This window comes from Macrosteles quadrilineatus, unplaced genomic scaffold, assembly GCF_028750875.1.
Source record: "Macrosteles quadrilineatus isolate MER2022 unplaced genomic scaffold, UCM_ALF_1.0 Scaffold_2__2_contigs__length_208266976, whole genome shotgun sequence".
NCBI classification, from domain to species: domain Eukaryota; kingdom Metazoa; phylum Arthropoda; class Insecta; order Hemiptera; family Cicadellidae; genus Macrosteles; species Macrosteles quadrilineatus.
This window is the reverse complement of record NW_026542595.1, coordinates 48,583,973-48,656,061: the sequence shown is the minus strand read 5'-3', so window position 1 is coordinate 48,656,061 and position 72,089 is coordinate 48,583,973. Positions and strand designations below refer to the sequence as shown.

The following is a 72,089-nucleotide window of genomic DNA, read 5'->3' as shown; positions in this document are numbered from 1 at the left end:
ACGATATTTTTTACTTTAATTCGGCTAGGAACCGATGTATGTAATGAAATATTTTTTCATGTAACCTTGGTTTTGTAGCAAATTTAATGCCCTTTCGAATTATTTTTTATATAAATCGATAGAGTAATTGGTTTTATTTTTATAAAGTAAATAGTGACAGAAAGTCCAATATTTTTAGAAAACACAAAATTCTCAATTACGACCAAACGGTTCGGAATCGGACTAGGGTTTATATCAACTTTTTTGATCATTTTGGTCAGTAGAATCCACTGGTGAAGTTATGGGTGTCAGTAGAAACTCACCCTGTATATAGATTTCTTAGAATTTAGACATGAATAAGTCATTAAGGACTCACATAAATCTATAATAAACAGAAACTTATAGGTTATAACTTACTTAAAAGTCGAAAGACTGCCCACAATCTGAGTAAAAACTAAATATGTTTTTCAATATTTATCCTAGATAAATGTACGTACAACTGTTTTTAAAATAATTAGTTTAGTATAAGGATTTTCTAAATAAATTATAAACTCTAAACCTTTTGTTGAGGTCATCAGAACTTTTTTGAACAAGAAAGAAAACAGAAAATGTATTATGATTAAGATAAGCATATTAGGTAAAGGACTTATTTGGTTCTACGATAATAACATGTTTACTCGTAACAATCGTTAGACAAACTACGTGTTGCAATTGGGGCAAAGCTTTGTAGACTAGTAAAAATAGCTTAAAAATTACCTGTACCTAGAAGTAATTGTAATATAATTTCTGCCAATGGATTGTTATGTAAAAATGACTGAAAAAAACGATGGTGAAAAGTCTACCACTCTACGGAGGTGCGTTGGCCTTGTATGAAAGGTTTTTCAAAATGGCTACCGGAAATATTTATGTTTTTAGCCAATAAGTCCTAAATTATTACAGGTAGCTTAAATAAGTAAATGAGTAAATTAAACAAAATTAAATTGCGCAACTTTTTGTATATAATAAGTTAAGTTAAGGTAAGTACTTACATTCTTACAAGAAAATAATGTTGTCAAACAATTTTGATAACTTATTGTAATTCAGGGAAATTTTGAGTTAGAAATGATCAAACTCGCATTGTAACATTTATAATTCGGCTTATATTTCTCCAACATAAAATTCATCTGCAGAAGAATTTTATTGTGCTCTTACCGTTTCTAATAACATCCAAACACAGAAACCTTGCCTAAAATAGTACCAATCTTGACAAATTATTTGCTGTGGCCTATATTACGGATCGTGGCCCACTGGGTTGGTAACATTATTGGAAATAACACGACATTTTGGCTGTAAAAATGGCCATATGAGTAAATACTGTTTAAGCAGCTACTGTCATGACGGAAAGGTCATATTCCTTTTAATCTGCATTATACTGATGAAATCATGGTAAGTTTTTTAGGTAGTGTTTAACCACAAAAGATCCAACAATACCATTTTAATACTATTTAAAGTTATTCCAAAGGAAGAGATACCACATAGCATACTAACAATTCCGATGACGTACAGTATGGGAAATATGTTATTCATTGAATGATCAACCATATTTGGTAACTAACGCAATTAATATCATTATTGTTTTTATACTTATTAATCTTTAAACAATGCTAATTGTTCAAAATATGTATAATTTAACTCAATTTATCGCAGTTAGATGAATTAGCGTAAGCCTTGAAAGCAACCGTCGATTTCGACGGGTTTCACCTAGTAGTCATTATTGTTTTTACACTTATTACTCAATAAACAATGTTAAATACTCAACATTTGTATAAGTTCACTCATTTATCACGGTTAGACGAACTAGTGTAAGCCAAAGTAACCGTCAATTTCGACTGGTTTCACCTAGTTTAGTTTATTTGACTAAATATTAAGATTTCCGTACAGTTTAATATTTGTAATAAATAATAGTTGCTTACTATAGGGTAGTGAGCTGGTGTAGTGGTTAGAGAGTGGAACTTCGAAAACTGAGGTCCCGGGTTCAAATCCCGCCAAATCACCAATGGATACTGTCTAAGTGATATGGATATATCTAAATACCTAGGCCTAGCCTAAAGTAATGTGAAAAACAATCCCGTGCTCATGCCTAGCGTCCTAGGAAAAGAAAACTATAGCTGGGTAGATGGATGCTTATAGTGCTCGCCTAGTTGTCAAAAGGTCTCGGTTTCAATCCTTAAAAGTGTGAAACATTTTAAACCAGCTATCCTTGATCATTGGGCTTCCAATAAATGTTCCTGGCTAGTGAAAAAGCAGGTCTACAAAGTCTAACAAAGCCACACAATGCATCTCGTTCTATTCTACATTCATTCTTCACTTATATTTGGGTTAAAATGTGCACATAAGTGGCGCTCCCATCTCATACAATAATGGTAATTGATAAATAGTTAAGTATTGTTGTCAGCTTTCCAATATTTTATTCCATTGGTGATTTTGAATGGGGAACTAATACAGGATAAACAAGTACATACATTTAATAATGTGGGTCTGACTTAGGGGAGGTACGAATGAGGCATTAGTTCAAAATTCCAAAACAGCGCTGTAGTAGAGAGTACTTTGGCAAAGAAGGTTTACTAATCGCAAAAATAGTTATGTTCATAAAATGAAATAATAAATGCCTCAAATTCAATTTTATTATTTTTTAATTATAAAATTAAACTATCATAACCTAACCGAACTAACCAAACTTGCTGATAATGGAATAATATAACAAAAGTTTATTAATAGAAAAAATAATTCAGTTTATTAAATAAAACTAGAAATTGCTCTACTAAAATTTTATAATGACTTAATAATAAAATTAAACTGTCATAACCGAACCAAACCAACCAAACTTGCTGATAATAAAAAAATCTTGGACAAAAAGTTAATGGCACGAGCGGGATTTGAACCCGGGACCTTCAGCATATCAGCCCGGCACGCTAACTATTAGACCACCGAGGCCGATGCCTACTGATCGTTTTGTTACGGTAATGGCGTTCCCTCAGCTAATAAGAAGCCCACAGCTGTCATCGTAGCCTCTTCTATACCTCCCCTGAGTAAATACCTAATAATGTTAGTTTCTCATAATAACTATCAACCTCTCGTACTATTGCGGATTTTAACGGAAAAGTATTTTTATCAAATCCATAGCAACGAATTCAGAGTAATTTCTGCAATTGGAAGATAAACTTGCATTTTTACTTGTCCTGACATTTTCATATTTACTTCAATCAATATGATCTTCAGGATTGTTTTCAAGTTTGTCCGGTGAGTAAAAGTTTTAAGAATAAATATATTTTATCTACATTCCAAGATTTTTTTAGTTTTGTAATCTATACTACCTATACAACAAACTGTTCTCGTAAAGATTTTTTGATCATCTTGTTTGTGCTGTTTAAATGAGCTGTATTCAGTAAAAAAATTATTTTGAAGTAGTTACGGTTTTAATGAAATATGATGCAGTTAATAACCTCCCAAAATAAACCACTCATTCCATAAGCATTTATGTATGCATACGTGCATTTCCTTGATCTTCATATTAAAAGGTTTCATGTATGGTGAACTTTGGACCAGCATCTTCATACTCTAAATAAATGTTATTACTGGTCATAGAATGTATGGTAATTTGAGAATCTTACGTAACAACCTTGCTATTGGTTGGCTCAGCTATAGAGACTTGCAAGTACCCTAAGTTAAATGTAGTTACTGAATGTAGACAAAATTGTTACTTGAAACAGGAAATAAAATACACTTTCAGAGACCACCCACTACTGGCCCTTCTGGCCGTTGGCTGTTCTGGCGCAGTGACCTACCTGATTATAAGGCTGCGGTCCTCACCCACGGATGCCCCTGCACCCACCCCAGAGCCGTCACCAGTCTCCTCGTCTAACAGCTTTGACCTTAGCCGGGTCACCTTCAGTGATCACAACGCTCCAGCGCAACCAAATCCTATATTCAACCCTACAGACGAGGAGCTGGAAGTAAGTATTTATATTGATTGAGATCATAAGCATCAAAGGTTTAGTTTAATGTCCAAGGAAACTTTTACAAAGGACGCAGTATCTGGAATGGTATGATGCAAAGAGTATCATAAAAACCAAAACTATTTGTACATTAAACAGAAGGTATAGAGTGGATATTTTAAATTTGTATATTTAGGCTAAGGAATGGGAGACTTCCCAAGTTAATATCTTATATCCCATATTTAAATATTTGTAATCCATGTTGAGAGAAAAATTGAAAGACTAATATTTTTTGCCTTTCCCAGGATGGATTTCTTACAATTTATAGAATTTTTTTAAGTAAGCATAGTTAACAATGTAATATAATCTAAAACAGATATTCCTTCTAAATACTAACCTACCAGGTTCTTGGTTGGTTGAAACTGAGAAGTCATCACTATTATAAGTTGAAACACGTAATGTTATTTATGTATTTACAATTTTTTCAGAACATGTGGCGAGAGGAGGTGCAGAGGCCCGGGGGAGACGTCGTCTGAAGATTGATTACAGACCATATAAATTATGCAATTGTTTATCTTAAATGATGTATTGGATTTATAAATTTTGAAAAAAATAAATTACAGATTTATTGCAGCTTTTGTGATTAGACCCATATAATATCATAGTACTACAACCTAACCGAAATAAAAAAGTGAGAAATACTCAGACATAGAGGAAGCAAAAATGTCACTTCCAAATATAGTCAACTATTATTTAACTGAGATTATGAAAATTATAACCATAATTACAAGCTAAGTTACAATTTATGTGCAAAAATATATTGCAATTCTTGTATACAGGGTGATCAACTCAAGGATGCCACAATTTGGATATTGGAAACGGTCAGGATTAGTCCTGTGTGGTTATGCATTTTCGTTCTTATTTCTTTAAATTATAAGAATGGGATTTTTCTTTCGGTTCCGAATATATTTATTGTTTGTTTGCAATTAATATGCCCGTACACGGTTAAGATTTTTAGATCCTTAAAATGTGCTTTAGCTGACTCATAACGCTGCAATTTAAGCATGATTCTAACCGGTTTTTTTTTCTCCTTTAAACTGCTATCTAGATTACATTTTTTTGTTTTTGATTGTTCTGTATTTTGTTACATCCTTTTATTCGTATCCCGCTCAGAACATTGATATATTTTTTTATGCACAAATAAAATGAATAATTGACGAACGTTTACTTGGACGCTTGGAGGAGGAAAAAACTAAAATTTGAGGACTAAATGGGACTAGAGAATAAACACGCAAAGCTAACACATCGCGTAAGAAATCAGTTAATTGGTTCACCCGGAAAGTACAGAAACAAAAATAATGCTTTAACCTTCAAGATAATCCTGCAACGATCGTATTCTCAAAGGATACAATTAACAAAAATGGTGAAACAGATCATCCTTACTAATAGTCAAGAGACGAGTCTTCTAGACACTGTTACAAATTTAGAAAATTATTTGGAACTAGCTGGACCTCGTCCCTAATGTGGTTTCATTTCAAATGCTCGTTAATTTTCAAAATGAGCTTCTTCGCATCGCTCAATCACGTCCTTGTTGAAGTCAATTCGCTACGTTCACTCACATTTTCGTTGGAGTTCGTTCGCGCTCACTCGCCCTCAGGTTTAGCTTGATCGCTGAGCTCAATCGCCTTAAGGTTTAGCTAGTTTGCTACGATCACTTGCCTCCAGGTTGTGGTTGATAATTAACACAAGGTTTTTTTTAAACATGTTATTTCATCCCACAGTTAAATGCAAACATTTTCCTCCAATGCTGTTGGTCCAATGTTGGGGTTTTTTAAAATCAAATTACTAAATAGCGGTTGGATGGATTATAAAGAATCGTCCAATTCGGTACACTCGTTCTCGAGTTATGGAGTACCATCAAAAAAGGGATTAATTTTCTGGAAGGATTTTCCCATTGTACTCATATTTTTTATTGAAATTTACAGTTTATTCGAGGAGCGTCTAGCATAGTGTATATTGTTTGAGCAACAAATAAACGATTTTATATACTTAAAATGTCTAAAATGTGTTTTTGGTCACATGTTAACTAAAATGAGTAAGGGAGCTGCATTTTTTTGTTTTAGTTGGTTGTTAACATTACTTGATATTTATGGAGCGATAACGTGTCACTGACACTTAAATGGAGAAACTAATTTTCACCCTGCATTACTCCACACTACAAGATTCGAATCCTCTATCTGCCTAAACTTCAACCACAAACTCTAGGGGTCCTTCTTACCCCTGGTATAGTTATGTTAGGTTTTAAAACACAGGCTAATATAATATACTGTAATACAGGCCTTAAAATGGTATATCAGTTATTGTTTCGAGCTGAACTGTTGTGTCACGTGTTACGCACGATACGACATACAAATCACGTAGTTCCAGAAAAATATGGCCTCTCGTGACTGACAACTGCTTAACTTTGTTATATACCTTAAGTTAGACCGACGAAAACAAAGAAGAATCATAAAATTACGGGTCTCTAATGTCTGAATAAATTGCCTTAATTACACTACAAAATTGTTAAAGCTAAAATTTAAATGTGGCTAGTAAGCAACCCATTCTACAACTTTAATGATTTTCTAGAACTTCCTAGACATTTAAATATAGACTAATGTATATATTTCTTTTCTTGTGGTTATCCTTTTCTCATATATATTTTTTTCTCATTGTATTTGTTGTTTTTGGCCTGTATTCTGCTTGACAAATGTGAACCAACATAATACCATAGACCTGAGGGAGTATGCTTTATCCCATTTGACCTTTCTATATACAATGTATTGTCTAACAGGAAATAAACATTCGATTTGTTGAACAAACTACTGTATATAATAACTAATTACCGCTATTATACAGCATTTCCTTGTGTTGGCATGCTCATTAAATCGACTTTTACTGTTAAAATGTTCATTTTGAGACTGGATATTAGTTTTAAACATGTAATAGACTTGAGCAAAAACTAACTGTCCGTGAGCCATAGTCTGTCAATTGAATGTACTCGGACTGTATATTGTATCGAATGTACTACAGGGGTGACCATGTAGCTGTCAAATGGCACATGTATACTAATGGAATGGACAGCTACAAGTGTTTGTGAGATTGCACTTGCATGTTCAGGGGATAGAAACAGAGTGGAATTGACGTGACGGATTTAAAAGAAATAATAAGCTATTCCACCAACTTATAGAAAGAAAACTTAATAGGTATGGTTTTAAATAGAGGTAAAATTAATAAATGAGTTAATCAGGTCTGAAGTAGTAAATTTAGAGGGCACTAGCTGTGTGCCCGTTCTACGCACGGGGATCTTATAGTAGTCAGTTGAAACCTTCTTATATTAAGATTAAGAACAGCAATTAGTTTGCATATTTGCAGATATGCTGGCAAAACTATTATATATAAACCTTCGCAAATACAGTATCTGACAGTTCAAGCCAAAATAAATGCTTCGCAATTAAATGTCACCCGGATCGTGTTGGTCCATATGTCCAATGATTAAACTTAAAAATGTTTTATAGATCCATGAAGCGTAGCCCTAAAGTAGGCCTATAATTGAAAGTTACTTTCCACATCGGTTAACTTAAACGTATTTAAAGTACTACCTCAACCTCACCATTTAACACTTTATTCCGGTTGACATTTTCAGTATCAAAGGTGCTCTTGTCCATTCCGTGAAACACTGAGAAATAAGGACATTAATGCGTTACCAACATACAACAAAACAACACAATACAACAATCCAACAAAGGCCACGAACTATTGATACATAAACAATATAAAGGCGTAAACAATTCATGATGGTTTGCCCAACAAATGTTTTACTCAAATAGGTTATCATTTTCTTAGCATACCGGGTAAGCTAAGATTTGGAATCCAGGCAGAAAAAGCAAAACTTATACAGAGTTAAGACATCACTTAAATTGAATACGGACGGCTCTAATAAATAAGGTGCAACACCAAACGATATCTAATTTGTAAACTACCGGTTCTAAGGAAAAGAACCAGTACCTACGTAAGAACCTACCTAAGAATTACAGTAAATCGGACCAATTAAATACATTAATATCTAGTCCCGAGGTTATTGATCTCTTGCTTTTGGATTTTCTCGTAAAAAGTTATGGCGTAAACTTATCGGTGTCATTTTGAAAAAGAAGCAACCTTACCCAAACAACTTTTTGTTATTTAATAGATTACGCATTCTCTAAACAATGATTAGTATATCTATTAACATTAGAAGGAAATGTGACGAAAATCACACAATGTTGGGGGTTTGGTCATTTGTAATTTTATTTTTTAAGTAGGTAGGCCATGTATTCTATGGAAAAGTACCGGTATCAAGGATCGTCGTCAAAAAGGTTGTTATGAATAAATATGTAGGCTTACGTACCCAAGATATGAGCTATGGGCCTATTGGCTGTATGGTCCAGCGATTGCATCACACGGTGAGTAGAAACAGAAAGTGACACATTGGAAAAGCGAGTTTAGCACTTCCTCTGTTAAACCTCTGTTACAATCACCCACTGCAGTTGTGATTTTTTACTTTACACTTTACACAATCGCCATTGAAGCGCCGTCAATGAGTGGAAACCTTTTTTGTAAGCTATTGGCGACGATCATTTCAGTGTCACAGCCCTATACAACACTGATTCAAGGTATTCTTCTTTCTGGTTGTCAAAACTCAAGAAACATTTTATACTCAAAGAATTTCTGGTTCCGATTTGGACGATGTCTAGTTATTTAATTTCATTTACGGTTACACTATTAGACTATATTATTGCACTTGCGATTAATTAAATCCGTTATGTAAGAACAACGTTTTTAATCTCACTTGGTTGGGATTTGCTTTCAAAACGTGATTCGAAATAGTTGCGGTATTTGTAAACAACATTTGTAAACATGTCATTGACAGCTAGAAAAAATTATCTTGATCCGAACAGCTGTTCGTTATTTCATAGACGATTATGTGATAAAAATTGAACGAAAATTTGACAAAAATCGCACAAAACTGCATTTTTGAACGTCCGTAATTTTATTTACAAAGTAGTGAGGCTATATTTAAATCACTAAAGACACTCTCGCCAATCCAGTGAATACATTAAAATGAGTTGGATCTTGATATGTACTCTGGTTTTCACGGAGAAGATTGCGTAAAATGCCATCTTGAGTGTTACAGACAAAGGGACAGACAGACAGACAGAAATTGAGATAAGACTCGTTTCTGCTTCTTTAATGTATAAAACGTAAAAATAACCTAAAAGTATATAATTCTGAGCAATGTACAGACAAAACTCTAATTTTATTTATATAGATATATAAGTCGATTGGTTGTCTGTAATTATATTTAAATCTTATGCAACAAATTTTGCTTTTATTTTAATAATATAGAAATATCGTGTACAAAAGAACACAGAGTTCACCAGTCATATCTAATAAATTTGGTTTACTTGACTTTTAAAAACTAATTAAATTCATTTTTAATTCGTATGTAAAAAATATTACAACCATTTTAATAATTAATATATTTTGTAGACTTGCGCTATCGATGTTGCCATGAACATAAGTGTAAAAACTCTTTAGAAGGATATGTATTTAGAAAAAAACACCAAGAGAATCGCAAACTTTTACCATCACCTTGAGAGTCATTTTTGGCGAGAATCGGTTTTGAAGCCGTTTCCCGATACACTTTATGTGATCTTGGGGTTTCGATGTGCCGTATATTGTCACATATCAGACTCCAAGAACAGTTTTATTTGTCCCGTCTGGTCCAAAATAATAAGTAGATTGAGTCTGTAGGAAAGTTAAGAATTGTCTACTAATAATTGACCATGGCCTACGATGCATAATTCTTATAATACTGATAATACATAATAATACTGATTATTTCAAGAAATAATTACGGTCAGAGTTGCACATTGATAGTAGTGTCACTGGGTTTGTGATGATGGCTAAGGCAATTTTTCTAGACAATATATATTTTATTTTATTATTTGATATTATTTTACTATCGTACTAACAAAATCAAGAATAGAATAGAAGAGATCAAACTCATCTATGAAATTAAAGTTTTTGGTAATCTGTATTAAATTAAAGCATAAAATCATTTTAATAATTTTCGTAATAAATAATAGCGATTCGACATAAAATGCACCATGCAGTACAGCAGGAGGTGCGAGATAATTTTAGTACTAATCACTAATCATAAATAAATTAAGTATTAAAAAAATCAATTTTTCAAACCATCCTTGGACAAAAATCTGCCATAGTTATTTTTAAACTGTTCTAAAAGATTAAGAACAAATACTTTGTTTGCTTTACATTTACACAGCAATAAATTTCCTTAGTCAGTAACAAAGCTACACAGATCATCTCACAACATTCTACACTCATATTGGGTTAAAACACACACCTAGGTTGCGTCCATATCTCAGTAATAATTGATAATACTGTAATTGGTAATAGATATATAAAGGTCTGATTTATACTTAATAATAAAAAAACCTATCATATACTTTTTCTAATTAGGCCAGTTTCATTGCGAGAATATCCAATTAGCCTCATACACGTCCAACGTCTCTAGTTTCGTGTTCAGATAGCGTTCTCTACAGTTAATTGATAATTTCTTCAGCTCTTTCCAATACTTTTTAAATTCACCATGACATTACATAGCTTCGCCTCGCCGAGCTTAAAATAAACTTAACAAATAAATACGAACAATGCTAATTCTTCAATTATTTTTTACATACAAACTCCAAGTGATCACATAATTTCGTCCAGCTGATTCATGTTTATGCGGAGCGTATATGTTTTTTGGGAGGTTTTCATGGCTTTATCCTCAACCTGAAACATAATTTTATTGATAGGATGGTTCTAATTTTAAATGGCTGTGTTGTACATGAGTTATAAAAACAGGTTTAACAGTACTTTATTTTCATTTAATATTTCTCTGCTCTATTAATTGTATCGCTGATAAAATTTATTTGAGGTGTTCTGTTAATATGTAGTTCATAATAGTATAACATTTTTTATTACATTTCTTCCAAGGACATTAAATGTCCTTGGGATTTAGGACCTAAATTTACAGTAAGTTGTTTGTGTAGCGCATAGGTTTCCTTTCATTGGAATGGGTATGATAACTACCTTTTTATTTTGAGCGTGATCATCCTTTACTTAATACAGTAGAACCTCTTTAATCCGAACCCCCCCCCCCCCCCCAAAAAAAAAGAAAAACCGAACGTCCACTAATCTAAACCCCTCATTGCTGTACACTAATCTGAACCCCTCATTGCTGTACACTATACACAGTACAGCAGTTCTTTATTGTATAGTGTATTTAATTTACAGTACTGTTTATTCACCATGTTTACTACTGTATTAAATAAACACTGTATTTTACTTTATAAAACATTTTTTCACTTTTCCCATAGTAATTTTGATCAATTTTAGCCATGTTTTAGCTTTTGTTATGTGAAAACAACAATTTGTACTGTAATCCGAACTATTCGATAGTAGTCCGAACTACCCTTGGTCCCAATTAGTTTGGATTAAAGAGTCTCTACTGTATTAACAGCTTCCTTAATATTCAAATTATTGAATTTAATTATTGAATTCAATCTTAACTTGTAGTTTTTTAGTAAGGAATCTATGTATCTTATGGTCGTTTCGGTGGTAGACTATTTCCCCATAGCAATTTCATACTGCACAAATTCGTAACGAGTTGCCAACTAAAGGCTTTGACGCTTTTGCCGAAGTTAACGAGTTCAAACCACACAAAGCTGTGTGAGACGGACTGATGCATGTTGTATTGCCCCGGGGACCAGCTTACCGGCCAAACCCAATAACACTACATACATGATTTAGTCACCACTCACCTGGAAAATCTCCTGTCAAACGACTTGTAGTCTAAATTTATTGGTAAACTTAACCGTTGTCCATTCAATCTTAATATCGTTGAATTTTCAAAATTGTGAACGGACAAGTAGAAAGTAATTTTTAGTATGTGTTGGTTGATCTTTAATCCACCCCGTGTAAGCTCTTTGGCTGTAAAGATCTTTGAGTATTTTTCTGGGTAAATCCACGCTACACTGTTTGTTAACATTTCTAACGACCAATAAAGATTTATGATTAACTTTTATAATAACTTACTCGTATAGTCAATTATTGCAGTCGGGACCACGAAAGTTTGCAGTTGGTGGCAGCCAATCACAAGACAAGGCTAGTGCTACGTTGTCATATCGCCCGTTTACGACACTAATTAAAATACTAATTAATATTTACAAATCAGCTGGAATTATTAGATTTGGCAAAACCGCACTGTCCTCATTGGCCTCTTCGAAGTCACGTGGTAAATAGGCTCCTCCCTCAACTGCAAACTTTCGTGGTCCCGATTTTAGTTATTTTATTCCTATCTACCTTATAACATTTTTTATTGGGAAAATAACTTTTAAGACATTAGTTGGCACCTTAACCAAGTTAAGACGTCACGTTTGTCATAAGGTGTAAAAGTCGCATTAAAAGTAACCACGTCCCTGCAAACACAGCTTGTAATTTAATGTTAGATTTTATGAAGTACCTTGGATATAACCTGAACAAGTCTAATTGACGTTTACGCATATCAATTATTCATAGATATTTTTGTAGTTTTGTAGAGATAAGGTGTATACTGCATATTATAACTGAAACTGTAATTTACTATCATCAATGGAAAGTTAGAAATGTTAATAAACAGTGTAGAGTGGATTTAAGTGGAGCAATTTTTTTGGAGCAGTGTGGGGCAATTTAAAGAAATAAATGCCATTTGATCATCTTACAGCTTCGAAGAACTCCATTAACAGGTAACTTTTGCAACATTAATGCCAGATACGTAATATTGACTACTCATTTAAAATTAAACTAGGCCTATGTTTAGATTTATATAGTGTATGCACAGCAGATATTTTAAAAACTACCGTATTTCTTAATGCACTTCAAAATGTTTAATTTATTAAGGTTTTACATTGTAAAGATGGATAAAAGACTTAAACGCTGTTAAATACTATCACGAGACTTCAATGTTGTTGGGATTTTTTAAATCAACATCAAACGAACGAGTCATGGATTACGAAAGTTAAATTAAAGAACAAGTTAAATGAAAAATTATTATTACAAAAAAGATAATAATTATATATATATATATGTATATAAAATTATAATTACAATTACCATTATGATAGGGTAAGATGAGAGTACAGTATTAAAAAAACAAATGGTACATATCAGGTATATTTTGCATGTGAGAACATAATAAAACCATACAGTAGCAATGCATTACTATTGATCCAAAAAATAAACATTTTGAAGAAACTATTAGTTTTCAGTAGGGGATATAGGATGCCCTTAAAAGAGTCAGGATAGAATTTCAAAAGGGAACATAGGTCAAAGTGTACATTTGAAAAGGCTTCGACGGAGTTTAATGCCCCAAATCTCATCGAATAATGGTTGGTCTAGTGCATAGTCGATGATGTTCAAAAGACCATTACCCTACGTGTGTTGTAGTTTAGGTCTACGAATGCCCCGCCTCTAGCCCGTGCTATATTTATTAGTGGCTTGCAGGGACATAAGTCCCCAAAAAGGTTTATAGAGGAATACACCTGTCTGTGGTAGTGGTGGGCGTTATATAACGTGATATCTTTATTTTAATTCGGGCAAATGGCAATAACTCATTTGGTTACTTACTTTAATGCGTAGTTTTAACAGACGCATGCAAGCATCGGTATATTATAATTTAAATCTTGAAGATATACTGAATTAATAGTGTAAATAAAATATAAAACCCTACCTATTTTTGAGGTGAGTATTGATAAAAAATAATGCCATGACAGAGTAAAGCTAAATAATAAAAAATCTTTCTGTACCTTAAACTGACATCACTTAAACACATCTTTGTTAACTTTCGACCCCTATACCAAGGGCTGAAAGGGTATAATTGTCCCATATTCATGTTTCCTCTGCACCTTACTTGTGATTGCACATGGTATTTTAAACCATAATAATCTATATAAATAAAATTAGAGGTTTGTCTGTACACTGTTCAGAATTCTATATTTTGTGGATAATTATACGTTTTATACATTAAGAAGCCGAAACAAGGCTTAACTCAATTTCTGTCAGTCTGTCACGGCCCAGAAGGCATTTACGCTACCTTCTCCGGAAAAACGAGAGCACCGATCAAGTCTTAAATTATTTACCAGTATTAAAAACATTTATCGATGATCACCAAACATCTGTAGAGGCTCCGTCATTGGCCCAGAGTGACGTTTTTACTGTTGGTTTGAAATCATGCTGCACAGGTGTATGGTTAACGGGTGCGTGGTTCACAGAATGGTTGGTTCTGTGTACACCTCAAATCAGGCATTCCACTACTTTTGCATATTCTTACTCATTGTGTCCGTTGACACCTTGTTTCGAAATATTTCTAGTTTGTATGCTCAAAGGGCTAAAAGGGATATATATATAGTAAGGAAAGGTATACCGAAGTTAAATCAATCAGTAATCCATGAAATTAAAAGGATCAATTCACTCAGTTTTTTAGTTGGAAGGCCTAACCACGCACCTGTGCAGCATGGTTTCAAACCAACAACCCTAGTGGAAACATCACCCTGGGCCCTTGACGGAGCCTCTACAGATTTTTGGTGATCATCGATAAATGTTTTTAATACTGGTAAATAACTTAAGTCTTGATCGATGCTCTCGTTTTTCCAGGGAAGTTATCGTAAAATGCCTTCTGGGCCGTGACAGACAGACAGAAATTGAGATAAGACTTGTTTCGGCTGCTTAATGTATAAAACGTAAAATTAACCTAAAAATATAGAATTCTGAGCTAGTGTACACACAAAACTCTAATTTTATTTATACAGATTATTATGGTTTAAAAGACTGTGTGCAATCACAAGTGAGGTGCAGAGGAAACCAAGTGAGTTATCACCATTTGTCTGAATTAAAATAAAGATATGTATTTTTCTTATATTAGCTATAAAATTGAATTTTGTAATTTATTTTGTTGTCCAATGTGTTATTTATATATATATAATTCTGCAAGACAAACTTTTTACCAGAAAATTGTGGATGTCTGGTAAGTCGCAGAAAAGTGGTAGAGGTCTTATATTTAAGGTCATAACCCCAGGGACTTGGGAAAAATAGCAGAATTCCCATAAAGTTAGCAGAAAACGAGATATAACGTAAAATGTTCTCCATGAGAATAACATTAGAAGCCATTTACTGTTGATTTTTATTTACTTCAATACTGCTAATCGTGATTTATCATCAAGCCAGTACGCAATGTAAACATTTGGATTACTATTTTGCCAGTCAATTCTGCAATGTACTGTATACTATATAAAACCAGGGATAACGTTACCTGTAATAATTAAGACTTTTTAGTTAGTTATAGAACGTGCCTTGACTTGAGTGTTTCAAGGTCCACTATTATTCTACAATCCGAGATTTCACCAAACGTAGCAAACGCTTCTCTCAACTTAACAGCATCGATTGTTGAGCACAGATCTTCGACAAAGATAACATAATCTTTTCGACGGGCATTGTCACTGGCCCACTCCACCTTCGTTTTTCTCCCTAGCAGTATTGTTCCATTCAACGCAGCCAGAGTTGAAGCTGCCCCTTCATAGTCATAATAGTCTATAAATGCAAATAGACTTGATCTTTTATAAATAACCATTGATTTTATATCACTGCAGAAAGAAAAACAAAAATGTAACTGTTCCTCTGTAACTGAAGCACTGAGGTTTCCAACATACAGTGTTGTTTTCAGGTTGTCTTCGGCCATGTCTGATCAGATGAAATTTTTTCGGCTAAAAGTCCCCATAAATAAAAGGTGAGCTCTAGTGGCAATTAGCGAAACAGGGTACATTAAGTTATGAGTCGTTCTTCTGATCCTTTCTTCAGTGATGTGTCGCACCGTCACCTCCAGCTCTCTCTCCTCCTCCTCTCCCCACTTGTCAGCAGTCGTTATTTTGAAATATTTCTCCCTCCACAAATACTCACAAATACTGTTCTCCCCACTGACGTTTTCGTACACCCGCCTTGCGACTGCCGCGTAGTCCCGCAGGTGCTCTGCCTCGAGCGTCTCTAGCTATTAAATGAGCTCGTCGTACGACGCTATAGTATCTCTGAGATTTCTGCATCTGAGCTTGCCTGGTTTTATTATGCTTTTCAGTTTGGCCATACGCTCGCTCTCGCGGGCTTTCCGTTTCTTGAACACCAGACCCTTCTCTTTCTTGGCTCTCTGGACTAGTTGTTCCATCTTCACCGTGTCAGCTCTGTACAATGTAAGATTTAAGGACTTTCATGGTTTCATCCTCATTTGTCAACTTTTTTAACTTAGTTAACTGATCACTGGAAACATTTATACTATTTACAACTGTACATGCATGGGCTTCAATACTCTGTGTTTGATTATCTACATCAACTGGCTGAGACACATCATTATTAGCTCTTGACAACAAATCTGCAATGACAAGATCTTTTCCTTTCTTATAGACTAGATCAAAACTATAACCTTGCAATTTTATCAACATTCGCTGCAAGCGAGGAGAACAAGAATCTATATTTTTCTTAAAAATAGAAATTAAGGGTTTGTGATCACTCTCAACTGTGAAATGAGTACCATATACATATTGCCTAAATCGCTCACAACCAAACAATATAGATAATGTTTCTTTCTCTAGCTGAGAATACTGCTGTTGTACATCATTCAAAGCTTTGGATGCATAAGCAACCGGAAGATTATTTTGAAGGAGAGAAGCTCCTAAAGCATAGCTAGAACTGTCAACCGTAATGGTCACATGCTTTTTCATGTCAAAAAACTGTAAGACTGGTTTAGACACAAGCAACTTTTTAAGCAAATCAAATTTTACCTGATGTTCATTTGACCACACAAATGCAACGTTTTTCTTCAAAAGAGCACGCAAAGGTGCTGTATGCTCTGACAACTTAGGAATGAATTTACTGACATATGTGATTAAGCCTAAAAACTGTTGGAGACTCTTTTTGTCCTTAGGCTCAGCCATATTTGTTATGGCCTCAATTTTTGATTCATCCATGTGAATCCCTTCGCTGTTTATTCTATGACCTAGATAATTAAGTTCGGTAATAGCAATCTTACATTTACCATAATTTAACTTAATGTTTTCAGACCTTAACTTATCTAAGACTAGTTTTAATCTTTCATCATGTTGTTTCTTATTTGCTCCCCATATGATAATGTCATCTACATACACTTCTACGCCATCCATATCATCAAAAATTTGCATAATCTTTTGTTGAAAAATCTCACTAGCGCAACATAACCCGTAGGGTAACCTCAAAAACCTATACCTCCCAAATGGAGTATTAAACATACACAATTGAGAACTTTCTTTTGTGAGTTTTATATACCAAAACCCGTTTTTTGTATCTAGTGTACTAAAAAACCTAGCACCTGACAATTTACAGGAAATATCATCAAAGGTCGGCATCTGAAAATGTGGTCTCAAAATGACATTATTGAGATCTTTAGGATCAATACATAATCGCAACTCACCATTAGGTTTTACTACAATAACCAGAGAATTTACCCATTCTGTCGGTTCACTTACTTTACCTACTATTTTAACCCTAACAAGTTCATCAAGTTTTGACTTAAGTCTAGATTGCAGTCAGGTTTTAGTTTTATGCTGCATTCTCCTTTAAAACAACCTACACCTTCAAAAAGGTCACTGTACTGATTTAGTATCGACTCACTATTAGTGTTACCAATTTTACTCTTGTGACTGTGGGCTAAGCCTATTTCACTAGGCTTAGTTGTCATATAGTCTAGTCTTGATATTAACTTTAACTTTACACAAGCTGAAAGACCTAGTATACGTGGTGCATTGTGGTTAACGACATAGAAAGGTAATTTATGAGTTTCACCTTTATGCACTACATCAAGGTAACATAAGCCTAATACAGACAATTTCTGGCCCGTGTATGATGACAGTTTGATTTTGGTAGGCAACAAATTGTGCTTATCTATTTCAAGTAAATCAAGATAGTCTTGAGTCAAAATACTGACCTGAGGACTGCTATCTAGCTTGTAAGGAATGTAAATAAGATCATTTGTTAATAGCTTTACAGACCATTAATTATTAGAACCGATTTCATTTATGCAACCTAGATGAAGTTTATCTTCACTAGGCTCATCCTCTGATTTAACTTCTAGTGAACTTACATTTTTATTTTTTACACTGGCTAGAAAAATGGTCCAATCTAGAGCAGTTAATGCATCGTTTACCATAGGCTGGACACTTAAACATCGGATGATTATAACCACATTTGCCACATACCTTTCCCATAAGCCTTGTAGATTTTCTCGTTGCGCCTGTGTTACTGGTAGGTTTATATTGGTTTCCCTTACCTTTGTCCGACCACTGCTTCGCAGGTTTGGTAGCCTTGATTTTATGTAGGCTTAAACCTGCATCGGTTGATGTACCGGTACAGATTTCACTCAACTGATGCTTTGAAATTTCTGACGCCCTACATATGTCTAGAGCTTTATTAAGATCTAAGTCTTTAGTCCTTAAAAGTCTGTCTTTCACTGCCCTATCTTTAATGCCTAACACAATCCTGTCTTTAATAAGGCTATCTGTTAATGAACCAAAATCACAGGTTGAACTTAAATCCCTGAGGTCAGTCACATACTCATCTATAGGCTCATTGTCCTTTTGTTCTCTTAAAAAGAAATTGTGTCTTTCAAAAGTTACGTTAACTTCAGGCAAAAAGTAGTTATCAAACTTGTTAAGAACATGTTTTAAGTCTTTAGCCGATTCTGAACCAGTGTAAGTGAAGTTATTGAATACTTTCAAAGCCCTATCACCTATTATGCTTAAAAGCAAATACACTTGATATTCTGAGTCTTCATTTTGAGATTTTGATGCAACGAGATATATTTCAAATTTCTGTCGGAAAGATTTCCAATTTTCTCCTAAGTTACCTGACCATTGAAATTCTGATGGCGGTCGAATGTGAGGTGCACTACTTGAACCTTTTACACTGTGCCCTTTAACATCTATCTCCTCTTGCTCATTATTACTTTTGGGCATTTTTATTCCTTTTTATGTATAGTGGCTGTACCATTACTTTAAATTTGACTGCGCCATATAATGATGGGATGTTTTAATAAAAGTCCCATCTCAGTTACAGCCATTTTATTAAGTTCTAAAAGTAAAAAAAAGAGATCGAGAGTTCCTACTAGTTTTACTTATATAGACTCGACATAGAGTATCAAACTCTACTTAAATAATAATACCATTGATGGTTTAGAATAAGAACATACATATATGACAGACATACTCTTCATGATGAAAATGAGCCTCATCATTAAAAGAATCATTGTAAGAAAGAGTAAGTATTGTAAGTAAAGAATCATGTAACTCCAGTGGCTTTGTGTTTGACCAATTGTGAACATTTTGTTTTTTGACATACTCTTCATGATGAAAATGAGCCTCATCATTAAAAGAATCATTTCGCAATCCATCAAATCAATCATTTGTTCTGAAAATCTCTGGTGATAATGAAATGAAATGAAATGAAAAATGAAATGAAATGAAAAATGTCTTTATTTAAGAGGCGAAGTTAGGACTAGCAAGTCCTCTCTACCACTTAACCTCTAAAAACATAAATAAACTATCCACTTTATAAGTAAAATTAAATAATCTAAGGTACCATATTATAAAAATGTTGAAATTAAATTAAATTAAATTTAAACCCAAAAGTCCATTCACACAAGCCGCCAACAACCCGCCACACCAGCGCCAGAGACTCATTCATGCCTGCCACTCAAAATCATAGATTTTATCTCTGCCCCAAACCTTGCACGGTAAGATGCTCACCAGACCACTGCTCCTGCGGTATGGCACTGAAAGAAACTCCCTCAAGTGGCCTTGGGGAAGCCGCCTCCTCCACGCGACTTCCGTATTGTGTATAAACAAATTCCATCAGGTATTTCTGCCGATTAGTACAAGTAATATAATTATATTTCAGTATTATAGTAAAACTAGGTGAAACCCGTCGAAATCGACGGTTACTTTCAAGTCTTAAAATAGTATTAAAATCGTATTGGTGGATCTTTTCTAGTTAAACACTTCCGTGATTTCATCAGTGTAATATGATTTTATTACAAATGAAAATATTTTTTGGGAAGACATAATTCTAACTTTAAAGGGAGGTAGCCTATATCCGTTACAGTGTAAGATTGATTTTTCCTTCGTCACGTCACGTCAGTCCATATCGTACTTCTGTGCCAATGAATGAACCCTCTAATATAGTTTTGAGAAATTTATTGAGGGTTTACTCGTAAAGCTGGAATTCCTTGACATGGGGGATGTCAGTTAGTTGTCTCAGCCTTATCAATAACATAAAGTTGTCAATATAATCTCTCTACGGAATGTTAGGTGTATTGGAATACTTGAAGTGAAGTTGGCTTTTATTCTTGAACTGTTAAGGGGCCTCCTAGTTCATATGGTCTTGCGGCTTCATTGGCAACAAATAACGCAAATGACATAGCAATGGGACATTTCCAAAAAGCAAAAATACTGTAAATTGGCTTTTACGTATATATTGAAGTTTACATATTAATAATCAATGTATCTTATAAAGGATTATGTGATCTAGTTTAAAAGGAATATGACGTTTCTGTCATGACAGTAAAGCTGCTTAAATAGTATTTTCTCTTTGTACCATATTTTACAGCCAAAATTTCGTGTTATTTTCAATAATGTTACCAACCCAGTCCGCCAAAGTTCGTAATATAGGCAGGTGCAAATAATTTGTTAAGATGGGTGCCATTTTAGGCAAGGTTTCTATGTTTGGATTTTATTAGACACGATAAAGAGCAGTATTTCTACATAAATATTTGATATGTGTAGAATAATATGATAAAATGTAGGCAAAAGTGGCGAAAAAGGCAGACACCAACCCGTACAATAGATATAAAATAATTCAATAAGAAATAATTTAAGAATTGGTGTGATAAAAGGATTTTCCACTGATTTCGTAATGGAACGTTATATTGCAAAACATGACATGATTAAGAAGAAAATCAATTTTAAAATCAGAAAATAACATTGCAAATACTTATTTTGTAGAGTCTTTGACTATTAATATTATATATAGTCAATGGTAGAATTCAGTAACTCCCAATAAATGTGTGTTGTTTGAAATACAATTTTCAAATGAACAGCTGTTTCATTAAAAAGTATTATTCACATGGCCAAAATGTGTCTCTTTGGAGAGATCTTTAATGGCTTCTAGGGCAGAGTTCTAAGGGATTTTGCTTAGTTTTTCTTTTGATAAATGGTCTACAGACCAAGACCTTTCTTTTGACACCTCTACCAAGTTCCTACGCCCAGCCGTTCTCTCAAATTAGTGGTGACAAAGTTGCCAATTTTATATTTAGATTCCCCCATGTTAATCTTATGGGAAAAACTCCAACTTTGATGGCCTGTGGAGCAAAGCCCGAGGATTTTTATTACAGGAATTGATGAAAGGGGGCATCTACACAACAAATACTCTATTTTGACACGTCGTTTGTAAAAATCCGTCCATTATTAACGGAGGAGTAGTGTTTTGTAGAAATCGCCTTCACGTATTATATATATATAAGGATAATAAGAATAAACTGTTTATTTAGTAGCCTATAATTTATGCTTAGTAGACCGTACTATTAAATATCACATACCTGGAAGAGTAACCAGAATTCTGACAAGATTTGTTATCGTAGGAAACATATTGCTGTCACAGACATCCAACACTTTCATTACATCTTAAGTCAGCTTAACATTTTTCTCCTCCTGTGACTTTTACTGAGTTCCATAGTTCGCCTTCGAAGCAAATCATGTTCGTTTTATTTTCCCCACTGCCAACTATGGAAGAAAACTTATTAAATCCTCTTTTCGACTGATTAAGTAGATTTCGATTTTGTTCACTTTGTGTTCCAACCAGAATAGTGGGAATGATCCCTCTTAGACATTTCAGGGAACTCTTAGTCTTGATGATAGGTCATTTGAAACATTGTCCAGTAGAGGTATGTAAATGGACCGGGTTCCTGGATGGTTTGCGCTTTTCGTTTGCTTGCTGGCAAGTCGTGCTAACCTTACTTCAACATCTGTGGCTTGCTCTGTAAATGCAACAAACACCGTGCTGAAGTTTGTTTCAAGCTGTGACCGTTTCGCTTGTATTGTAGCCAGTGTGTTTAGCTGCAGCATGTGATGCCATATTGGAGTCCAGGGATGGTGTTTGGAGTAGTCTATTAAGGGTTATGTGATTTTCAAGATGCAATCAATGCCAGCATTGATATCAAAAGCTCAGAGGTGTGTAACAAGTTCAGCAAAGTTGATGCAGTAGTAAATGTCATATGTTTGTTGTTCTTTAATATTTATTTAGTTATTATTAAGATCATCTGGAGATTGTTTTAGTTTTGTATTTACAAATAATTCAGTTGGTAACATTTTATTCCTAAAATAAAATTGTTAATCAATATAAAACTTCTTTATTTGACATGGTGGCAGCGGTTTAGTTTTTTAAAATGCCAAAAAACAATAGATTATCAATCAGAGGAAACAAATCAAATCAATCATCAGAAACACATACTGTTCTAGAACCAAGACAGCAGCAAAATAGGACTACATCAGTCATGTTTCAACCTCCTGAACCTTTTGATTCCAAATATCCAGAGTTATGGGAAAAGTGGTTTAAGCGATTTGAAAGGTATAGAATTGCATCAGGACTGGACAATGAACCTCAAGTAAAACAAGTAAGCTGCTTGATTTACTGTATGGGGCCTGATTCTGAGGACATCTTATCAACAGCACACCTCTCAGAAGATGACAAAGCCTCATATGAATCTGTAACAGAAGCCTTTGATAACATATTTACTGGCAAAAGAAATGTCATATACGAACGAGCAAAGTTCAATTCAAGATCACAACAACCAGATGAATTATTTGATACATTTCTGGCAGACATAAGCTCAATGGCCGAACACTGTTCATTCAAGAACCTTAAAGCAGAACTAATACGTGATAGAATTGTAGTGGGTATAACTGACAAACGTTTATCGGCCCAATTACAAGAAGATTCAAATCTTACATTGGAAAAAGCAGTCCAAAAATGCAAACAAAAAGAGTCTATCAGCAAACAAGCAGCTGAACTAGAAATGATATGCCAAGGAAAACATGCAGAAGTTGACCGAATCAAATCAGACCAAAAACAAAGTGCAAGATTTAACAAAACCCATGATTTAAAGACAACTAGGAAAGAATGTTGTTGGAACTGTGGAGGTCCAATGCACGCCAGGCACTTATGCCCTGCTAAAGATTTAGCATGCCATTACTGCCAAAAAATCGGCCATTTTGCCAAACATTGCAGAAGCAGATTATTAGAGACTAAAACAACGGGCAACACGAAAGGACTTAACGAAATAAGACGTTTGGACAAGCCTGACACTACTGAAGCTTCAATAGCATATTTAGGACCTGTGAATGCTTCATGCTATGACTCCAGTTCTTGGTATGTAGAAATATTTATCAATAATCAGTTAGTTAAAGCAAAACTTGATTCAGGTGCAGAAGTTACAGCCATTCCTTCAAATGTAATTCATGCAAAACTTATGAAATCTGACCGTATACATAGGAATGCTGATCAGAGGGAACTAGATGTAAGAGGTATGTTTATAGCAGACATAGCTTACGATGGGAAAATGGTGAAAGAAAAGGTGTATGTTGTTGCAGGATTAAACGAACCTTTACTTGGAATTCCTGCGATTAAATCTTTAAATCTCATAACCCTCAGAAAACCTGATACTGCAGGACTTAACTCAATTACCTTAGACTCTGTATTAACTAGCCACCCTGAGCTTTTCATTGGTCTGGGAAGCATTCCAGGAGAATATAAGATAGAATTGAACGAAAACGCTCAACCGTACTCGGTTCGAGCTCCAAGAAACATATCAATTCCTTTACGTTCAAAAGTGGAGACAGAATTGAACAGAATGTTGGACTTAGGAGTGATAGAAAAAGTAGAGTCTCCAACTGACTGGTGTGCACCAATAGTACCAGTACTCAAGCCCAATGGTAGTCTACGTTTGTGTGTCGATTACACTGAACTTAATAGGAATGTTAAACGGCCAAAGATAATACTACCAGATGTAGAAGAAACACTAGGACAAATTGGACGCTCTAAAATATTTTCAAAACTAGATGCCCAGTCAGGGTTTTGGCAGATAAAAATATTACCTGACACAGCTAAACTAACTTCTTTTATTACTCCATTTGGAAGATTTTATTTCAAGAGATTACCCTTTGGCATTACAAGCGCACCAGAGTTTTTCACTACACAGATGTTTAAACTTTTAAATGGTATCGATGGGGTATTATGTCACATGGATGACATACTTATACATGGCCGAACACAAGAGGAACATGATTACCGGCTCACTCAAGTATTAGATCGCTTAAAAAAAGCAAAGGTTCTACTGAACAAAGAAAAATGTTCTATTTCCCAGACATCTGTGAAGTTTCTTGGAAACCTGATCGACTGTGATGGTATCAAGGTCGATCCTGATCGTATACGAGCACTCGAGGAACTTCCCCCTCCTAAAGATATTGCGGGAGTTCGACGATTAAATGGTATGTTGAATCAACTGAACAAGTTCATTCCAAACTTAGCTGATAAAACTGAATCATTCCGTGAGCTTACTAGAAAGAATAGACAATTTTGTTGGACAAGTCAACATCAAGAAGCCCTTTCAGACATTATACAGGCCGTCAATGAATCAATATCTTTAACTAAGTATGATGTAAATGCTGAAGCTATTGTTATAGCCGATTCATCAGCATATGGATTGGGTGCAATGTTACTTCAGGTTGAAGATAAATCTCCCAAAGTAGTGATGTTTGCTTCAAGGACCTTACAGGACTGTGAAAGACGATATGCCCAGATAGAAAAGGAAGCTCTTGCATGTGCATGGGCCGCAGAAAAGTTTTCTAAGTTTTTAGTTGGAAAAAAATTTAGAATCCTAACAGACCACAAACCATTAGTTTCGCTCCTTGGAAGCAAAGACCTAGACACAATACCAGCTAGGATTCAGAGATTCAAAATGCGATTGATGAAATTTGACTACTCCATCGAACACATTCCCGGAAAAGAAATGTTTACAGCAGACACATTAAGCCGAGCGCCGATCCCAGATTCTACAGATGAGTTCACAAAAGAGGTAGAGGCACACATTAAGGTAATATCTTTAAACTTTCCAGCAACACAGTCAAGATTGGAACAAATAAAGAATGCCCAGATCCTGTGTGAAGAATGTCAGATGTTGGTGAAATACACAGAAAATGGATGGCCTAAATATAAGAAGGATGTGCCAGAGAGTATGAGAAAGTGGTATACCTTTAAAGACGACCTATCTATAATAGAAGACTTGATATGTTATAAAGAAAGAATTATTATCCCATTTGAACTTAGAAAAGATATCATTAATAAACTGCACGATGGTCATTTCGGGTCTACACGCACAGTCCTCCGAGCAAAACAATCTGTGTTTTGGCCAGGAATTACAACAGAGATACATAACTTGATTGAAAATTGTGACACTTGTGCTAAACACCAAAACCAAAAGTCAGAAAAAATTATTCAATCAGACACTCCTGACTATCCATGGCAAAGAATAGCAGTTGATTACTTTGACTTTGTGAAAGGCAAATACTTGGCTGTTGTGGACTATTATTCACGGTACTTGGAAATGATAAATGTGTCCACAATGACTGTAGATGAACTAATCAAGAAGATGAAAGCCTGTTTTGCTCGACATGGGATCCCTGAAATCGTAATTTCTGATTCTGGCTCACAGTTTACAAGCTCAGAATGGAGAGCCTTTGCAGCCGATTTTGGGTTTAAAACTATTTGTTGTAGTCCCTTACACCATCAGGCAAACGGTGAAGCTGAAAGAGCAGTCCAAACGCTTAAAAAGATGCTTACAAAGAACAAAGACCCCACTCTTGCATTACTGGAGTACAGGTCAACACCAGGTCCATCAGGGTACAGCCCTTCGGAATTGTTGATGGGAAGAAGACTAAGAACACGACTACCGTCATTGACGAAAGATCTCAAGCCTAAAATGGTAGATCACAAGACATTTAGAGAATTGGACAAACTATATAGAACAACTCAAGCAGATTACTTCAATAAACGGCATAGGGTGAGAGATGAAAAGCAATTCACTATTGGGTGCAACGTGTATATTCCAGATAGGAGAGAAGATGGGAAGATAGTTAATAAGGTAGCTCCAAGATCATACACAGTTAAGACAAACGAAGGCATGTTACGTCGCAATGGGGTAATGCTAAGACAACTACAACCCAAAACATCTGATGACCCTGGAACTGAGCCTAATTGTTTTTCCTCATTTGGTAGACAAATAAATCCACCAAGAAGAACATGTCTTTAAAAAAAGGGAAGAGAAGATGTCATATGTTTGTTGTTCTTTAATATTTATTTAGTTATTATTAAGATCATCTGGAGATTGTTTTAGTTTTGTATTTACAAATAATTCAGTTGGTAACATTTTATTCCTAAAATAAAATTGTTAATCAATATAAAACTTCTTTATTTGACAGTAAATGACTTCGAATCTTTTCATATAGTTATCAATGTTAATGCTTCTACAATAATAGTAAGTGCAGCTCTAAGTGTGATGACGCTTTCGTGGCGTTCCACCCATCAAGTTTCACACAGGCTTGATTGTTAGTATCCTCAACCAACATAAAAAAAACCAAGCATACACAAATCCGTAATACCATACATTACGGTATGAACGGTTACTGTTTATGGGTTTTTCACTTTAGGTAAGTTATTAAGTTTTACCTTCAAAACTTGATTTCTTCTGGCAGACATATTAAAAAAATACAAAACTGTCTTCATCTTTCACTGAGGTTGAAATAAAGTCATTCAACACTAGGTCTGGGCAGGGACATCGACATGCATTCTTCATAACTTTCTGCATTTCAGTTACAGCACCTATATTTATTGATTCAGATGACATGACACTACAACTGTCCGTGACGACTCCTACACATTTGTTTAAACCTAAGGGACAATTAATCTAAGGCCTCACCAGTTACAAGTTGTTCACTGTTAAGTTCTTGATCAGGAATTATAGCTGAATGTTTTTAATATGCATTAATAAATTCGACGGAATCTTCTCTTATTGAATTTTTGTGTAAGAATCGTAGGTGCAAGAAAAGTTGTTCTGTGCGAAAAATATCTTTTGTCTCGTCAAATATAACGGACTAATACTTAGAGTTTTTGACTTAATTCAATGTGGTATCAGTTATTTCTTCCCCACAGCAGATAATGAGTTCATTTTGTGTCTTATTGTCTTGTTGACAAGTGCATTTTTAGATTTTCGTGCCCTGAAGACACTTTGAAACGTAGCAATGCCCTAAAACCACTCTCGTTGCTAAACCCAGTCGTCTCGTGTAAACAGCCATTGTCTCGATGACCCCTAAGGGTATGTTCTGCAGGCACAATAATACTATTGATTATATATGTCGAAGTCGTTCCCAGTTTTCTTTAACCGTATGTAATCATACATTGGGTATCCACCTGATTTCGAATAGATTTCTGTGGATTGTAATAGATTTGAAGACTTTGGTCTTTCATTATATGGGGCAACTTCCATTCAAAATTTGAACAAAATACTAAAAATTCAGGAACAATCAATTCAGATTATATTAAAATTAAATTATAATGTATCGGTAAAACTGCCTGCTGAAACTCTTGACTTAGGATACGAAATATCTTCATTGGACTGTAAATACCTCTGCTTTCCTAAAAGCTTGGCGTAAGTAGCCAAAGGCTGAGTGACAAGGTCTTGTGCTATCATACCTTAAAGGTTGTGGCCACACCTTTATTGGCAAAAAAAGCAAACAAAACTTACAACATCTTCCCCTTTCCTCGTGAGAATAAACTATAAAACTATAAATACCTCCTTTGATGGAAATGGTGGTGTCCCAGTTAATGTTTCAAGTAAATGTCTCAGATAATGTGTTGGTGGATTTTCTTGGCCTTCCTTTGTGTGCACAGAATGTTATAGTATGATTTCGGACCCAAGGCTTTTTCAACAATTAACTCTTTGTATAGTCGTCGATATTTTTATTTACAAATAATCATATGTCATTGGAGAAAATACTGTCTTTGCTAGGTGACTCAATCAGGGACGAACTGTCATTTGCTTTCATTTAACATGAATTGCTTTCATTGAAACATTGATACTGCTGCTGTAAACAATGTCTGCGGTAAACACCTTTAACGACCATGTCAAATGTAGCGGTATTCTCTAGCCCCATTTAGTCATGCAAATTGCGGTTTTTTCCTTCTCTAAGCTATTAAGCAAAATTTCGTCAGCTTATTAAATTTTTACCTAAAAAACTAATATAGATTTGTAGTGGCGACTAAGTATGATTATACGCTTTTCCAACACTTTAAATAACGTAAAGTAAAATTTTCAGTCATTCTAATTAAGAAAATTTTTGTTTGTGATTTGTAAAATATGTATGAGTGTAATAATATACATATCATTACAACTACATAAATGTATATCTCTGGTTAAAAATGTTCAAAGACTGTCCCAGATTATTAGGATTTAATATTACTTTTTAACTATATTGATAACTAGCTGTGAGTACCCGTTCTTCGTACGGGTTTATTCAAGAATAAGGTTACAAACTTTTTGTAATAACAATGATTAATTTATTTTAACATAATTTAGTACATAAAAATACATTAAAAAACTTAAATCTTAAAAAATATTCGAAAGTTTTAAATAACAAAGTTGGCAAAGATAGCAGAGTTGAAGCGCTTAACATTTGTCACAGCGAAATTACAATATCAAAATTTCAAAAACAACAAATGACATACATTGAAAATAAATATTAAATAGTGAAGAAAAACAAAAAACACAAAAAATTAAAAGGTTGCCTAACTTAATGCCTCTTCATATACTATATTAGTGGTTCGACCGCCTGGGGCATGTATGTAAAGGTTGGTTGGCGATCGCACTCGGCTGCACGCCACGTACAGCTGTCCGTGTGAAAAACATTGCGCGTCACCTAGTTCAATCCCTGCTGTTGACAGTGTCTGACCTTGCGATTTGTTGATCGTCATGGAAAAACATGGATTTAAGGGAAATTGCAGGCGCTTAAACTCAAAGGGATAGTTGCTTGGGATGAGGGGGATCCGGGGGACAAACACCACTTCTCCCGCACCACAGCCTGTTAGAATTTCGGCTTCTATGACATTTCGCTGGAGACTTCGAATTCGAAGCCGAGTCCCATTGCATAATTTAGGAGGGTTTAAATTTCTTAGAAGCATAACGGGAATACCAATTTTAAGATTAAGTTCGTGGGCGGGTAGTCCAGGTGCTGTCACCGAGTCAAGAAACTCTGCCGGGTAGTGCACTGCGTCATCATTTCTTAGAACTGTGTTCACCGACAAATATGTCTTGTCCTCGCTTAGGAATAGGGACATCACTTTCTTATTTATCTTTGTTGAAACTTCATTTTTTGGAGTGAGAATAGCCCTATTGCATAACCAGGCACTGCTCTTGTTTGGGAGGTCTTCAATTCCTGGATAGACTTTCTCGATGAGTTCATCTTGGGTTTGAACAATAACACCAAGAGAAGGTGGTATATCGATAGTTCCATCAACGTTACCCAGCTTTCCATCTCCCAACTTTAACAGAACATTGGAGAATTCTTCCACCTCATTTCCAATATTGGCCCGCATGTTCTTTGTTAACGCCAGTTTGTTCATTATTGGCCATAGGGTAGATCTTTTCATAGAGGCGTTAATTTCATCCGCCCTTGTGCCTCTCACTACAACTGGCAGAGTTTGGCGGAAGTCACCAGAGAACAATACCGTCACTCCACCCATGATCTTATTACTGTTCCTCATATCTTTGAGTGTTCTGTCGAGGGCCTCGATTGTCAGTTTATTGGACATCGTACACTCGTCCCAGACTATTAAGGAGGCTGCTTGTAGAACTCGTGCCATGGGAGCGCTCTTCGATATAGAACAAATCGGGATGTCCATATGCTCTACATTTATTGGGATTTTGAACATGGAATGGGCAGTTCTTCCACCTGGCAGAAGGGTTGCTGCAATGCCAGAAGAGGCCACAGCAAGAGCAATCTTACTGTTTGATCTAACCTTTGCGAGAATCAGCTTTATGAGGTAGGTCTTTCCAGTACCTCCAGGAGCATCAAGAAAAAACATCTTGTTTCTTTGTCCATTTATGCTCGTCAAAACTTGCTCATACACTTGGCGCTGCTCCTCGTTGAGAGTTGGCGTACACTGTTCAATAAACCTAATGAGTTCGGGATGGTCGTAACTTGTCTCTCTGATATAATCATGGTTTAACTGATTGACATCTATGGCTGGTACTGGTAAGTTGTAGCTTTCGAGCCCAAGTCCTCCCATGCGAGTGATTGTCTCTTGAATGCTTGCTAGGCACTGGTCATATATGATAGGATTGTTTTCAAAGGTGGTGTTAATGTCGACTTGATGTGCAGATCTCAAAAAGTCCTCTGAGAGGGAATCTCTGAATCTGATCCAGAGCTCAAGAGGGTTGCTCACATTGCAAAATACTAATAAGACACTGAAGAGATCCCTCAACTTGGTGGGACTGTCAGAAACAGCAGCTTCTGCAAGAGTGCCCTCCCAGCACGCATCATCCTCTAGTAAACCAAGGGCACGGCATGCGGATTGGAAATTTGGATGGAGCACACCATCAACAGTCTTGAGATCCTCAAAAGATGTTGGACCTCGAACAGTGTGTAGGAGGAGTCGGAGATGGTAACGCTCACTGCAGCTTGGATGGACAGTGTACACCCTACCGATGCACGGATCTTGTCTCACGTCAGGATGTCCTGGTACTGGTTGTCCTCTCCGCCTCCTGGACCAACCTCTTTGTTTAGAGTATGTGTAATAATAGGGCAACTCGTTGTAGAGGAGGGTTCTTGAAAAGGCGTCCGTCTGGCAGAGATTGAAGAAGGCCAAAAGAGTTGTACTTTGGTCCATTCTTTCCCGAACATTGCCTGGCTGGAAATATACTCTTTGCTCATTTGGAAGGTGGACCTCTAAATGCAACACAGCGGGAAACCTCTCATGTATAGGAAATGATAAAATTCTCCATACCGCCTCAGATGTGCATATATACCGACCACTTTGGTACATTTTAATTTCGTCTGTGTCATTACTTACTGCAAATGTGGCCTGGTCACTGCCCTTGTTTATGTACTTGCAGATGTACTTTATAGATTTTACACTGCTACAGTACTCAACGTTAACATGTGTTAGAAATGTTCGGGACAATACAGGCGAGTAAGGTACTACCCATCGGTTGTCCATAGGGATTTCATCGTTACCTACTCTGATTAGGACATGATGGCCTCCATCATCTGGGGAGCGCCTTCTGTATGTTGGGTATCCATTGTCTCCTGTTGCCGTTTCATTGACAAATGGTCTAGGGTATCTTTTGCTACAGTGACCATCCTTCATACAGGGAAGCTTGCGCTGTCGCACATTAAAAGCTCCGCATGGTCCGTGCAGCATGTGAGTCTTGACTATATCTGCAAGTTCAGGATCAGTTTCAGGATTTGGAAGCTCTGCAGAAATGACTTGATCTATTCTATTTGGAGGAATGGATTCTTCAAGCCAAATCAGGATATGAGCGTGTGGAAGACCACGTTTCTGCCATTCAACAGAGTACATGTAGCAGCGAACTGAGCCATAAATCTGGCCTTTCATAAGAACAGCAATCATACAGTTAAGCTTCAAATGAAAAACTCGTGATACCACATCATACCGGTCGTGAGCAGACTGCCTTTCTCCAATTACACTCGTGATTTCTATCCATTTTGGATTTGTTGTCATTGTTATGAAAAGTTCTGGACGACCAAACTTCCGAACATAGCAAAAGGCGTCCTGTGTGCGAGAATGCATATATCTAGGACCTCCAGTGAAGGTGGCAGGTAAAATTATCTTTTGCCCCATTTCTTCTACGTTGTCGTCTCGTCTTAAAGCGTCTTGAAGGTGTATGTAATTCTCTGCTCTCAGTTCCTTTTGGTGCGTACGAAGATACAGCAGCCTTTCACTCTCAACTTTAGCGTACATGTCCACCAAGTACTGGTTCAAAAGCTGTTTGAATTTATGAATGTGATTTGCTTCACCTTCTCTAACCATAATGCGATAGGCGTAAAACTCTCGTGAGCTAGTTTTCTTTGTGGTTGGTTGTTTAGTAACCGGGTTTACATGATATAAATTGAAACTATATCCATCTTCGCCTCTACAAAACATAAGGGGATATTGTAGGGCATCATAAGATCGGTGGGTTTCATATATTCGTTTCAAACCCTGTTCTCTTGAATTTAAAATGATGTCTCGATGGTCACTTGGATCCCCAATCATCAAAATAGCAACCTCATTGACTGTTGGTTCATTGTATCTACCTGGGTGGTCCCCTGCAGGGCGTCTGTCGGCTCTAATAACAATTTTGAAATCAGGTGAATCTACAGGAAATGTTTCTAAAGTAGTTTTGAAGCTGAGCAAGTAGGCGTTATTATTCTGAAGCATGTTTTGCAAAGCGGCCAACATGTCATGATCAAGGTCTTGAAATAAACTTTGCCTTCTTTGAAGCTGGACTTGGTCATCCCCAACAAAGTAAATCTGAAGGTAAGACGGCGGAAGTCCAGGGGGTGGCAAAAGAGAGCCGATCAAATGGTACACTTGTCCTTGAACCTTAAATGTAGGCATATATGGTCCTTCACGGATTTCATTACCTCCAAAAGAAGTCATTTGGAACGCACTATTGTAGGCCCTGATATGTCTAAGAAAATTTCGCGATTGAGGTGATTCGTCCGATATCCATGTACGTAGCGGCTCAGGTGCTTCCAAAATAGACGGTATGGACACTTTACCAGAAGCACAACATATTCCACGTGGTTCCTTTGACCAACTCAAAGCGTGACAAAACCTACAAACTTTATCAAAATCTCCAATATTGGCAGCTTCACTGTAACGTGTAAAAGGATCATATTGGAATCCACTGTTGTGTGTGTCTCGCCATTCTGTTAAATTTCTTTCGACATGCCGAGTTCTTTCCCGCGCGATCCTAGTTTGTCTTTCTGCGTCGCTCTCAACGACTCTGTTCACCCTATGTCTTTCAGAATCAGCGGCAACACGGGCATTTCTGTCAGCAATGTCCTGGCTTGCTCGAAGTTCCTCCACTCGGGTCGCCTCGTCATGCAAAAGTAGAGTTTGCTCTTCAACAGTGCGACGGTACCTATCATTGTCGATTATATGTCTAGCTTCCCGCTCTTCAGGAGTTTCATTATTCCTACGTTGGTTTTGCCGAACTCTATCTCGTTCTTGCCTACTTTCTCTCTCTTCTCTTGTTTCATTTTCCCTCCTGCGAACGTGTAGGATTCGGTCACTGTTTCGACGTGCTCCTCCCTCCTCCACTGTCTCGTTTTCCCTCCTTTGAACATGTAGTATTCGGTCACTCTCCCGACGTGCTTCTTGCTCCTCCTCTGTTTCGTTTTCCCTTCTCTGGACGTGTAATATTCGGTCATTGTTCCGACGTGCTTCTTGCTCCTCCTCTGTTTCGTTTTCCCTCTTCCGTACGTGTCGTATTCGGTCACTGTTCCGACGTGCTTCTCGCTCCTCATCTGTCTCGTTTTCCCTCCTCTGAACATGTAGTTTTCGGTCACTCTCCCGACGTGCTTCTTGCTCCTCCTCTGTTTCATTTTCCCTCTTCCTTACGTGTATTATTCGGTCACTGTTCCGACGTGCTTCTCGCTTCTCATCTGTCTCGTTTTCCCTCCTCTGAACATGTAGTATTCGGTCACTCTCCCGACGTGCTTCTTGCTCCTCCTCTGTTTCGTTTTCCCTCCCCCGAACGTGTAGTATTCGGTCACTGTTCCGACGTGCTTCTCGCTCAACCTCTGTCTCGTTTCCCCTCTTCTGAACTTGCTGTATTCGGTTGCTGCACCGACGTGCATCTCGCTCCTCTTCTGTCTCATTTTCTTTTCTCTGGACGTGCCGTATTCGGTCCCTGTTCCGTCGAGCTTCTCGCTCCTCTTCCGTCTCATTTTGTATTCTTTGGCTAAATCTTAAACGTTCAGTGTCTCGCCTGCTTTCACGTTCTTTTTCATTCTGCTGAGACCTAAATAGGGCGACACGCTCTCGACTGGTTGAAGGTCGTGCATAATCTTCAACTACAACGGAACTTAAAATTGTCGACTCATTATTGCTATGTACACCATCATCAGAGTCCGAATCATCATAATCAACTGATTCCGTGGATACACACAATTTTTGTCTCTTGGCATTATTTGTTTTTCTACCCAAATTGCTTTTTCTCTTGCGAGGCATACTCTTCAGGACATATTTATTTAGAAACAATAGAAAATATTTCAACAAATAATGTATTAAAGATTAACTTGTAACCTCTCAACTAAAGCAACAAAAATATTGTCCATATGTTTAGTTGTAAACAAATTTAATTTGTGTTTGACACTATGTCAACGAATATCTCTACTGTACAGTATGAAACATCTGATTGATGCAAATTCATATGGGAATATGAACTTTTTTAAAAACATTACCTCAAAAAAAAATAAATTAAAAGAAGAGTAGATTTTCTTTTATTTATAAACGTGAAATAATTTAGGACATTATTAACTATTATAACTTTTATTTTGGTGTAAAGAGTAATGAACAATAATAAACTGGTCAAGTTTGTTTGCTGGTTAGTAGCGCACAGATATTAAAGAATAACAATCAGCTGATCGTAATTTTGTTATCTAAAATGTTTAACTTTTATATTGAATACTTTGTATTGAATCTGTAATTTGAATTAAATTTACTTCTAACCAATTAATGTATTATTATTTTAATTATTTGTACGGTAATGGATGAAATGTACAAAACCCATTGTTATAATTAGCAGAACTGGTGTTCAGTTATATAATATAGTATACATTTCGTATGGTTTTTAAGTTGTGTGAATCGATAAGGCTATGGTTAACCTTGAGTTCAAATAGGCTAACGTTTTCTAATCACAGCTGTATGCCAATGTCAAAATTAAGATTGTATTTCAATTAAAACCATGTGCATATGATTAGTTGTAAACAAAGCAACATTCTTCCAGAAATTCCACGTCAAAAATCGACAAAAACTTGATTTTCAAGGGTTTACTGTTAAATATCTAACTGTCTCATATTCGATGAAATACGTCTAAAACCATCTCATATATGTATAGTATTTGGAAAATAAGTTTCAGGCGGGACAGTGCTATAGTTATTGAGGAGTAGTTGTAATAAAGTGCGTATTTTAGCGTTACCAAGAGAATGACAGATAGACAGACAGACAGACAGACAGACAGACAGACAGAAATTGAGATAAGGTTTGATTCGGTTTCTCTGACCTATGAAATGTAAAAATAACCAAAAAGTTCATTATTCTAAGCAATGTACAGACAAAACTCTAATTTTATTTATATAGATGTAGTGGTGATTAAGTATAATATTAAATTGTAATAATCATCAACATCAATATTCAACATTAGGTCAATTAGGCCTACACGAAATGTCTTCTATTTGTTTTTATCCAATATAAAAAGTCTACAATCATTACTATTATCAAATGTTTGTGTTTTAAGCAGTTAAATGAACTGACCGTCTTTTTGAGAACCCTGGTTGTAGTTTTAAGACCTATTTAATTTCTATAGTGTATTAATAATACAATCACTTTAGAACTAATAGAATTAATACTAAAGCTGGGAACCTCTTAAAAATAGTTACTCATATTTTTATAATCCAACTTCAATGTTTTGAGTTGTGTTAATTTTTTATATGGTATTTGTGAAGTAGATGTTGGATGTAAGTCACTAAAAGATTTTAGTGAATCATTCTTTTTGAAAAGACGCTCATTGAATTAAGGATGCGGTTTATTTAAATAAAGGGGGCGTTTCAACAGACGTGTGCGTGGAAGTAACCTTGTGCATTGCACAGAACATGCATTTACCTTGGCATGTGCTGAAATGCCTGTTCGAGGAACGGAGTACTAAACATCCAATAGCTATCCACAATCTTTGAATTCATATGCAGCCCAATGTGCTACGTACATTACCGATTATTGTTATCTCAAGCGACAGATATTTTGATTCTTCATAGCTTTGACCCGATTGTGTAACACTTATAGTTCGCCAAATTATTACTGTGAGGAGGCCTAAGTATATTTTCATCGTGAACCAAATACGTTTTTTACCCAATGCACTTTTATCGATTTTAATACAATAACTGCTTTGTTTCTCGTTCTGATATACGAAAATAAGTTAAGATCTTTTTTATTATTATTTACAAAATTCTTCAAAATATATGATTTATTGTATATTCAGCCTGAAGCCTAAGTTTTAATCTGTTAATTTAAGGTGTGAGTTCCTAATAATTAATTTATGATTTAGTGTGCTTAAAGGTTTAAAGAGCGATAATAATATATAAATATACTAAATAATTTTTTTTTTCAGTTGTACATAAACACTACAAATATTATAAAGGATTTTAAAACTAAGTGGTTATATAACTATGGGCTTTAATCTCCCTAAAAGTATCCAGTAAGTATCTAATTTTGATGTAAAGATAGACAAGCATACGTTAAAATTCAAGTATTACGTAACTAATGCATATTACATCAGGCGAACAAACTTAGGCTTTAATTACTCAAACATTTAGAGTAATGTCTAATGCATGAGGAACATTGCCTTTATATCTGCCAGAACTGAACAAAACCTAGTTCTAGTTTTATATTTTTGTCATGATCAAATATTAATTATTTGAGCTTAAATTTGTAATTGGAAATATGTAAATCCTCCGATAAGCTAAACTTGAGACGTTATATTAGACTAAATCAGATTTACCCAAACCTCGAACGCAAATCGGTAACTCTTCTTATTTTGGAATTTATTAACTCGGTATATTTTTTTGTTGCCAAACAGTTAACAAAATGTTTCGATGTGGAAATGTGACATTTTCCCCAAAAATCACGGAACCATTATTTTATCCATGAAATACACGACAAGAACTTCATATTACATCAATAGGTTATGACTTTGAAATAGTCTGTGTATTGCTTTAACCAAATAGTAAAAAAAAAAAAACAATAATCACATTATGAATTGGAAATATAAAGAAGGAAAAACAGTATTTTAAGTTATTTTGTAACCAACTTTTGTTATCAATCAATTGCATAGAAGATCGCTTCTAAAACGTTATGCCGTTCTAAACGTTATTTTAATCATCGTTTCAGGGGACATGGATTATCACTTTTAAATTGGCCAATTCATTATTGGTTAACTCACATAAAAAAATAAAAGGGCTTTAAGAAGGTACGAAAGTTGGCGAATTCTATACAGTAACAGACATTACACCTGAATTATTTAAAGAGTAACAAACCTTAGTAAAAAGCTGAGTTTTTACTTACATAACGGTTGAAACATTGTCAGTATATGATTGATAGCGACATAAACCATCAGGTTAATATCGTTTACAGCGGTGGGACTCATAAACTGTCACTGGTCATATTTACACTTCCAAACAGTTACCAGAATACACCTGTGACAGAGACACACTACACTGCAGTCTGACAGGTGTGTTGCAGGAATTTGAATTTAGAACTATCAAATGGAACATACATTTTCACCTTAAGCAAAAATCGCAATTTTTACCTTCGCGCAACGTTTAAAAAAATATACACATATAAATTCATTTTTGGGAAATTATGACAACTCTGGAAAATTATGAAATATATAAAGCAACGAAAATTCGCCCTTATGATTTATTAAATAATAAAAGCTTGTTCCAGTCCAATATATTATTTGAAACATTAATAGGATTAGACAGAGCCAGAAATGAATGATAAAAGAAGCCGGGGGGACAAAGTTCAACTACTAGGACAAGATAACCTCCAGTCGAGACTCTACACTTGAAACGCATGCATTGGTCCACTTTTGTCTCTCGTTTTTAATTAGTAGCCCTACTGTAAATAGTTTTACGCCACACTACATTATTTTGACGAACTTCCCACGAAAGGATTTAGTCCAGAAAACAGCTGTTTGCCGCCAGCTTATTCAAATGGTGTTTCATTGCGTACTACTGTACTGTAATGAATTTTGCCGGACACCAATCAGCTGATTATACTATATTTAGGTGGCAATGAATTGTTATAAACAAAAACATAACCTCTCTTATAGAGGTTATGACTAGTGATTTTTAGCCCTTTAGTTGGTGAAAAAATATTAGGATTTGTACAGATTTAGTAGTATGGCGTAAACTATCGTACGTAACTCGTCCAAAATGTGTGTACCGGACTCGTATGGTAATCCCGTACTCGACTTCGTCTCGCACGGGAACGACCACACTCGTCCGGTAAACACTTATTTTCAGGACTAGTAACGTAATATACTATTACGCCACACTACATTATTTTAACGAATATCCACGCAAGGATTTAGTCCAGAAAACAGCTGTTTGCCGTCAGCTTATTCAAATGGGGTTTCATTGCGTACTACTGTACTGTAATGAGTTTTGCCGGACACCAATCAGCTGATTATAGGTACTATATTTAGGTAGCAATGAATGGTTATAAACAAAAACATAACCTCTCTTAGAGGTTATGACTAGTGATTTTTAGTCCATGTTCTGTGGCATGTCGGTGAAAATATATTAGGATTTGTACAGATTTAGTAGTATGGCGTAAACTATCGTACGTAACTCGTCCAAAATGTGTGTACCGGACTCGTATGGTAATCCCGTACTCGACTTCGTCTCGCACGGGAACGACCACACTCGTCCGGTAAACACTTATTTTCAGGACTAGTAACGTAATATACTAATTTCGTGATTAATGTTTTGTAACTGTGTTTTAAAACTGTGACGAGTCGAAAAAACTTTAAGTTTTGTATATAGGATCTGATGAGGGTATAACGATATACCGAAACGCGTAATCCTGTTGGATATTAAAGGACCACTATAGGCAGTCTGCAGGTATTGTAACATTATTATTTTGATCAGTAAGAATCTATTAACAGCCCTTATGAATTGGAATATTTTGTTTCTAAGTTTAATAATAAACAAGTTCTCGCAAGGACAGTTTTGAAAAAAATCTATATAACTTACAGAGAGTAATAACACGTAATAATTTTACTATTCATTCACATCCTATCACATTTTATAGCAGGTATACCTGACAGAACTGAAAAAAGCCAAACTACGGCAATCACTACTTTATTAACCATTGTTTTTTTTTATTCGAATTATTAATCATAATCATGTATATTCTTTTGTCCGTTTAGGTAGGCTTACTTGTAAATTTAATTTTTTAAACTCCTTCCACAACAGGTTAGCTTACGACACAACATAAACAGAGGTGCATAACACTTTAAACCACAATGTGTGTTAATATCTTAACGCTCTTATGACACAATTTTTCTAAGAGATTATGACTTCAACTAGTTGAATGAAGCAAACTGGTTTCTTTTGGATTATGTCAATATAATGTATTGCCTAAATTCAATTAAATTCATTGTTATTTTGTTCAATATAATTATTATTCTTACAATAATGTATTGCCGTTTTGGTTTTATCAGTAAAAGTGTAAATATATGTTTCAATTGTTGTGAGACGTTTACTTTCTGTATTATTGGTTGCCAGATGTGGATTGTGGACCAAGTAGTCATCAATTGAACATACAAGCCAACACGCACATTCCATTTGTATGTTATGACTATGAAGTGGTCTGCTAAATGGCTTTGGTCATATCATTTCCCGTTTAGCCTTATGAAATTAAAAACTTATATAATTTCTAAACAAGGTGTCAATGTACACAATCAGTAACAATATGCAAATGTAACGAAATGCCTGATTAGAGGTGTACAAAGATCCACTATTCTGTGAACTTGAATCTGAGCTGTCCACCAAGCCTCTGATACACAGACTAGAAATGGGAAATACCGTTACTTTTCAGTAATAGTCAGGAACGTTCCTTAATTTTTGGTAATAGGTGAAATAACATGTTTTATTTTTGTCACCTATTATTTCCCCGTCCATTACGTTTATTGGTCGCCACATCGTTACTGTTAATTAATAGGATTACATGGTCAGCGTTATTTCACTTGTTCGAACCACCACTTCAGGCTAGGTTGCAAAATAATATGATTCCCTGAAACGATTGCCTAAACAAAGCGCTTGCTATTAATTATTAGGATTATATGGTCAGCGTTATTTCACTAGCTCGTTCTAACGGTTCATAAAATGTTACAAAAATAATAGGGTATTCACGGTAACCTTTTACCAAAGTAATAGGTAAATAATCAGTAATAACTTAGTGTTATTTATCCTATTACGTTATATAACGCCCACCACTACCACGGACAGGTGAATTCCTCTATAGTTGATTACAAGACCTGACTGAGACTAGATTCGAAACCTGACTCTGCTGCACTCTCTCCTTGCTGGACTCCCCTGGCCATTCATCCTACCAAGAGGTTGATAACCAGTGGCAGATCCATGGAGTGTAGGGTAAATTTCTCCCCGACAAATAAAAAAATAACAAAATAATCTTAAATCATAACTATTAACACATTGCCCAAAATATGCATAACAAAAGTAATGTTATTAGTAATATTTTTAAGGTTATCTTTATTTTAATCCAGACAAATGGCGATAACTCATTTGGTTACTTATCACAGTGCGTAATTTTCACGGACTCGTACAAGCACCGGTATATGATTTACATTTTAAAGATATACTGACTTAGTAGTGTATATACCATGTAAATCCCTACCTATTTTTGAGGTCAGTATTGATAAAAAATAATCCTATGACAGAGTAAAGCTAAATAATAATACAAATTCACTAACTTACACTGACATCAATTAAACATATCATAGTTAACTTCCGATACCTATACTAAGAGCTGAAAGGGCATAATTGTCCCATATGCATGTTTCCTCTGCACCTTACTTGTGATTGCACTCAGTCTTTTAAGCCATAATAATCTATATAAATAAAATTAGAGTTTTTTCTGTGACAGACAGACAGAAATTGAGATAAGACTTGTTTCGGCTTATTAATGTATAAAAGGTAAAAATAATTAAAAAATATAGAATTCTAAACAATGTACAGACAAAACTGCAAAAATGAGGTAAACGAACCTTTCATTCATGGCAAAAAAGAGTAGCCTACAAACGTAACTGTCTCGGCCAGTTTTTTCTTGCTTAAAAATATGTAAGCCACTACAATGTAAACATTTAACGTTCATTTGTCCGCGATTTGACTATCACAACGGTGGTAGTACCCCTACCCAAAATCCCCATCAAATGTTCAATTGAGAGGTTGATGCAAGCGGTCATGTTCGTGTTCCCTCCAGCCACTCACAGTTCTTCGTCCAGAAAGTTAACCAAACAACAGAAAACACTATAAAGGAATTGGAATTTAGATTCAAATTGTAAATTACATGATAATATGGTAATGTAACGGATAACTGCCCTGTGAATAATCACTTTTAAACATTCACTTCATCACATTGAACTGTAACTACATGATAATCAGTAAAATACGATGTAAGGTAAATCAATTTAACCGTAGACAAAAAGAATAACTTTATCACTGGCGTTAAATTTATAAAAGTTAACACCTGACACCTTCGATATGATTTTCTCCAACAATTGATACTTTGGCTGATGTAGTGACTTTGAAAAAATGTATAAGTTATTAAACCTCAGTCCTTTAGGATTTGTAATCAAATTAAATACGACATTAGTTTTTCCACAGTTTGAAGGACCACTTATAATACATCTGACTGTGTTTGGAAGTAAACTACCATGTTTGCCAGTGTTGATTGTGTCGTTATCAACAGTGTAATCATCAATATTACTAATGTTGAATTGATCTTTATGAAGAACAAATCATCTTATTCAAAATCCAATGGTACAATGAGCTGTTCCCGTTAAATTAGGTCTTTTACCTAATTAAAAGCAAATAAATCAAAGAATCTTCTGTTTTGTTAAAACCTAGCCAACGTACAACTTAAAAGTGTAAATTTAATTTTTCTTGGAAATTTCAAAATCTTTCATTTGGTAGCCTATGAAAGATTTTGTCACTTTTAGCTAACTTATGACAAACGGTTCTTGAGATTTTAGCCAAAAACACATAACTAACATAATGTAACATAATGTACCCTGTTTCGCTAATTGCCACTAGAGCTTACCTTATATGTATGGGGACTTTTAGCCGAAAACATTTTATCTGATCAGACATGGCCGAAGACAACCTGAAAACAACACTGTATGTTGGAAACCTCAGTGCTTCAGTTACAGTGGAACAGTTACATTTTTGTTTTTCTTTCCGCAGTTATATAAAATCAATGGTTATTTATAAAAGATCTAGTCTATTTGCATTTATAGACTATTATGACCATGAAGGGGCAGCTTCAACTCTGGCTGCGTTGAATGGAACAATACTGCTAGGGAGAAAAATGAAGGTGGAGTGGGCCAGTGACAATGCCCGTCGAAAAGACTATGTTATATTTGTCGGAGATCTGTGCTCAACAATTGATGCTGTTAAGTTGAGAGAAGCGTTTGCTACGTTTGGTAAAAGCTCGGATTGTAGAATAATAGTGGACCTTGAAACACTCAAGTCAAGGTACTATGGGTTTGTTTAGTTTATTGAAAAAGCAGATGCTCAAAAAGCTATTACTGAAATGAACGGCCAGTGTTTAGGAAGTATTGTGCTTTATTCTTTGTAATACTAGTTTAGCACTTTTACTGTTTACTTCATTTGGCATCATCCAAATCGTTCTGTGAAACCTGTTGTAATCACTTATTAACTTTGGTAAAATATCAATCCATAAGTAGGTTCCTCTGTTTGAAAACATTTTATACATTGCTCCTTTTAACGTTCTATTAAATCTTTCAACCATGGCCGCTTTTCTTCCAGATTTGGTTGAGAAGTGGTTTATGTTGTATTTTTCATTAACTCTGAAAAACCCTTAAAACAGTTAATCACTGTAAGTATAAAATGATGTCCTTGATTTATTTTACTATATATCCGTATTTCAATCAAATCTGCTTGATACAAATCATTTATTCCTTTTACAGTTGTATTTCTTCTTGGAAAGTTTAAAAATGCTAAACTAGTATTAAAAAGAATAAAGCATAATACTTCCTAAACACTGGCTGTTCATTTCAGTAATAGCTTTTTGAGCATCTGCTTTTTCAATAAAGTAGACAAACCCATAGTACCTTGACTTGAGTGTTCCAAGGTCCACTATTATTCTACAATCCGAGATTTCACCAAACGTAGCAAACGCTTCTCTCAACTTAACAGCATCGATTGTTGAGCACAGATCTCCGACAAATATAACATAGTCTTTTCGACGGGCTATTCACTGGCCCACTCTACCTTCATTTTTCTCCCTAGCAGTATTGTTCCATTCAACGCAGCCAGAGTTGAAGTTGCACCTTCATGGTCATAATAGTCTATAAATGCGAATAGACTTGATCTTTTATAAATAACCATTGATTTTATATAACTGCGGAAAGAAAAACAAAAATGTAACTGTTCCTCTGTAACTGAAGCACTGAGGTTTCCAACATACAGTGTTGTTTTCAGGTTGTCTTCGGCCATGTCTGATCAGATAAATTTTTTCAGCTAAAAGTCCCCATAAATATAAGGTGAGCTCTAGTGGCAATTAGCGAAACAGGGTACATTATGTTACATTATGTTAGTTATGTGTTTTTGGCTTAAATCTCAAGAACCATCTGTCATAAGTTAGCTAAAAGTGACAAAATCTTTCATAGGCTACCAAATGTAAGATTTTGAAATTTCCAAGAAAAATTAAATTTACACTTTTAAGTTATATTATTCCTAAAGGTTACCGAGCTATAGGGTGCCAAAATATGGCATTTTCCCCAATCTGTCTAACTTATAACTTACTTTAGTTTGCACCGTTGTTCGCACCCTGACAGTTTGAGAAAATACTCCATACTCTAAAGTTCTACAACTCGGTAAACATTGGAAATAAAATAAGAGTGTAGCTGTCATTTTGTTGTAGGTTTAATGGTTTTTAATAAAGTAGACAAACCCATAGTACCTTGACTTGAGTGTTTCAAGGTCCACTATTATTCTACAATCCGAGATTTCACCAAACGTAGCAAACGCTTCTCTCAACTTAACAGCATCGATTGTTGAGCACAGATCTCCGACAAATATAACATAGTCTTTTCGACGGGCATTGTCACTGGCCCACTCCACCTTCATTTTTCTCCCTTGCAGTATTGTTCCATTCAACGCAGCCAGAGTTGAAGCTGCCGTTTCATGATCATAATAGTCTATAAATGCAAATAGACTTGATCTTTTATAAATAACCATTGATTTTATATAACTGCGGAAAGAAAAACAAAAATGTAACTGTTCCTCTGTAACTGAAGCACTGAGGTTTCCAACATACAGTGTTGTTTTCAGGTTGTCTTCGGCCATGTCTGATCAGATACATTTTTTTCGGCTAAAAGTCCCCATAAATATAAGGTGAGCTCTAGTGGCAATTAGCGAAACAGGGTACATTATGTTACATTATGTTAGTTATGTGTTTTTGGCTTAAATCTCAAGAACCATCTGTCATAAGTTAGCTAAAAGTGACAAAATCTTTCATAGGCTACCAAATGTAAGATTTTGAAATTTCCAAGAAAAATTAAATTTACACTTTTAAGTTATATTATTCCTAAAGGTTACCGAGCTATAGGGTGCCAAAATATGGAATTTTTTCTCAATCTGTCTAACTTATAACTTACTTTAGTTTGCACCGTTGTTCGCACCCTGACAGTTTGAGAAAATACTCCATACTCTAAAGTTCTACAACTCGGTAAACATTGGAAATAAAATAAGAGTGTAGCTGTCATTTTGTTGTAAGTTAAATGATTTTTCATTTGGTATACAACCAATTTTATTATCCACCAACGGTTGTCGAGATTTTAGCCAAAAACCAAAAAGGTTACTAGGTGCGTTCTACGGACATGAACTATTGAAGTCTATAGTAGGTGATGTATATCTTGTTGAAAAAGTGTTACAAAGGAAAAAAGACCAAGTTAAAGTACGATGGCTAGGTTTGAACAAAACAGAAGATTCTTGGATACCTATAAAAGACCTAATTTAACGGGAACAGCTCATTGTATCATTGGATTTTGAATAAGATGGAGATTGTTCATCATAAAGATCAATTCCACATTAGTAATATTGATGATTACACTGTTGATAACGACACAATCAACACTGGCAAACATGGTAGTTTACTTCCAAACACAGTCAGATGTATTATAAGTGGTCCTTCAAACTGTGGAAAAACTAATGTCGTATTTAATTTGATTACAAATCCTAAAGGACTGAGGTTTAATAACTTATACATTTTTTCAAAGTCACTACATCAGCCAAAGTATTAATTGTTGGAAAAAATCATATCGAAGGTGTCAGGTGTTAACTTTTATAAATTTAACGCCAGTGATAAAGTTATTCTTTTTGTCTATGGTTAAATTGATTTACCTTACATCGTATTTTACTGATTATCATGTAGTTACAGTTCAATGTGATGAAGTGAATGTTTAAAAGTGATTATTCACAGGGCAGTTATCCGTTACATTACCATATTATCATGTAATTTACAATGTGAATCAAAATTCCAATTCCTTTATAGTGTTTTCTGTTGTTTGGTTAACTTTCTGGACGAAGAACTGTGAGTGGCTGGAGGGAACACGAACATGACCGCTTGCATCAACCTCTCAATTGAACATTTGATGGGGATTTTGGGTAGTGGTAGTACCACCGTTGTGATAGTCAAATCTCGGACAAATGAACGTTAAATGTTTACATTGTAGTGGATGTAGTCGGATGTATTATAAGTGGTCCTTCAAACTGTGGAAAAACTAATGTCGTATTTAATTTGATTACAAATCCTAAAGGATTGAGGTTTAATAACTTATAATTGTTTTCAAAGTCACTACATCAGCCAAAGTATCAATTGTTGGAAAAAATCGTATCGAAGGTGTCAGGTGTTAACTTTTATAAATTTAACGCCAGTGATAAAGTTTTGCAACCAAACCAAGCTAAACCATATTCAGTATTTCTATTCGATGACGTTTCATGTGAAAATCATGATACTATTAGGAACTATTTCGCCATGGGAAGACATAATAATATTGACAGCATATATATAGGACAAACATACAGTAAAATTCCAAAGCAGTTTATAAGAGATAATGCAAATGTTATAATTTTGTTCAACCAAGTTGAAACCAACCTGAAACACGTAAATAACGATCATGTAAATGCTGATATGACATTTGACAAGTTTAAACAAATTTGTGGAAAAGCATGGGCAGAAAAGTATGGATTTTTGGTCATTATGAAAAAACAAGCCATAAAAGACGGACGATATAGAATAGGGTTTGATAAATACGTTATGCTACACTAAATATCATTATTTCAAATCAACACTTCGTACTGTAAACATGGCAAGTCAAGAAAAGCTATTAAAAGAAATAAAATCACTTAGTGATTCTATTAGACATAAAAACAGAGCTCTGAAGTTAGGTATAAGCGAAAGAGAAAAGTTTATAGAATCAACATTTAAACCCGTTACTGATCCATTAAACAGATTAGTTAAGAATATTGAAAAACCTTTCGAAGGAGATCCTATTCTACCGATTTCTAAGTATGAAAAAGAATCAAGAGATTATGAACAATACAAACAATTTCAATCAACTGAAGAAAGTGGTGAGAGCGAAAAAAATGAAGAAACAGAAGAAACTGAAGATCCAAGAGAAAAGGAAGGATTTTCCGCAGGTCAAGAAGAAGGATCTACTAATCTTCAAATAGTTAAAAAATCTCAACTTAAAAAAAGAGCTATATCTACAGCTGAATTAAATGTTTTACACAAAATACCAAGAACCAACGAACCTACATCTTCAGGGAAAGGATTATTAAAAAGCCTATACAATACCAACATAATGTATTATAATGATGACAATAAGCTGGTTGATCGAATGAGATTATTACATGAAGCCATGGAAGCCGGTCATACCGGATTGGACAATGGATGGGTAGCTTTAATCGATGAACTACGAAATCGAAGAATTATTGCTTAATCATCGCATATAAAAGGAGGACAAGAATAGAGGGAACTTAGTTGAATCATGAGCGTGGACAAGTTTGGAAGGTATTCCAATTTTGGAGAATAGCCAAAATCCAATGGTATAAGATATAGTTTACCATTAACAGCTGAAGGAGATTATAACATAAGCAGCAAACGATTGAAGTTTGTAAAAGATTCAGAAGATGATAATGATGCAATAAATTTGAAAACTTTAAAAAGTGAAACATTATTGAGCTTACAACTTAAAAACAATTTTTATAATGCCAAGTCTTATAGAATCACAAATGTTGGTGAACCAATAGAAAACTCTGATTCCGTCACCAAAGATTATTTACTTTCAAAGCTGTCAAATACTTAACAAGTTAATAATGAAGTTTACGATGTTAAAAACAGAAGAGATACAAACTTAGCTGATCCTGTCGATAGTCAAGATTCAGTCAATAAAGGATATTTACATTCTATAATCCCTAAAAAAAAGAACATAGATTCTCTTATTATAACTTTGTTATAAATGATATAGGATACCCTAAAGAAGATGCAGATGGAGTTAACCTCAAATATGTTAAAGATAATTGTATTATTCACGATAATGAACACATTGATTGCAATGGTAAAATATAACATAAAGTTAAAGAAGGATTAAAACGAGCAGATGCTGCCACTATAAGTCAAATCATGTTACAAAAGAATGGAGATTGGAATGCTGAGAACAAAAAGATAACTAATGTAAAAGGTGGAGTAAATCCTGAAGATGTGGTAGTTGTTAAACAAGTTCCTGTAATAACCGATGAATATAAACATAATAATATAAAGACTACCACTTTTGAATGTAAAAACTTACCATTAGCAAATGTTCACAATGCTGTTTTACCTCACGAAGCGCTAACTTTGGATCAGATGAAAGATCATATAAAAAGCCAGTGTATAGTAAAAGATGAACAAAATGAAGAAGTATACACATGTAATAATAAAAGAATAACAAATCTTCAAGATCCACAAAACATTACTCAAACCGTCAATGTAATACGTAGAACCTGTCGTGTTCCCTACACGCTACAGACTGTCCAAACAACATAATACATAGGCATTGAGCTTAGAAACACTGTTGTTGTTGATCTTAGATTGGGTTTGTGTCTTGAAAACAATTTTAAATGGTCAAAGCCACATAGGCATTGAGTTTAGAAATACTGTTGTTGTTGATATTATATTGGTGTTGTGTCTTTAAAACAATTTTAAATGGTCCTTTTTTGCTAACCCTCTTACAATTTTCTTCTGTACCTAGTGTTAGTAATTCCTTAACAAACTCCCGAATTATTCTTTTGTTAAAGTTTTTGTTATAACTTTTGAACCTACCCACTTATTAATTACTCTTTACTAATCTAATACATAGTTTTTTTTTTATAATAATAAAAATACGTTATCGAGAAATTCGCCATAAAGAACACTAATTATGTGTACCTATGAAGCAATTTTAGTTAATACCCATTTTTTAATTCAAAATTTAACAAATGGACACATTTTGTCTACATATTCACCAATTAACATTGTTCTATTTAACCATTCTATCCAACCAAAGAATCCTGTTAATCAAGCTAGATTTAAAAAAAAAATGATTACCCTATAACAGTACTTAACAAAATATCCAACCTTTTTCAATTAAAGAATAGATTCCATTAAGATGGTTTAAGTAATTATTGGCCAGGTTCGCTGGAGGGGGGAGGGGGAGTTTGCTGTGACAACACGATCGTCTGTAGCAATGAGGCTGGCCTCTGCGAGGTCTCTCAGGTCAAGTAATTACTGTCGAGTAAATACACTACGTTTACGTGTAGATTAAATAAAGCTTTGGTATTGGTTATTCAGGCAGGTTTTAAATTTTTATTGAATTTGTATTTTACAACAAACGATCTTGCACTGTAAAAATAACATAAAATACGTGACGACAATTTAATAGGCGGACCCTATTAAATTGTCTAGTACTTAAGAGTTAGGCCTACATTAGGCTCATTCTCATGGATTACATATTCAATAATTTAATCTTGTTAACTGCGAAAGGTGATAGAGAAACTTCATTAGCAGCATTAATTGGCTTTATATTGGATTGATCTTCATAGCGTAACAACTGTGAAACTGTAAATTATTTAGATTGATGGTTTAAAATGACAGGCCACTTACAACTAACCTTTTTCGTACATATCATCTAATGATCTTGTTTCTGTTCCGGAGTTGTCACTAAATATGCTGATCATTTAATAATTATCTACATTTTATGGATAATCTGCGTTTGCTATTGTTGAAATATGCAATATTATGGAGTAATGGAATAACTAAATTAAGCCATGTTAAAAATGAGTTACTATGTATGCATATATATATATATATGCATTATATATATATATATACATATATTTATATATGGTAGTAGTATGGCTATGTCATTTAGTTAATAGTTAACGTTTTTTTTCCGGCGCGATCCTAGTGTATACAGCTTGGCGGTTGTTGTCTCACGGCCCGCGTCAGAATCCCGCTTATAACTTTGCCCATGTGATAATTCCATGTTTCTGGGGCTTAGGTCCAACATTTAGCTGTAGTCCATTTATCAATATATAAAAAAATATGAGTCTTATAGGCGAGGCAAACTTTCCATCTGTTGAGAGATCACGGCACAAAAAGTTATTAGGTAAATAAGTATCTAAAGTATAGCAGAACGTTTCTTAGCAATAGTGGTTCAATTGAGTGTACTCTAGGTGACCATATAGCTGTATATGGCACATCCATGTATACTGCCGGAATTCTGCAAGTGTTTGTGTGAACGCAAGTGCATGTTAATGGGAGTATCGTATAAATGGACAATGTTAGATTATAGTATTATTTTAAACTCATATACTTTCGGTAATCCTCTCGGTGTGTTCAAATTCTTCATGAGTTATATGTTCAAAAATGGCATGTGACGTTCCACACAGTGGGTTTAACTTTGTGTTATTAATGAATGACGAGATCAACAGTTATTTGTGTAACTAGTGAGCAAAGTGGCACTTTGCTGCTTACGAGATCAACGTTTACTGTTAGGCCTATGTTTCTATCTATCTATCACGGACTATCACGGAATGATATCGAGTGCAGCAAAGGCCTTTTGCTTTCGTGTTACACATTATATTTTTCCTACAGTCACTATAAAGCATATACATAATTAGTCCTTCAAACACTATACAACACGTTTTTAGGTTCAGCTGGCAACACAAATAGGTGCCCTAGAGAAAGTAGTCCCCGGTCCGTATCACTCCGCTATTTTTTACTCGGCAAGAAATGTGCTCCGCGACTTGAGAAAATAGTTCCGTATATTTTTGTAATTTGCAGTGGTTTCCGTGCCAAAAAATGTTTTAAAGGTATTTTCTTGTTAATTAAGATTGTAGGAATATTTTAAAAACCTTTAAAAGAAAAGTTCAGAAATAACGAAAAGGGAACATAAACTATAAACATGAAATGACAGGTTAAATCGTAGTTTTTATAGTCAATCAGCTGATCATAGTATTATTATATTTAAGTGTTGCCAACCTATTTCCAAGCGTACACGGATTACGTGCATAATAGAACCACGCTGTTTTGTGATGTTTCGTTGGAATCCTGATGTGTGCCAAAGTATAAACCGTACGACAAAGTATAAATATGCAGCAATTAGCAGCTTTCTGTACTATAAACAGTACGAAGAAGCCAACTTTGTTGGGAGACTGTAGGAAAAATGTATTTATTTACAGTAAATATAAAATAATGATCTATATTGATATATGTAGCTTGTTTCGTATTTCATATCCTTTAACACAAAGTGATGTATCCAAACACACTCTCTTGATACAGAATGTGCTACACAGGCGTACACGTTATGTAAGAGATCATTGAGGGTATTTCCCAAAAATGATAGATGTTAAATATCGTACATTCACCAACTCAAAAAATAAACTTCAAATACCAGCGTTAGCTATAACGTTCTACCAATAGTAAAATTATTTTGTATCATAATATTTTTACTATCACAATGCTACTATTACCCTTATTTTTACCCTAAATATGAATATATACTGTTTTGAGTTGACCTCCATTGAGTTCCTATTTTCGTAGGACGCTAGGCACAAGCACGGAATTGTTTTTTGCATTGCTTCAGGCTAGACGTAGGGGTTATGGCATTATCACTTTGATTAAATCCATTGGTGATTTGGCGGGATTTGAACCCGGGACCCTAGGAACCGGGGTCCCGCGCTCTAACCACTAAACCAGCTCGCTCCCAAAGATACAAAATGTAACTCACTCCAATGACTAAGACCATCTCTTCCTTCCGCCCCGACCGTTTATACCCCTAAGATCATGGGCAAACCGGTCCAGTTTCGTCGATAAAGCTACTGAATTTTCTATGGATCGAACCGGAGACCCTGTAAATTGTTTTTGAGCCCTATGTCTTTACGTAATGTTAGGGATGATTAACTTGGATTAACTACCCAATAGATCAACCCTCTTTAAGAATGCAGTCCAAATGGCTCGTTAAAACCCTAACATAGCTTATGTGCAATGTATTTTTTTACAACTTTGCTTGATTGTTCAATTAACACAGTGTAACTTTAAATGTTTACTTTGGATCGTCCTGCCAAAGCAAATCAAATTAACGTCTTTGAACAGGTTTGCCTAATGGCAGTAATCTGCGAACGGAAGTGACCATGTTTGATCAGCTTTGATTAGGGGCTGCGACAACTGAGAGACATTCAGCTGCCATTGTAGTATGGGTACTTTATGAGTGGAAGAATCAACGGTCCTGAAAGCTAGGGAGGACCGACGACGTACCTTTAACAATAACTATAATTGTCATTGATTAAGTAATTTTATTCGAAACAATTTATTAATATAAGTTTGATATACTTTTAATAATATAGTGTTGATTTCTACCAACAATATGCATAAAAAGACCACATCCCGACATAATCATGATTACTATATAACTCTGCATGTCAACCTGATTTGTATTTATATAAATTAATCTTTAATTGGGGTTAATTAGTTTATAAATATTTATATTTAATGTGGAACAAGAGTTTGAAAATTCTATTTATTATCAACATTATTATAGAATGGATAGATTTTTAATTGTTATTCCTATTACCTAAGCTATTCCAGAGACTATATCAGCATTCAAAGGTCAGTGTCTAGGTCAACAGTTGTGGTCAGGACCAGCCGCACCTCAGGACTTATTGCTGTGTCTGCCAACCACTAAACCCTTTGTCCACAAGTTGCTAGCAGACTTAGTCAATTTGTTGACACTGCATAGGATAAGGTTCTATCTATTTATAGAGTGCAATTTCTCAGTAAACCACTACTAAAATCAAGTAATATATTATCATATTATTCATTCTGATAGCCCATTGACTACGAATAATGACTTTATAGGCTTACCTCCGTCATTATTTCAACTAATGTTGATCAAAGCTGACATGTTTCGTTGCACCGCAACATCGTCGGAGCTTTACGTCAAAAACATCAAATAATTTACATAAAATACAACACGGGACACGGAACATTTAAAACACGAAATAACAAGATAGCGCTCTTGACACGGCACGGCAGTCGTTGTAGGTAGACATACAACAAGCGGTTGTGTGAGTCTACTGAGCCTTGACTAATTCCACCGGCGAATGTCACTACTCATATTCAACGGTCCAAGTGTTTTTGTATAGTAGGTTAGTTTAGTGTTTCGATTTGTTTCTTCCCACGACCCTCAACAAGGCTGTGCCTTGTTCTTCTTACTCCCACCGCCAAGTGTCAGAGGCCCCGAGACGTCAAAAGAGTAAACTTCACTGAAGATTTTATCCATATCAATCCTCTACTTTTGGATAATTTTATGTGCCATTCAGTTTTTATTTTTGGCTGATAGTTGTGATCTTTTCTTCGATGGAGTAGTTTTACAGGCCGTCTGTGCCTGATGGGTGAGTTTTGCACAATTTTCTGAAACTTAAGTTGCATGTTGCGCTAGGTTTGGAACCTAGTTTAGGGTCGTGGGACATCTTTTGTAGTCTCAGTTTCCCTTTTCTCTGTTGTTTTGTAGAATTCAGGGCTTTCCCCGAGATGCTAGGCCTAGAATTTGACTGAGAAATGTTTGTTGGAAGGCCGCTATTTGGGAGAAACTGCCAAGTCAGTTTTTGCCCTTCTGACTGTTTGTGGTAGGCCTACAATTTCACTCTTTGGTGTTTGGTCAAAAATTTGATGTCTTATTTTTTGTTATTGTTCAATTGTACTAAAAATTAGAGATACAAATATATAAGAAAAATTATTTATTTTGAATATTAAGCGAGATATGGAGCTTGAAATTAGTAAATTTGTATTCTTTGGTACCAGTTCACAGGGAGAATGGGTAATGCGATTCACGCCAAAATTTGCATTCAGGTGTGGAAAAATAAGATAATAATCACTAGATATTTAAAATTAAAAAATTTTAAAAAAAATTTATTTTTTATAAATTTAAAAAAAATAAAAAAAAATTTAAAAAAATTTAAAAATAGCTGTTTGTTTTTGGGAAAACTGTATCTGTATGTTGGAATAAAAAAAAAGTGATATGTTAACTCGTTTGGGCTGTGAATTCGTACCTTTGATGCCTTGCGCTGACGGAGCACTACTCGTTGAGAGTGTGTACACTAACACCGGGGCTTTAGAATACAACGATAAACGTATTCTTTCAATGTTAAAGGATGTTAATAATTACGTGATGTTAAAGTATTCTAAAGCCCCGGTGTTAGTGTACAAACTCTCAAACGAATAGTGCTCCGACAGCGCAAGGCATCAAAGGTACGAATTCACAGCCTAAACGAGTTAACATATAACTTTTTTTTATTCCAACATACAGATACATTTTTCCCAAAAACAAACAGCTATTTTTAAATTTAAATTTTTTTTATTATTTAAAAAAAATTTAAAAAATAAATTTATTTTTTATTTTTTTTATTTTAAATAGCTAGTGATTATTATCTTATTTTTCCACACCTGAATGCAAATTTTGGTGTGAATCGCATTACCCATTCTCCCTGTGAACTGGTACCAAAGATTAAAAATTTACTACTTTCAAGCTCCATATCTCGCTTAATATTCAAAATAAATAATTTTTTCTTATATATTTGTATCTCTAATTTTTAGTACAATTAAACAATAACAAAAAATCAGACATGAAAATTTGCGACCAAACACCCTTAAATGTAAATGTCTTAGGCTACTACCTCTGGTAGTCTTTTGTTTTGTGTCCCGTAAAATTTTTTGTGTTGTTTTGTCTTGTAAAATGTTCAGTTTGTGTTACCCAGTCTAGTACTGTTAAAGTCTTTTATTTTGCTTAGTTCTTGCCAAACTAGTTAAATTAAGTTGAATTAACTGCTCTCAAATGTCCCCAGAAAGTTTGAGTAATTTTTATCATGTTATAAGAAAGTTACAGTAGTTTTTAGTTTGGCAATTCTCCATTCAGGTTTGAACTGGGTAACCTGAAAGCCCACTGGCTTCAGCCTTTGAGTTAAGGTTTGGAATGGTCTGGAAAAGTTGCTGGAACATTTCCCCCAGCTCTTAAGACCATTCCGAGCAAATTCTGACCACAACTTTTGGAGAAATTAACAAAAATACATGAGTCGTAGCGTTAGGCCTAAATTTTTTATATGGAACGTTTTTTGTTGATTTTAAAGTATTTTTTCTGTGTTTAAGTGTTATTGTTTATTGTTAACTTGTTCTTCTGGCCACTTTGGACCAGGTAATTTATATTTTTTCTCTCTATTGGTGATATTTGCCTCTGTCACTTATCCATCTGGCCTGCTAACAATTTTATTTCAAATATTTAATGTTACCGATCTTGTACTGTTTCATATCGGTTTAAATGTATGTTTAAATTATTATTTACTGTTTAAAATGTTTTCTATTGTTAAAGAGAGACGAATCTTAAAAAATATATACTCTGTTTGAAAATGTTATGTTAGGCCTAACCTGTGGATTTTTGGAAGTCAGTGAAAGACAATTAAATGTGTGACAGTGAATTTTGCGGATATGATCTTTGACTATTACCGTTACTACTGTGTTTCTGGGTTTGCTACTCAGGGCTCGTGAGGAGGACTACGTTCTGGACTTGTTCTACCACGGCGGAGGGGAAGTTCGTAACACCCTGGCTGCTTCTTGTACGATGGCCCCCTCTCCGCCTCGCTCGTTTTCTCCTCCGGTGTTGAACGTCCAGACCTACCCCTAAAGTCAAACCGCAACCGCAAGTTACCAGATGTTTTGTTGATTTGTTATTTATTTATAGATTTATTTATTTTTGAGAAAAGAAGAGACTCCAGTTATTGTTGTTATAGGCCTACCGTACAGAGTTTATGAACTGTTATTGCTTTTTAAATATTTATTATATTAGCTAGCCTACTTGTTGACTTTTTTTAAAATTTATAATTTTATAAAATTTTCTATTAAATTCATTTTTTGGGGCCCCTAAATTATTCAAGTTACCAATTCTAGAAGAAAGAGATATATATAGGCCTATATATATTTATTGTTACAATTTTATAACTTAATATTTATAATTTTCTGAAGAATAAAACTTAAATTTACTTTCACTGAATCTAGCATATTTTGAATAGGCTAATTAAAGAAATGCTTGTAAGTTATTAGGCTAGATGGGTAGCCAAATTATTTAAAGTTTATGGAGAGTTTCATGTATTATTGTTAATGTTGTTGTTGTTTATTTAAATTTGTTTAGTTACAGCTCGTTTCTCTCAAATAGTGCGTTGTTCTTGAGCCTCCATCCATGGTTCTCACCTTGTTTGTTTGTTTTTTTTTGGTGGGCCGCTCCTCGGGCCTGCACATGGATTCACGCTTCCAAGTCGTTGGCCTGGGTGCAGGTACGAGGGTGCGGTTCACTACCTACAACCGCTGCCGTGCCGTGTCATGATAGCGCTATCTTGTTTTGTAACAAGTATTGGAACTTTTCTGCAGCATTTAGGGTCGGTTCCCTATCAATTGTTTGAAAAAGACTCCAGAAATGTAGCCAGTCCTTCGGATATCTACCAAATTTGATCAACTCAACCTTTGGAAGTCTCAATGTGTTCTGCTTAGGTACTAAAGTACTGTTGTTACTTACAGAATCGCTGAGAGGACGAGCTTCATCTTCTAGTCTGTTACTTCCTCGCAACTTGTATTAAATCAATCAAAAAGTCTTCTTGTATTCATCGTATTTTGCTAGTTCAGCTTCAATTTCTTCATCAGTACTTTCTTTAAGCATTAGATTCAATACTTCTTTATCAATTTCTTCCAACTCATTGTATCTTTCTTCTAATACGTCATAAAGAGCTTCATCTAATTCTTCTTGACAAACTTCATTAAACTTCGATACTGATCTACTAAATGTTGTTCTCAATGCCTTCCTTCTTTTTAACAAGGCATCCATGGTTCAAATACAATCTATACTTTTCCAACAAATAAATTACTTCCACCAATGCCAACACGTTAGACGCCACAATGTTACGAATAAACTTACAAAAAATAATGAGTACTCAGTGAAAGTAGGCAATTACAACATTTTATTTGAACCATTTAAATAACATCTTTAAGAGACAACACACAAATCTAATAAATCTTGTTTACATTCTCTCATAAAAATTAATTAACATGTGTTTAATTATTATCAAGCATTTCTAATACACATTAATATTAACATTTGCTAACAGCTGGCAATTTAAAACCAGTATAAGTTAAACCATAGATTAAAAGAAGTAGCCAACTCAGCATATATAACAGGTAATAAGCTGTTACCGTAGGTTTCATGGTAAGACCTATACCCAAAACCGATTTTATTTTTTAGTTTATGCTCTGGTAGGAAAAAACACTCTCCGTTCAATTTCACATCCCTAGATATATGTCCTGTACATATTTGTGTCTAGTGGCACAGTAAATTAAGCAAAGGTTTTTCAATTGATGAAATTTTGATTGAACGTGTAAACCTAATCTTTTAAAAAAATTTCCGAATTTCTCTCCCATTTCAAGTGTTACAGCTAAAAAAAAACTAATAATTTAGTCCATTTAAGTTGATTTACGGCCATTGGTTATGGAGAGAATAATTATAAATTCTACAATCAAAATTCATATGTTCATATGTAGAATAAGGATTTTTTTTAGTTTGCTTGGCAAATTTATTTATTTTATACTAAGATATTAATATTTTACTAAAACACACAGTACCCTCCTTGCAGTACAAAACATGAAAATACTCGTTCAATCAAAGGTTATTAGGGAATAAAGTTGACCAGTTTTAAGGAAATACTTAAGTGCAAATCTAATCAGGAAAATGTACATCTTCTTAGCTAGCAGGTTTGCTGTGGAGGCGATATTTCCTTTTTTAATTGATGATGAAAAAGTTGGTATAAGATAAAAGAATTGTCTGTTACCTCTTCCTGAACATCTGGTAACTCATCATATGATGGTTTAGCTACCTCCACATGTTGTTGAGGCTCAGCGGGTTTATCTGTTTGTTCTTGATGGTCAACATGTACTGGTTGGTCATCCAGTGAAGGTTGGTTGGTGTTCCAGGACAGGTTGGTCTTCCAGTGCAGGTTGGTCTTCCAGTGCAGGTTGAGGCTCTGGTGGATCATCTGGGTCAACCTGAGCATTTGGTCGTTGACGTCTTGGTTTTTGTGGATTCCTCAGGTATCTATCCAGTCCTCTAACACAATGACAAACTCTGTCGAGGAATTCATCCACATAGTATCTAATTAACAAAAATATAAGTATTAAGTATAATGGATAAGGTTTAAAACATCAATTTGGTATGCATTATAATTTCTAAAGTACTTTTTTTTTGGTACACCTTAACTTCCTAAAATCTTCATCAATAAAGACGTATTATTTTTAAAACCTTTAATCTTCATCTACCCCAGAGAAACATAAAATTTACTCACATTTCAACTCTGATTTAGTATTACCTGCCAATGCTCAATTCCTGTTGTGCATCGTGAATACGCCGGTCTTGAACCAGTAGTTCACGCCGTCGAGGACGCACATGTTGAACGTCCTCATGGAGTCGTTACTATCTGGTCTCTTTCCATTTGATCTGTTTCTCGGAGTCGTTTTGCATTGGGAAATTGAATGTAAATAAGAATGCTGTAGAGTTGAATGCTGATTAAATTTTAAGTTATTACATGAATATTATCGAAATACGCAATGTCAATTTTTTACCAAACGATTCTGCGTTCTTATGATACAGAGTAATGTGTTTTCAAAATACATTTTGTGATCACAGACATTTAATGTTAAATTTACAGGTACAATCAATTTTGTAATGCATTTTCAAAAATCAAGTACCCGGCAACTGTCCCAGTGAACTGGTTTGACGATATTTCTCTATAAATAACGAAGCTGAAATGTCAGTATTTAGTTACGGTATAAGCTTCTTCATATCACATGGCCTTACTCCGAAGACACTATTTTTAGACACAATTTATAGACTAACCAAGAAAGTTCCAGAAAGATGGATGGTACCGATGGTATCGTTGAGTCTTCTGTAACATGACTCCACTCCATTGTTTCTCCGACGATCCGATGAGGTAGGCCTGCTACAGAGATGTCAAAGGAGCCAACTGTGTCCAGCCAGTACTCCTGGATGTAGCAAAGCAGGTGTTCGAATGTGTGAAACAGATCACTGTTTCTCACATATCGAACAACTGCTTGATAACATTCAGGAATATTGACTGAAGGCAGCAAAGGCAGGCACAAAAGCTTCTCCCGAGCCCTAGCTGCATTTTGATTTTGTTCTGTGGTCCTTAGCATTCCCAGCGCAACATGTTTTTCCATACTGCCTGTAATAAAAACTGAAGTTAATGTATTTGCCATACCATCAATTGATTTATCAGTTTGCTAGGGTAGCGCACGAGGGTTTGCTCAGGTCCCCACGAGTAGGGAATATAACTACGTATGTCAGTTTATAGAAATATTTTAGTAAAAATCCAAACAGTCGATGATTGCTCGCTTTGACTACACGATTACTGTGGCAGGGGATTTTTATGTTTATTGTATAATAACTATACAATAAACACATGTTTTAAATCTATACATCAATGTTATTAATGTAATATCAGCTTACTTGACTGTAGTGAAACCAGCAACCAACTATTATTGCCTATGGCCACACAGCACTTGCAGCATTTTTCATGGCAGCCTCATAGTCCGCCATGACAGTTGTTGGGGCCAAGTCGGGACAGTGGTGAGCAATGAAGAGGAAAATTGCTTCATACGCCTCAGTTGTCTTCCGCTCCATTCTAGCATATACTAAGGGAAAAACCTGTAAAGGAAGAAGGGTTATTACAATAATAGTCTTACACAAAATTGCAGCTAAATTTATCTTTAAAAAATAAATTGCATTGCTATATCTTTGACAACGATGACTTTGTGGTAAACAATGAATTTTCATACTTTAATCAGATCAGAAACATTTGCAGTTATTGCAAAATTCAGTTCCGAAGAACGTGTGTTCCCTTAACTTAATATAATAACATATGATAGTTACAACTATCTCTGGGTTGATACAGCAACGGTTGTTGAATCTATTTTTATCCGTATACTAAAACTTTTGTATGTTAAAATCGAATCAAATACATATTTTGATTGATAGGTAAATAAAAATGAAATGAAAATTTGTTTATTATACCAGGCAAAGTTAGGGCCACATGGCCCTCTCTTACACTTAAGATAGGCATGTATTTGGATGGCATTTGGAGAGTCGCCAAGGCTCTGCGCGGTATGAAGACGCAAAACAGTCCACTACACGGAGGGTGTGAGCTCGTCAACTCACCCGAGAACCGTGCAGAGACCTTCGCAGACTCTATGGAGAACCAGTTATCCCCTCACCCAGACGTCTACAACAAAGACTTCTGCGAGGTTGTAGACGAGTTCGTGGGAGCCTACGAGCTAGACTCCGACTAGGAAAAACTCCCCCACGTGACCGTCAGTGAGGTGAAGGGCCATATCGCTCGACTCCGTCTGAAAAAGGCCCCTGGACCAGACTCCTTCAGGACTCCACAGCACATAAGAACCTGCCGACTAGGGTGATTGTCGTCATCGCCTGCCTCTTCAACTTCTGCGTGAGGCTGACCCATTTCCTCGACATCTGGAAGCTGGCCAATGTCATCATGATCCACAAGCCCGGCAAGGATCACATCTTCCCCGAGAACCACAGGCCGATCTCCCTTCTTCCTGTGCTCTTCAATATGCTGGAGCCCCCGAGGCATTATTCTCATCGATCAGGTCTGAGCAGTATGGCTTCAGAAGGGGCCACTCCACCAGCCCCCAACTGCGGCATGTCCCCAACACCATCGCAGGAGCGGAAGCATAACTCAACGTCGGTCCCGAATGACGTGAGCGATTCCTTTGACCGAGTCAGGCACGAAGGACTCTTCTACAAGCTGGCTTCACCCCCTGCACAGCTCAATCTACAAGCTCACCTGACAGCGCGCCGTTTCAGAGTAACCGTTGGACGGGCGACTTCAACACCACGTCCACTCTGTATGTTGGAAACCTCAGTGCTCCAGTTACAGAGGAACAGTTACATTTTTGTTTTTCTTACCGCAGTGATATAAAATCAATGGTTATTTATAAAAGATCAAGTCTATTTGCATTTATAGACTATTATGACCATGAAGGGGCAGCTTCAACTCTGGCTGCGTTGAATGTAACAATACTGCTAGAGAGAAAAATGAAGGTGGAGTGGGCCAGTGACAATGCCCATCGAAAAGACTATGTTATATTTGTCGGAGATCTGTGCTCAACAATCGATGCTGAGAATCGAGTTGAGAGAAGCGTTTGCTACGTTTGGTAGAATAATAGTGGACCTTGAAACACTCAAGTCAAGGTACTATGGGTTTGTCTACTTTATTGAAAAAGCAGATGCTCAAAAAGCTATTACTGAAATGACCGGCCAGTGTTAAAAAGAATAAAGCACAATACTTCCTCGCAGGTGTGCCACAGGGGTCGGTTCTCTGGCCGATACTCTACCTTTGGTATACCAACGACATTCCTGTGGATCCAAGAGTGCAGCTCTCCCAGTACGCATATGATGCGCTCTTCACTGCCACCTCAGCAAACCTGAGGATGCCCAGGTTGAATGTCGAGCGATAGCTGGACCTGCTGCTGCCGTGGCTGGCGAAGTGGCGCGTGAAAGTCAACGCCGACAAGAGTGAGGCCATCTCCTTCACGAGGACGATGGCCAACACATCCATCTCGACCGTCATCCCTTGGTGAAGTACCTCGGTGTCCTGCTGGATCAGCGACTCACCCTGACTCCCCTCATTGATAGGGTCTGCGACCTCGCCAGGAAAGGCTTGGCGCCATCCGCCTGCTGTTTCGGTTGAGGAAGTGGTTGACGGCTGCAAGAGTCCGTCTCTACACGTCCCTGCTTAGGCCGGTCCTCATGTACGCAGCCCCTGCATGGTACCATCTTACCTGCAGAACCGCTAGCTGCTCGTCGTCTGGAGCAAGACTCTCCGCGCTCCGGTAGGCGACAGATTCACCCTGGTACGTGAGGAGCTCCGTCATCAGGGATTCTACAGCCATCTCAACTCTCCGAGACTTCATCGACGGCATTCGAGTGAGACTTGAAGAAGCGGCGGATGTTTCTCCGTGGGAATATATCAGGGACCTGGTTGCTGTGGATGTCCTCCAGCTCCGCCTCCACCCGATCTACGAGTAGATATCTACCGACGTCTATCGATGTACACGACGGCGTGGGTTTCTTGTTATTATTTTTTACGCAATTATTTTACCCAAGCGCTCATCTCTTTCGGTTTTCCTGTTTGGTTGACTCTATTTTCACTTAAACCCATGGTATCGGATGACCTTTCATAAGCTGTTAAAACTGCCCGAGTAGTTTATGCGTTCGCAACTTAGTCTTAATATTCCTCTTGCAGCAGTCGTTCTCCTTCCAAGTTTTATAAGCCGTTAATCACACGGTTGACGAGTCACAAATCAAAGACCTAGACCTATAAACGCGTATTTCTTCCTTAGTATTTTTTTTCGTGAGAAGTAAAGAATATCTGTTTTTAATTTCCGAGTATCTTACCAGATTTCTAACAATTTGGATTTGTGGTGGTGCGAGACTCTTTGCACTTCCTCATGCTATTCCCACTCCGATTAGTTTGGGCATCTTTTCCTTATGTAGTTGTACACATTGTACTCTGCTTTCCGAGCTATTGAGAACAGGTGCTTTTACACGATGTTCACTAGTGGAGATTTACTCGGAGAGTCAGATTGGCCAGTCTTGTCAGGGATTTATGGATCCTTATACGCGATACATTTTGGTTATAGCTAATGGCCTTTTGTACTCTCTGGTTTGGTAGCATACCTTTACTAAAGCTGATAAAAAATGGGCTTAAATATAACCATAAATCCTTAATTTACCTTTTACAAGAAAGGTAAATTTCTCTTAGTCCAAAATAATTTGAAAAGTCGCCGTTATACAATTAAGTAAAGATGCAGGTGTGTAAAGTCCGAAGGAAAAGTTTTTCTTATCATGATTTTTTTCGATAAATTTTTAAAACACTTTTTAAGAGATAAACATACAATATCTAGAGCAATAATAGACAATAATACAGTTAGCTATGTTAAGTTACAGAGTGCATCAGCCAAGTTGGCTGTGATTGAGAACAGACTACATACTTGCCATGCGACCGTTGATATTGTGTTATTGAATGCCGAAGAAACTTTTAGGTATTGTATTAATTTCGTTGTAAAAAATAAATACCGACGAATCTGATTTGATTAAAGTGAGGCAATACACTTTTTTCCGTAATATAAATCCTATATAATTGGAAGAATAAACATGTCAGTAAGGTTTACATGTTATTGTTATTACAATAAGCTGAGTAAAAACTACTTTGACTATCTTTAAAACATCAAGTCAAGATGTTTTACTTAAATAAGATGAATTATTAACGTTTTAAAATCGTGCTATTTTATAATTCCATTAAATAAAGGACAGGGTTAGCTAAATAAACCTCTGTGATCACAATGATGGAATGCGACTCAAGCCCACATATGTGACATGAACACATTGCAGAGTACAACTCAATCATTGGGTATAAATCACACACAGCCACATTCACCATATTATTCATCGTTTGAGGCTATTTAGTTTAGGTTTTAGTTTTGGTCACATATATGATATATGTACCTACTGTTTTTGAATTTTCCGGATAGGAAATAAGCTATTACCATAAGTGTTATGGATAGACCTAGACCTTGACTTATTTACTTTTTCGTGTTAATTTTACCTGAGTCCAAAAACATAATCTCTTTAAATGTATATACTTGTAGACGATAACTTTAGCAAAACTCATCAAATTTAGATTGATTTGGTCAAAACGTGTAAACCTAAATTTATTTATTTGATATAGTTTGCGAAACCAGCAAGATCATACTATGAGAACGGGGGTTTATTGGAGGTTTCATAAGGTAAAAATAGTCTTTTTCACATTTTTGTTGACACATGACCGCTACTTTGAACTGCTTCATATATTTTCTCTACATTCTATTCTTCGATAAGTTTTTTCGGATTCCTTGATCAGTGCCCAAGATTCTGAACATTACAATGCTACTGGTTATCGTATGATTTTGATTTCTTACTGACAGCAGGTGTAGGTAAGAAAATAGGTGATTACCATACGAGTGCAGTAAACACATTTTTGGACTAGTGAGGTACGATATATTTCGCCATACTACTGTAAATTGTTTAGGCCGACTAGCAGCGATGTTACCTTAAGTCGTAGTTATTGTTTTATACTATCTTCAACAATTAGTTTTCTCCCTTATTTGTGAATCAATTTTCAAATATTTGGTGTCGTTAGAATTGTATAAATGTAATATTACCACAGTAGTTTTGGTTACCCACCTACCTTTTATTTTTCTTTAGTTTAACAAATATTAATGGCTGCTATTTTGTAACTACAAATTATAAAAAAAATTACATCCTTTTCAAAATAAGACCTTTACGCTATTTTATATCTTTGCACAGAATTTTATTTTTCTACCGTACTAAAAGCTGTTATCGAAATAAAAATAGTTTTGTGAAAAAATAACGGCTGTAAGGGTAACTTTTGAATTTTGGAAATCCTTAACATAAGATAAAAAAACGTGTGAGTCTATTCCACAAACAGGATGCTTCTGGCATAGATAGTTTAAGAAAATTGAGGTTATATGAATAAATTAATATTTTTTTGAATCAGTAAATATTCTACTTTACGTGAGTTTAAATTACTTTGTCTCACAAAGAATGTTATGTTGACAAGTCACGAGTAATCAAACTATAAGAATTCATAATAAACTAGAAATGTAACAAAATCCTTAAAACTTGATAATTTTTAATAGAATCAAAGAACCCTTTATTTTAATCATGGTTTCTATTCACTGAACCTTCGAATTATCTTTTATACTTTCTTCACTACATACATCGTTAGAACAAGATGTGAACCAAGACTGAAGATCAAACTCCATCTCATCAGGTGTAAACTTTATGTCGTCTTCCGAATCGAATTTTATACACTAAGTCAATCAACTACACTATATTTTCAGCTTATCCGATGGCCAGATGATCCCAGTTTTAAACCATAATATAGAAACTGACTTTTCTTCAACGTTTTGAGGCTAAAAGAGACTTTTAGTAGGTCTACCAGACATTTTTCGGACCACTGAGAGATCAGGTGTACTACATACAACCTCTGAGTTCATATAGTTATGCACTACTTTTCCGCGCTTGACAGACTGTATGCTGAATTCACCCCAAATAGTGCAATGCGCAAGCTTCAACCTTGAATTGTTCATAGAAAGTGTTATTTAGAATAACTGGTAGTGATATAGTATTATATTCAGTGTTCAATTGACAAAGTTTTAGACGTTTTGCCAAGTTGGTTGTATGCAGTTGATATATGGTAAGGTTACATTAAGGTGGTCTTCAATTTGATTTCGGACGGATTACTTAGTCAATAAAATACTCTCATTATATTGATTAACATCGTCCTCCTCCTCAACCTCGTGAAGGAGATGGCCTCACTCTTGTCGGCGTTAACTTTCACGTGCCACTTCGTCTATCGCTGGACATACACCCTGGGCATCTTCAGGCTGGTGGAGGTTGCAGCGAAGAGCGCATCATCTGCGTACTGGGAGAGCTGCACTCTTGGAGCCAGAGGTATGTCGTTGGTATACCACAGGTAAAGTATCGGCACGAGAACCGACCCCTGTGGCACACCTGACGATACTGGACGTGGTGTTGAAGTTGCCCGTCCAACGGTGACTCTAAAGCGGCGTGTTGTCAGGTAACCCTTGGCACGCTTGTAGATTGATCCGGGCAGGGGGTGAAGCCGGGTGAAGCCAGCTTGTAGAAGAGCCCCTCGTTCCAGTCTCGGTCGAAGGAATCACTCACGTCGATCGGGACCGACGTTGAGTTATGCTTCCGCTCCAGCGATGATGTTGAGGACTTGCCGCAGTTGTGGTGTGGTGGAGTGGCCTCTTTTGAAGCCATACTGCTCAGTCCTGATCGATGAGAATAATTCCTCGGGGGCTCCAGCATCTTGGAGGGTGTTAAAAATGGAAAGGAATATATATTTTTTTAATTACCCTATAAGGAAGTCCAGAAGAAATATATTTAGTTAGTATTTGTGTTCCGTCAAGTGACCATGTTTTATCTATGATTTTTATTTGTCTTTGTTTTTAACAGTCCATGTAATTCCATCATATGACCACGTCCATTGTTGCATTCATTCGTCTCGAATCACCGCTCATAACATCACGCATTCATTTTTCTCGTAATAAATTATACTCTTTTATACCAAACCTAACGACTTTTTCCTCTCTAATATAAATACACCGCGCAATTTGCAAGAGGCAACATGATTTGGCGGGAGCAAAGTCTTACATTAGTCATTACAATATAACAATAGATTCCAGTGACCGATAAGAACCCCTACTACCTATGACCACGCGAAATCGTCAGTCTACAGTACGTCAGATGTCGTTTCCGTCTGTTCATTTTCTATTATAATTCCTTTATTTTTTAGTGCGGCCATAAGCCTAATTTTCATTTTAAATATAAGTTTAACTATTTCTCGGAGTATAACAGTGGCGACGAAGTGTTTTTAATCGAGTTTCACTCGTTCAAAAGTTTTAAAATCAGTGTTTAAAGGTTTGCATATTTCATGCAAAGATCGGTCGAAAATCAGCCATTTTGGGCAAGTATCAGTTACTTTGGAACAGTTCCAGTGATCGGTTACAAATCACAGTTACAGTCATTGAATTCAGCTATCACCAGTTGAAGTGGTTACTCAAGTGAAACCTATTATTTCTTTTTTGGAACAGTGACAAGTAGCGGTTGCAAATAAATATATTTGGCTTGAAGCCACCACCAAACTGTGTAAGGCATAATCAGTAGTACAATAATTACATGTTACTTTTTATAACTAAACTAATTACAGCCTACAAGACCATCCAAATACATACCTATTTTAAGTGTAAGAGAGGATCATGTGGGCCTAACTTTGCCTTGTAAAATAAAGAATTTTTCATTTAATTTTCATTTACCTATCAATCAAAATATCTATAATTTGATTTGAACATACAAAGGTTTTAGTATAGGGATAAAAATAGATTCTACAACCGTTGCTGTATCAACCCAGAGATAGTTTTAACTATCATATGTTATGATATTAAGTTAAGGGAACACACGTTCTTCGGAACTGAATTAGAAATGTTTGCAAATGTTTCTGATCTGATTTAAGCATGAAAATTTATTGTATATCACAAAGTCATCGTTGTCAAAGATATAGCAATGCAATCTATTTGTCAAAGATAAATGTAACTGCATTTTTTAGTAAGACTATTACTGTAATCACCATTTGAGCCGGCCCATCGCACCGTCCCCAGACGAGAAACTAGTGGAAGCATGCCCCCCATGGTGACAGTGAGAGTGGCTGCCCTACATCCCTAACTAAAATGTGAAAGGCTGTGGATGAACTACAAGACAAAACAAATAGAGACCAAAGCCTATAATCTTAAAAAAAAATAAACAAATAACAACAACAACAAAAATAACAGCCATCCAAAGAATTTCTTAAATACATCTTTTCACTTTAAGTTTATTTAAAAAAATTTACCCTCCTGAACTTATAAAATGGTAACTGGAAGAAGCTAGGCCTAACTAAGAATTAAATAGGATTGTAACTGGAAAATTTTAAATGGAAATTCAACCTTTGAATAAATAAATACCTTTAACAAATTAATAAATAGCAATTACCTAACAAATACATAACAAATGATAAATAATTTTGGGGCCCCTTTAAATATGAAGTCCTTCAAAAAATGTTTATAAATTCAAAATTAACTTGCGGTAATGTGGCACTTGTAATATCACACTAGTGGAGGGCGGCTCAATAATCGCCGGAGCAACAGGATGGTTGGCAGCCCGAAGAAGGAGTGGCTCCTCGGGCGACCCTCTCCGAGGACAGCAGCTGATTAAAGCCTCCCATCGGGGACCCTTTGAACAATTTCCAGGCCTAAAAGTTAGAAAATGGAAAATGACTAGAGAAGAACTAATTCAGATTAATAAAGCTTAAAAACATAACAATAATAGACTCTTGAATTTTACAAACCTTAACAACGCATTCTGACAGACATTTAAAAAAAAAAATTGAGGTAGATATTAAAAGACATATAACTGGTCCAGAAGGGTAAAATACAATAACACAAAACAATTACACAAATACTGCAATAAATACTTCAAAAATCAAATTTCTCATTATTACTAAAAGTCTTTGGCTGGTTGTACATTTTCAGGTAATACTGGTAATAACTCTGGTTATTACAATATAAATTTGCTCAAAATGCTTTTAAAAGCTGTGGCACAAGTGCCCGCAACTTTTAAAAGCCAAACCCATACCTACAAAACAGCCTGAGGCCAAGTAGGGGGGGTCGGTTACCTTCGGTCACTCAGATTTCATAGATGCGCCAACCTCAAAAGCGTATAACTCGGTCATTTACCAACCAAGCTTATTGAAACTGGCAGGGGACATGTAAGAGCACTAATACTAACTAATTATGACCGAGCTTGGCCCCCAGAAGGTGCCATTACTTAACTATAGACGAATTAGGCTGATTGACTTGGCCTGCATTACAAATAACAAAAACACAATTACAGGGGAGAGAGGGCCAAAATTTCCATTATACAGGATGTAGGCCACAATAACAACACAGAATTGAGCAAAATCTAGGCCTTAGGCCTAATAATAAAATAACATAGACCAAAAACAAACGGACCATAGTCCGCACAAAAGTAAATTTCAAAGGCAGTTTTCTTGGGTAATATCTGGCCTAGAGTCTCGGGGAAAGCCTTTAAAATTCAACAACAAAGAAAACTACTTAAGTAACCAGAAAAACTTGTGGTGTGACCACACAAAAGCTGTCAAAAGGCCCAACAAAACTCTGAACAATTCCAGCCTAGGAATGGACAACTGAGGCGTATGAAGCAATTTTTCGCTTCATTCCTCACCACTGTCCCGTCTTGGCACCAATCACTGTCATGGCAGACTATGAGGCTGCCATGAGAAATGCTGCAAGTGCTGTGTGGCCACAGGCAAAAATAGTTGGTTGCTGTTTTCACTACAGTCAAGTAAGTTAATATTACATTAATAACAAAAAAAAACCCCTGCCAAAGTATTCGTGTAGTCAAAGCGAGTAATCATCGACTGTTTGGATTTTTACTTAAATGTTTCTAGAAACTGACATACATAGTTATATTCCCTCTTTGTGGGGACCTGAACAAACCCTCGTGCGCTACCCTAGCAGAATCAATTGATGATCTCAGAAGGGGGAACAGCAGTGGATAATCCATTGGGTCAAGCAATGGCTCCAAAATAGAAATTCTTCGAACACCATGAGACTTTTGCCATATGATGAGGTTACTCTCGCCACTGCTATGTTTTGAACAATTTGTTTTAATTTGAGTTTATTAAGGTATGGCGAATACATTGTGTTTCTATGGGCAATAACTTCAGTTTTTATTACAGGCAGTATGAAAAAAACATGTTGCGCTGGGATTGATTAGGACCACGGAACAAAATCAAAATGCAGCTAGCGCTCTGAAGAAGCTTTTGTGCCTGCCTTTGATGCCTTCAGTCAATATTCGTGGAGGTTATCAAGCAGTGGTTCGATATGTGAGAGACAGTTATCTGTTTCACACATTCGAACACCTGCTTTGCTACATCCAGGAGTACTGGCTGGACACAGCTGGCTCCTTTGACATCTCTGTAGCAGGCCTACCTCATCGGATCATCAGAGGAACAATGGAGTGGAGTCATGTTACAGAAGACTCAACGATACCATCGGTACCATCCATCTTTCTGGAACTTTCTTGGTTAGTCTATAACTTGTGTCTAAAAATAGTGTCTTCGGAGTAAGGCCATGTGATATGAAGAAGCTTATACCGTAACTAAATACTGACATTTCAGCTTCGTTATTTATAGAGAAATATCGTCAAACCAGTTCACTGGGACAGTTGCCGGGTACTTGATTTTAGAAAATTCATTTCAAAATTAAATGTATTAAATGTCTGTGATCACAATATGTACTTTGAAAACATTACTCTAAATCATATGAACGCAGAATCGTTTGATTAAAAATTGATATTGCGCATTTTGATAATATTTATGTAATAACTTACAATTTAATCAGCATTCAACTTAACAGCATTCTTTTTTACATCCAATTTCCCGATGCAGAACGACTCCGAGAGACAGATCAAATGGAAAGAGACCAGATAGTACGACTCCATGAGGGGTGTTTAACATGTGCGTCCAATCTGCTGGTTCAAGATCGGCGTATTCACGATATACAACAGGAATTGGGCATTGGCAGGTAATACTAAATCAGGGTTGAAATGTGAGTAAATATAATGTTTTTCCTGTGTAGAGGAAGATGAAAGGTTTTAAAAATAACACGTCTTTATTAATGAAGATTTTAGGAAGTTAAGGTGTACCAAAAAAAGTACTTTAGAAATTATAATGCATACTAAATTGATGTTTTAAACCTTATCCATTATACTTAATACTTATATTTTTGTTAATTAGATACTATGTGGATGAATTCCTCGACAGAGTTTGTCATTGTGTTAGTGGAGTGGATAGATACCTGAGGAATCAACAACAACCAAGACGTCAACGACCAAATGCTCAGGTTGATCCAGATGATCCACCAGAGCCTCAACCTGCACTGGAAGACCAACCTGCACTGGAAGACCAACCTGCACTGGAAGACCAACCTGCACTGGAAGACCAACCTGCACTGGAAGACCAACCTGCACTGGAAGACCAACCTGCACTGGAACACCAACCTGCCCTGGAACACCAACCAACCTTCACTGGATGACCAACCTGCCCTGGAACACCAACCTGCCCTGGAACACCAACCAACCTTCACTGGATGACCAACCTGCCCTGGAACACCAACCTGCCCTGGAACACCAACCAACCTTCACTGGATGACCAACCTGCCCTGGAACACCAACCTGCCCTGGAACACCAACCAACCTTCACTGGATGACCAACCTTCACTGGATGACCAACCAGTACATGTTGACCATCAAGAACAAGCAGATCAACCCGCAGAGCCTCAGCAACCTGCGGAGGTAGCTGAACTATCATATGATGAGTTACCAGATGTTCTGCCAGAGGTAACAGACAATTTTTTATCTAGTACATCTTATTTTTAAACCTTTTTTGCTTTTTTTCATCATCAATTGCAAAAGAAAAGATCGCCTCCGCAGCAAACCTGCTGACTAAGAAAATTTACATTTTCCTGATTAGGCTAGATATTTACAAAAGCATTTCCTTAAAACAGGTCAACTTTATTTCCTAATAACCTTCGATTGAACGAGTATTGTTATGTTTTGTGCTGCAAGGAGGGTGCCGTGTGTTTTAGTCAAATATTAATATTAATAAGTATTAAACAAATAAATTTGCCGAGTTTGGTCAAAATATATCAATGAACAAGCAAACCACAACAAATTACTGATGGACTAAATATATTTTTTTTTTCAGCTGTAACACTTGAAATTCGAGAGAATTTCGAAAATAAAAAAAAATAAAAACTTAGGTTCACACGTTCATTTAAAACTTCATCAAAATGTAAAAATCTTTGTCTAACTTATTGTGCCACTAGACATAAATATGTACAAGACACATATCTATGGGTGTGAAATTGAATGGTGTGTTTGGCATATTAGAGCATAAACAATAAAACTAAAATATGGGTCTAGGTTTTACCATGAGACCTACGGCAACAGCTTATTACCAACCAATATGGGAAATTCACTAAAATGGATTTTTAAGTGGAATATTCTTTACAGGCAGACGAGTTTGACAATGCAGAGGAAAGAGAAGAACTCATCCGCAGGTTGGCATGTGTGTTGTCTGACGATGGCGGCCATCTATTTATGTGGTGGCACCATGTGGACACATGTGCAGGCAGTGTGCGGAGCAGCTGCCCCTACATACAACAAGGGAGAGGCCTCTTAGATGCCCTATGTGCTGGGCCAATGCTATAACAATTTTTAAAACATTCCGTTGTAGAATTTAAACTTTTAGTCATAGCTGTACAAAGTCACAAAAATGTAATATTGATTTGGAGTTTTTTTCGTTTAATTTATTATTGATGTTATTTGTGCGATTAAATCATATATCTTATGTTTAGACAAAT

The 72,089-nt window shown here is 35.7% G+C and overlaps 4 protein-coding genes across 4 annotated transcripts; 2 read left to right on the top strand and 2 right to left on the bottom strand.

Moving 5' to 3' along the window:
• The first annotated feature begins 3,185 nt into the window (after positions 1–3,185).
• LOC128985900 (uncharacterized) lies at positions 3,186–4,498 on the top strand. Its single transcript, XM_054405872.1, has 3 exons — positions 3,186–3,258; positions 3,749–3,971; positions 4,442–4,498. Exons 1-3 carry the CDS (start codon positions 3,227–3,229, stop codon positions 4,487–4,489), a joined length of 303 nt encoding a protein of 100 aa, XP_054261847.1. The 5' UTR covers positions 3,186–3,226; the 3' UTR covers positions 4,490–4,498.
• An 18,197-nt stretch (positions 4,499–22,695) lies between these two features.
• LOC128984160 (uncharacterized protein K02A2.6-like) lies at positions 22,696–26,508 on the top strand. Its single transcript, XM_054403452.1, has one exon. The coding sequence runs from the start codon at positions 22,696–22,698 to the stop codon at positions 26,506–26,508; it is 3,813 nt and encodes a 1,270-aa protein (XP_054259427.1).
• A 2,250-nt stretch (positions 26,509–28,758) lies between these two features.
• Positions 28,759–32,915, bottom strand: LOC128987741 (uncharacterized). The gene has a single exon (XM_054408749.1). The coding sequence runs from the start codon at positions 32,913–32,915 to the stop codon at positions 29,040–29,042; it is 3,876 nt and encodes a 1,291-aa protein (XP_054264724.1). The 3' UTR covers positions 28,759–29,039.
• Positions 32,916–33,033: 118 nt separating this feature from the next.
• LOC128984159 (trichohyalin-like) lies at positions 33,034–34,493 on the bottom strand. The gene is made up of 2 exons (XM_054403451.1): positions 33,273–34,493; positions 33,034–33,093 (listed from the first exon to the last, which is right to left on the bottom strand). The coding sequence occupies exons 1-2, from the start codon at positions 34,491–34,493 to the stop codon at positions 33,034–33,036; spliced, it is 1,281 nt and encodes a 426-aa protein (XP_054259426.1).
• Positions 34,494–72,089: the final 37,596 nt, after the last annotated feature.

Coding starts and splice junctions, on each gene's coding strand:
- LOC128985900 (XM_054405872.1), top strand. CDS start 3,227: ATGATCTTCAGGATTGTTTTCAAGTTTGTCCG. Junction 3,259..3,748: donor ATTGTTTTCAAGTTTGTCCG/GTGAGTAAAAGT, acceptor ATACACTTTCAG/AGACCACCCACTACTGGCCC. Junction 3,972..4,441: donor CTACAGACGAGGAGCTGGAA/GTAAGTATTTAT, acceptor CAATTTTTTCAG/AACATGTGGCGAGAGGAGGT.
- LOC128984160 (XM_054403452.1), top strand. CDS start 22,696: ATGTTTCAACCTCCTGAACCTTTTGATTCCAAATATCCAGAGTTATGG.
- LOC128987741 (XM_054408749.1), bottom strand. CDS start 32,915: ATGACTTCTTTTGGAGGTAATGAAATCCGTGAAGGACCATATATGCCT.
- LOC128984159 (XM_054403451.1), bottom strand. CDS start 34,493: ATGCCTCGCAAGAGAAAAAGCAATTTGGGTAGAAAAACAAATAATGCC. Junction 33,094..33,272: donor CTGATTCTGAAAGACATAGG/GTGAACAGAGTC, acceptor TAAAGTTTGTAG/GTTTTGTCACGCTTTGAGTT.